Source organism: Vicugna pacos, unplaced genomic scaffold (genome assembly GCF_048564905.1).
Source record: "Vicugna pacos unplaced genomic scaffold, VicPac4 scaffold_19, whole genome shotgun sequence".
NCBI classification, from domain to species: Eukaryota; Metazoa; Chordata; class Mammalia; order Artiodactyla; family Camelidae; genus Vicugna; species Vicugna pacos.
Genome location: NW_027328740.1, coordinates 8,512,434 through 8,584,522, shown reverse-complemented (window position 1 = coordinate 8,584,522; position 72,089 = coordinate 8,512,434). Strand labels below are relative to the sequence as shown.

Genomic DNA, 72,089 nt, shown 5'->3' with positions numbered 1-72,089 from the left:
TACTTGGGGGGAAAGTGGTTTTAGTGAAGGCATCCAGGCATTTTGTTCAAGGGGTGTTTTTAAAATTATACATTTTATTTAACTTGCACAGATTGTTCTTTTCAAGTTTTCAGTTTTCTCTTTATTCAGTGTTGGCAGGCTGATAAATTTATCCATTTCTTTAAGATCGTCCAGTTGGTTGTCATGTAACTGCTCAGAGTGCTTTCATAATCTTTGTTTGTATTTCTGTAATATCAGATGTTATTTCTACTGTTTCATTTATTATTTTTTGGGGGCCCACTCCCTGTATTTCTTGATAAGCTTGGCTAAATTTTATCAATTTGTTAAAATTTTTAAGAAAATAAAAGCTGGTTTTTTTATGATTTTTAAATTATTTTTTAATTTTATTGTATTTATTTTCAACCTAATCATTAAAGATTTCTCATTCTACTGCCTTTAGGTTTTGTTTGCTCTTATTTCACTTTATTTTGGGTGGCAAGCTTGGTCCTTTGTGTGAGGTTTCCTTTTTCCTTGTAGAAGGCCTGAATTGCTCTAAACTTTCCCCTTAGATTTGCCTTTGCTGCATCCCATAAATTTTATGAAGCTCTTTTCATTGTAATTTGATTCTACGTATGTTTTCATTACCTCTTTGATTTCATCATTGACCTTGTTTTATTTTATTTTTTTAAAGGATGTAGTTTAATCTCATGTTTGTGGTTTTCCTGTTCTTCTCTACAGATTTGATGCATAGTTTCATAATTTTGTGTATGGAAAATTACTTGCTGTAAACTATATTAGCTTAATGTTCCTGAGGCTCTTTTTATGACATAATATGTGGCTAATTCTTTAGAAATCATCCTGTGCACCCATGAGAATCTTATGTGTTCTCCTTTTCTGATGCAGTTTCCAATAACTCATTTAGATTCAAATGATCTAATTTGACATTAAGACCTCTGTTTCCTTACAGATACTCTTTCTGGATGATATGGCCATCAGAAAAGTGAGGTGTTAAACTCATCTATTATTGTTTTATAATGAATTAATTACTTCATGTCTACTAATATTTCTTTTTATACTTATGATCTACATTGTTGGGTACATATATAATTTAATGAGTGTAATACTCTATTTTTATTTTGATCTCTTTTTCTTTATGTAATCTCATATTTATCTTTCATTGTAAACCTTATTTTAAAATGTATTTTGTATGATTTGAGCTTTGCAATCTGCACATTCTTGTCATTTCCATGAAATATAATTTCCATCTATTTCCTGGCTGTGTATGTCTTCCACCATAGAGTAAGATTTTTTTGGGTGGAGGCCAAGATGTTGGAGGAGAAGGATGCTGGCATCGCACCCTTTTCCACAAATGCACCAAGACTCATCCACAGACCCACTCAGCTAACCAGAGAACCTGCAGAACTCTGATAGAGCATTGTCCTCTTCAAAAGATAAAGATGCAAAAAATCTGGCAGGAGAAAAGGAGGAAAGAAATAAGAAAAGGTAAAGCAGATTGTGACAGGTCTCACAGGGAGGGATCAGCTAAAAAGGACTGGCGCTCTTTCACTAGGTCTCCCCACTCCAACTGAAATGTTGGCAGAACGGACGGGGAGCCTCCAAGGATTGGATCTCTGAAGTCTATAAGTTGACTGACAGTACTAAGTTAAACAGGCAGAGGATCCCTGTGACAGCCAGCCTGTGATGCATCCAGGCAGCTGAGGGCAGGGCCATGCTGCAAGACCTGGTTGGAAGATGGGGATGGGTGCACTGAGGCAGACCAGGGGAATGGATGGGGCTGTGTGCCATTGCTGTGGGTGGACAGGGCAGAAAAACCTGGGCCCTCCATAAAACAACAGGGCAGATGTTCCCTGGCAGGGGAAAGGTGCATTCCCCATCTCTGAAATTCCACAAATTTTCTTGGAGAAGAGAGCTGGGGCTCAGCCACAGCCACCATACCCTCTGGTGCTTTGCACCCAGGTGGCAGTGGGGGCAAAACCTGTATCCTCTCCTAAGGACTTAGCAGCCTCAAAAGCCAAATGGGGCTTGTCTACAGTCCGAGGCAGATAGGATACTTCTGTCATTTTTCCTCAGAATACTTGCTCTGCCTAGACAAACATGGAGATGTGTTTTGGCCCAAACAGGGACAGGTCTGTTCCTAAGTCTACCCTGAGCCCAATTCCGGTGTGCAAGCCTGAGGCGGAGCATTCAGTGGCACAGAGCAGTGGAGAGACTGGCACCCTGAGGTGGCTGGCAGCCCACCAAATTTTGGGGTTGAATGCAGCCTCTGGCCATGGTGCTGGGAGAGGGCATGACACCCACTCCTGCCTGCTCAGTCAGAAACATTTGACTGCAGCCTCAGACAGGGCAGTGAGAAGCCAGCTCACAGTAAAGATAGCTGCTCCAGAACCAGTTTTCAGTGTAGGAGCAATCTACTTGCTGATAGGCTCTGGGAGCAGCACAGATGAGGGCTCCAATGGAGGGCCTCTGGAAAAAGCAAGCTCAGCTTCAAAAACAGGATGAATACAGAAAGAGTTCACATTAAATGTACACAGTCTCCAGGAGGACACTGACCATCCCCTTGTCTTAATCTGTTTTTACCTGTTCCATTTTCTATTACCCTCTTAATTTTTACTACTAAGTCAATTATATATACCCCCATATTAATCCCTTTGAAATTTTTAAAAATATTTTTAATATTATTATTTTTCAAAACTCTGCACCAACTTGCTTTTCTATTATTCATTATACAATGTCTTCAAACTTTTATTTCTCCCTTCTTTAAAATTCTTTATGTCTCTCTCTCTCTTTTTTCTCTTTTCTTAGTTGTATTTCTACATAGGCATTGTGTAGATAAACACCTTTAAGAGCACAGTAGATAATTGATACTCCATAAACCACAGTGCCAGAGAGGTAGGAGCAAGATGAAGAAGCAAACATTCTCAATTAAAAAACAAGAGAAATCCCCTGAAAGAACGATCAGTGAAATAGATATCGATAGCCTACTAGATCAAGATTTCAAACAAGAGTGATCAAATTATTGAAGGAAATAAAAGATAGAGTTTAGAGATATAAAATATGTAAAAAATGAAATGGAAGATATAAAGAAAAGCTGAGTAGAATAGGTAAACCTATTTACTGAGATGAGAAATGATCTAAAGTGGTCACAAAGCTGACTAGACATTGCAGAGGAATGAATTATTGACTTAGAAGACAGGACAATAGAAAGCATCCAATCAGATTGTCTACAAGAGAAACAATTGAATAAAGCATGAGACCTAAGGGATAATAAAAAGCATGCCAATCATGGCATGATAGAAATCCCAGAAGGGGAGGAATGATCAAAGGGGATTGCAAAGGTGTTTGAAGAAATAATGACTGAAAACTTCCCAAACAGATACAAGGAATCAGATATCCAAGTACACTAACCTCAGAGTGTCCCAAACAGGAAGAATGCAAATACCAACACCAAGACATAAAATTAAGATGTCCAGAGTCAAGAATAAAGAAATGATCCTAAAGGCAGCAAGAGAATAGCAAAGAGTGAGTTATAAGGGAATCCCCATAAGGCTCCCAGCTGATTTCACTACATCAATACTAAAGGCCTGAAGGGAGTGGAAAGATATATTCAATGTCCTGAATGAAAAAAAGTTGTATCCTAGGATACTTTAATCAGCATGTTTATCCTTCATGGTAGAAGGATACATAAAGAAATTCACAGACAAGAAAATGCTACAAGAGTTTAGCAACACTAGACCCATGCTAGAAGAAATATTTAAAAGTCTACTCTAAATAGAAAAGCAGCAGGATACAACAAATATGTGAAACTCACAGCAGGAAAAGTGCTAACTCATGAATTACAAATAAAATACACACAAAATTTTAAAACAAGTGATACAAATCATTGAGAATGGGAGAGGGAGGCAGGAAAAGAGAGAATTTTTTTTTTTGTTCTTTCTTTTTAAAATATTTTGTTCTCTGTAGGATGGGTTTGAGATCATGTTACTATAAGTTTAATAAAATCACTTATAATAATGGTCTAAAAGACTTATAAAAAAGGGTAACAACAAGACAAAAACTTATCAGGGTGTCAATAAAACTAAATAAAATACATGATAATACAAAGGAAAATGACCAAACCATAAAAGGAAGATAAAAGGAACAAAGAGGAAATACCAAATCAACTGCAAAAATAATGTCAAAATAGCAATAAACACAAACCTATAATCGATTATTTTAAATGTTAATGGACTAAATGCTCCAGTCGAATGTCATAGAGTGATATGCTGGATAATAAAGCAAGAACTTTCAAAATGCTACATACAAGAGACCCAATTGAGAGAGAAGGACACATAGAGATTGAGAGTGAAAGGATGGAAAAGAGTATTCCATTCAAATGGAAAAGCCAAAAAAGCAGGTGTTACAGTAGTCATTTCAGATAAAGTAGTCTTTAAAACTAAGGCCATAAAGGAAGGTAAAGAAGGACATTTTATAATGATTGAAGGAGTTATACAAGATGAGGATAGCACACACGTTAATATATATGCACCAAATAGAGGAGCTCCTAAATACATAAAATAATTACTAACAGATATAAATGGGGATACTAATGGGAATCTAAATATATTTGGAGATTTCAACACTGAATTAACATCACAGGACAGATCACTGAGATAAAAAATAAATTAGGCAACAGAGAAGTTAAATAATACAATAGAAATATTACACTTGGTGGATATTTTCAGAGCATTGCACCCCCCACAAAATAGTATATACATTCTTTTCAAGTGCACATGGGACATTTTCCAGGATTCATGATATACTTGGGCACAAAAGAAACCTCAGCAATTTTAAGAAGACAGAAATTACCTCAAGCATGTTTACTGAACACAATGCCATGAAGCTATAAATCAACAACAGAGAAACAAATGATAACAAAAGGAAAACATGGAGATTAAAAAATATATTACTAAAAAACCAATGGGAAAATAAAGAAATCAAAGCTGAAATGAAAAAGTACCTTGAGACAAAAGAAAATGAAAGCAAAACGGCACAAAATTTATGGGACACAGCAAAAGCAGTGCTGATAGGGGAGTTTATAGCGATACAGGCCTTCCTCAAAAAAGAAGGACAATCACAAAAAAATAATTTAACTCACCAGCTGAATGAACTAGAAAAATAAGAACAAAAAATCGCCAAAGACAGCAAAAAGAAGGAAATCATAAATACTGGGGAGGAAATAAAATAGAGATTAAAAAGAGCATAGGAAAAAATTAAACCAATCCAAAAGGTGGTTTTTTAAAAAAGTAAGTAAAATCGACAAACCTCTGGCAAAACTCAAAATGAAGAAAAGAGAGAGAGCACAAATTTGCAAAATAAGATAGGAGAATGGAGAAATTACAACAAATAAAATAGAAATACAGAATATCATATGAGAATATTCTGAAGACTATATGGAATCAAACTGTATGACCTAGACGAGATGGACAAGTTTCTGGAAACATACTGTCCACCAAGACTGAATCTAGAAGAAATTAACCCCTTGAACAAGCAGAGCACTAGAAAGGAAATCAAAATAGCAATATAAAACCTCCCTATGAATAACAGCCCAGGACAGGATGGCTTCACTAAGGAATTCTACCAAACATACAAAGAAGGACCCATATCAGTTTTACTCAAACTCTACCAGAAGATTGAAAAGGAAGGAATACTCCCAAAGTCATTCTATAAAGCCACATTCACCCTGATACCACAACCAGGCAAAGACACTACCAAACAAGAGAATTAAAAGCCAATATCACTGATGAACACAGATGCCAAAATCCTCACCAAAATAGTAGCAAATAGAATCCAAAAACACAGAAAAAAGATTATACATCTTGACCAAGTGGGGATCATGACAGGGACACAGGTGTGGTTCACCATATGCAAATCAATCAATGTAATACAGCACATCAAAAAGAGAAAGGAACAAAACCGCATGATCATCTCAATAGATGCAGATAAAACATTTGCTATAATTCAACACACAAGTATGATAAAAATTTTAACCAAAGTGGACATAGAGGCAACATATTTCTGCATCATGAAAGCTATAGATAACAAATCTACAGACAGCATAGTACTCAACGGTGAGAAAGTCAAAATCTTCCCACTAAAAACTGGGACAAGTCAATGATGCCCACTCTCACCATTTCTATTAAACACAGTATGGGAAGTCCTAGCAACAGAATTCGGACAAGAAATAAAGTTATTCAAGTTGGATAGAATGAAGTAAAACTGTTATTATATTAACTTAGATGACCTGATCATCTATATAGAGAACCCTAAAGATTTTCCAGAACAAAACTACTAAAGCTAATAAAGACAATTCACCAAGTAGCATGATTCATGATTAATATATAAAAACTGTCACATTTCTTTACCCTAATAGTGAAATATTCCATAATTTTAAAAAATTCATATGAAATCAGGTCAAAAAATGAAAAACCTAAGAAAAACCAAGATAAAAAAATCAATAGGATACTGATAAATAAATTTGAAGATGATGCAAAGAAATGGAATGAAATCTCAAGGTCTAGTTGAGATTAATTAATATTGTTAAAATATGCATACTACAAAAGATGTCTACAGATATAAAGTGATTCAGCTCGAACTACATGATATTTTCCTCATAACTAAAAATACTCCTAAGATTTGTATGGCACTGAAAAAGAACAAGAACTGCAAAAGTAACAATGAGGAAAAAGAAAAATTTGGAGGTATAACCCTAAACCCTCCCAGATCGCAGAATATATTGCAAATATACAGTAATCAAAACAGCACAATACTGGAAAACATACAAGCAACTATATCACTGGAACAGAACACATAGGCAGAAATGAATCATCACATCTATGGTCAACTAAACTATGACAAAGGAAACAAAAATATACAATGCCTAAAAGACCATCTTCAGCAAGTGATATTGATAAAACTAGACAGCTACATGTAAATCAATGAAATTAGAACACTCCCTCACACTGTACACAAATAAACTCAAGATGTTTTAATTATCTGAATCTAATACATGACACAATAAAACTCCTGGAAACTAACATATGCAAAACAAGAGAGAAATTGTAGTAAAATTTTCTTACGTCATTCTTCCAAGCTGAAAACAATAAAAGCAAAATAAATAAAAGCAAAAAAAATAAACTTAAAAGCTTCTACACAGCAAAATAAACAGAATGAAAAGATGAACTTAAATCTAAGAACACATTAGGAAACTACGCAATCAACAAGAGGCTAATTTCTAAAATACACACATCGTTCATTCAACTACATTTCAAAAATCTACAAACAACTCAGACAGAAAATGAGCAGAAGACAATTCTCTAAAGAAGACACACAGATGACAAATAGGAACATAAAAAAAAAGTTCACATTGCTAATCATTATACAAAGGCAAGACAAAAATAAAATAATGTTTTACCTCACACTAGTGAGAAGGGCTGTCATCAAAATGTCTCAAATAATAAAGACTGTGGAGGTTGTAGAGAAAAAGGGACTCTCCAACGCTCTTGGTGGGTATGAAAATTGGTGCAATAACTTTGGTAACAGTATGGAAGCTCCTTTAAATAATAAAATTAGACCTATCATATGACCCAGAAATCCCAGTCCTGGGCATATAAAACATAAAACCTGAAAACAAAGAATCCTAGGGTAAAACATAAGAAGTACACTTGACTTAATTTGATACTTTATATGTCTCCTCTGGCAAGGGAAGCAGAAGCAAAAGTAACACAATATGATTAGATCATTCTAAACAGATTTACACTGAAGAGGAAATGATAAATAAAACGAAAATTCAACCAAAACAATGGGAGAATATATTTTCAAGTAATATTTTCCAATCAACTGTTAATATTCAAAATATATGGCAAACACATACACCACAACAACAAAAAAGACCAAACAATCCAATTTAAAAAAATGTCCATAGGAACTGAATAGATAGATCTGAATCAATTTTCTGAAGAAAACATACAGTTGGCAAAATGACACATGAAAATATGTTCAGAGTTATAAATTTTTAGGAAAGTCATAAACCAAAAATGAGACAAGACCTCACACTTCTCAGAAGGCTCTCATCAAAAAGTAAAGAAATAGATGTTGGAGAGATTGTGGAGAAAAAGAATAACCGAGGACACTGTGTATGCAAAGAATGCAAAGTATTAATTCCATTGCATATAAACATCAAATTTTCTTCATCTAGTTTTTTTCAAGGGATGTTGGGTTTGTAGGCCCCTGTCTGAAGGCTGTAGAGATTAAGCCCATCGGCTGAACTGATAAACAAGCTGTGAGGAATGTCACATATTCAGGCTGGATAAGAAATGGCCTACTCAATGTATCCAGTATAGATGGCTGGATACCCAATGATGGGTAAGTTCCTCAGAGGAGGACAAACTACGGCAGGCACAGCCGCCGGCTGGATAAGAGATGGCCTGCTTAATGAAGTTCCGTGATGAACTTGAAAACAATCCTTGATCATTTAACATCCTGTGCTTTCTGCAGGAGCATCAGGACATAAATAGCTTAAGATTATTAACATTGTTATAACTTAGATGATATATGAGGTATTGTGCATGTCCTATATAAACCCTTCTTCTAATAATCAATGAACAGAGAACTGCTTCGCTTCTCTCCACACAGTGTTTTTGTATATATGTTATCGTGCCACTGACAGGGTTAATTTAATTTGTTGGGAGTGTCTTAAAAGGATGTTGCATTATATACAATGCTCTTTCTGCACCTATTGAGATGATTATGTGAGTTTTGCTTTTCATTCTATTAGTGTGGCATGTCACCTTTATTGATTTGAATATTTTGAAGTCTCCTTAAACCCAGGGATAAATCCCTTTACTCATGTATGTGTATGATATATTAAATGTGTTGTTGAATTCATTTTGCTTGTGTTTTGTTGAGAATTTTGGCACATATTTTCATCAGGGATAATATTCTATATTTTGCATATAATGTCTTTTCTAGCATTGTATTGCAAATAAAGCTGGCACCATAAAATAAGTTTGGAAACTTTCACCCCCTTCAAATTCTTGGAAGATTTGGGGAAGACTTGGTGAAAAATTGTCTTCAAATTTATGACAGAATTCACCAGTAAAGTCATCTAGTATATATTTTCTTGTTTGGGAGGTTTGGATTTCTGATTTACTCATACACACTTTTGCTCTATTTAAATTTCTAATTTTTTCTTGATTCAGTATTGGAAGACATATGATTCTGGGAATTTGTCTTTTGTTCTAGGTCATTCAAATTGTTGGCTAGTGGTAATTTCTTATGATGCTCTGTATCTCTACACATCTACAATATCTTCTCTTTTATTTCTAATTTAATTTCAATCTTTATTTTCTTAGCCAACCTAAATGTTTGTCCAATTTATGTTTAAAAGAAACAGACTTATGTATATTTTATATCTTTTCAATTATTTCTCTTGATATTTCCCTTAGTCTGATTCATTCAATTTTCTCATTATTCTTTCTGTTTTCTCCTAGATTCTTGATGTGTAAAGATAAGTAGTGTGAATATTTGTATTTCTTTTATTATTAAATATTATTTATATAGTTATTATTTATTCATTTACTTACATAATCATTTACTTATTTACTTATTTATTCATTTATTTATCAATGAAGTACTACCATTTACAATGTGTCAATCTATGGTTTATAGCAGAATGTCCAAATTCATGCATATGTTTTTGTGCCTATTAAAATAAACTTCATGATATTTACATACAGCCCTGTGTCATACATAAGGCATTTTGAAAAAATCTATTGTTATATAGAGTTGATAACATATATAACTCTACAGCTCCCAAATACATCGTCTCTTAGCCCCTTTCTTCAGTAACCATGAGATTATTAAGTAGGTCTGCAAGTTTGTTTCACTTTTGTAAATGGAATCATAGTGTTCTCATCCAAAATTTTTTTAATGTTCTACATATGTGATGTCATGTATTATTTTTCTTTCTCTTTCTGGCTCACTTCAATTAGAATGACACTATTTGGGACATCCATTTTGCTGCATTTGTCATTGTTTTATCATTTTTTAAGGCAGAATATAATTCCATTGTGTAAATATGGCATAAATTCTGCATATTGTCATCTCTTGATGGACAATTAGTGTGCTTCCATGTCGTGGCTCTTGTCTATAGCACTGCTAAGAATATTGGGGTGCAGGTGTCTTTTTGAATTAGGGTTCTCTTTGATATATACCCAGATGTGGGATTGCTGGATCATATGTTAAGTCTAGTTTTATTCTTTTGAGGAATCACCGTCCTGTTTTCCACAAAGACTGCAACAAACTCTATTCCTACCAACAGTGTAGGAGTGGTCACTTTCTCTACAGCTTCCCCAGCATTTATTGTTTGTGGAGTTTTGAATGATGGCCATTGTGACTATTGTGAGTTGATACTTCATTAAAGTTTTGAATTTCCCTTCTCTGATAAAGATAGTGAGCAATTTTTTTTTCATATTTCTATGTGGTATTTGTATGTCTCTAATGGAGATTTGCTTGCTTAGGGCTTTTGAAAATTTTCATATTGGGTTTCTTGGTTTTTTTTTATTATTATTAGGTTGTATGAACCCTTTATATTTTAGAAATTTAGCCTTTTTCAGTTGCATCACTTCTAAATATTTTCTTTAATCCTGTAGGTTGTCATTTTGACTTGTTTATGGTTCACTTTACTGTGCAAAAGCTTATAAGTTTAATTAGGTCCCGTTTATTAAATTTGCTCTTACATCCATTACCTGGGTAAGCTGTTCTATAAGATAATTGCTGAGATTCATCTCAGAGTGTTTTGCGTATGTTTTCTTCTAGGAGATTTACTGTGTCTTGGCTTATGTTTAAGTCTTCAAGTCATTTTGAGTTTATACTTGTGTATGGAGTGAAGGAGTGTTCCAACTCCATTGCTCTGATGCTGCTATCCAGTTTTCCCAACACCAGTTGGTGAAGAGATGGAATTTTCTCTGTCATATTCTTGGCTACTCTGTCAAATATTAATTGAACATAGGCCTGTAGATTTACTCCTAGGCTCTCTATTCTGTTGCATTTGTCCATATGCCTGTTTCTGTACCAATATCATGTCGTTTTGATTATTGTAGCTCTGCAAAAGTGTATGGAGTCCAGGCGGGTTATTCCTCCAGCCTATTTCTTTGTCTTCAATATTGTTTTGGAAATTATGGATTTTTTTTTGATTATATATAAGTCATATAATCATTTGTTTCATTCCTAAAAAGAAATGTTTTGCATAATTTGATAGGAACTCCGATTAAGTCTGTGGATTGCCTTGGGCAGTATGGCCATTTAAACAATAGTATTTCTTCAATTATTAGACCATTGGGTATCTTTTCAATTCTTCAAATCTTTCTTGATTACCTTAATCAATGTTTTCTTGTTTTCTATGTATAAGTCATTTGCTTCCTTGGTCAGAGTTTTGATTAAACATTTTATAGTTTTGGGTGAAGTTATAAAAGGGGATGTTTCTATACTTTGTTTTCCTGTTGATTCAATGGTAGTGTAAAGAAATCTAAATGGTTTGTACATTACTCTGTCTACCTTTCCCATTTCCTTTTATTGCCTAAGTTATATTTTGTGAAGCCTTTACAATTTTCTATATATAGTGTCATGTCTGAATATCGTGACAATTTTACCTCTTCTTTCCCAGTCTGAATTTTTATTTCTTTTTCTTGCCTGATCGTTGTGGGTAAGAATTCCAAGACTATATTGAATTGAAAGTGTGAGAATGGGCATCCTTGTCTTGTCTCAGGTTTTTGTGGGAAGTTTTCCAGTTTTTCACCATTGAGTATTTTGCTGGCTATAAGTTTGTGGTAAATAGTTTTCATTATGTTGAAATATGGTCCCTCTATGCCCACTGTGATAAGAACTTTTATTGCAAATAGTGTTAAATTATATCAAATGCTTTTTCTGCATCTACTGAGATGATCATATCGTTTTTGTCTTCTCTTTTTTTGATATGGTGTTTCATAATTTATTAATTGATTTGCATATGTTAAACCATCCTTGTGTTCCTGGGATGAACCCAACTTGTTCATGGTGAATGATCTTTTTTTTAAATGCTGTTGGATTCTGTTTGTTAATAACTTCTTAAGGACATTTACATCTATGTTTATCAATGATATTGGCCTATAGTATTCTTCTTGGGGTAGTGTCTTTGGTTTTCTTATCGGTTTGATTTTGACCTTATGGTGTGAGATTGGGAGTACTCCTCCATATCAATCTTTTGGAAGAATTTGAGTTGGAATTGTATGGATTTTTCCTTCTATGTTTGGTCAATTTCCTCAGTGAAGCTATTTGGGTCTGAATTTCGTTTGCAGAGATTTTTTATTTAATTGATAATTCTATTCCAGTTTTGGTGATCTGTCTATTCAAATGGTTAATCTCTTCTTGATGCAATATTGCTGGGATGAATGTTTCCAAAAACTTCTCCATTTCTTCCTGGTTATCCAGTTTGTTTCCATACAGTTGCTTATGGTATTCCCTTATGATGTATTGTAAATTTGTTGTACACTTTGTAGTTTCTCCATTTTCATTTCTTATATTATTTTTGTTCTCTCTCTTTTCTTGCTGGTGAGCCTGTCCAGAGATTTGTCTATTTTGTTTACTACTTCAAAAAAGAGTTTGATTGATTTTTTTTCTATTTTTTAACTTTATTTTATTCTTCCTCCCTTCATCTTTATTTTTTCCTTCTTTCTGCTGACTTTTGGTTTTGTTTGCTCTTCTTTTCTTGATTAGTTTACATAGAAAATTAGATTATTTATTACAAATTGTTCTTCTACTTTTAGGAGGGTCTTGTCACTCTGAACTTCCCTCTTAAGAGTGCTGTTACTGTATTCCATAGACTTTGTGTAGTGTTTTGTCATATTTCTCAAGATATTTTTTAATTTATTCTTTTATTTCATCACCTACCCCCCTTGTTTTAGTACCATGTTTTTAATCTGGATGCTGTTATTTTCCTCCCTGGTTTTCCGTGATTGATTTCTAGTTTCATGCTATTATACTCAGAAAAGCTGCTTGAAATTATTATTATCTTCTTAAATTTGTTGAGGCTTCTTCAGTGCCTGAGTTCATAATCTTTCCTAGAAAATGTTCCATGTGCACAGGAAAAGAATGTATATTCTCTTTTGGGGAGAAGTACTGTTTTGAAAATGTCAACCATCTCTAATTATTTTATAATGACTTTTAGTATCTTTGTTCCCTTATTAATTTTCTGTGTGAAAGACCAGTCCAGTGGTGGTAATGGGAAGCTGTAGTCTCCTACTGTGATTGTGTTCCCAGGGATTTCTCTCTTTTTATCTATTAATATTTGCTTTTCTTTTAGGTGCTCCTATATTGAGTGCATATATCATAATGAGTATAATATCCTCATGTTGTATTACTTCTTTAATCATTATGTCATGTCCTTGTTTATCTTTCTCTATGGCCTTTCTTGTAAATTCTATTTTGTGTGAAGTCAGTACTGCTAGTCCTGCTTTCCTGTCAAGTGCATTTGCATGGAATATAATTTTCCATCTTCTGATTTTCAATTGATGTGTGTTCCTCTTACTAATGTGGGTCTCTTGTATGCTTCATAATGTAGGGTCTTGTTATATTATCCCATCTGACAATATATATCTTTTTATTGAAGCACTAAGTCCATTAACATTTGTGATAATTATTGATAGACTGGTGTTTATTTCCATTATGAACTTCATTTCCCAGGTGATTTGGTATTTCCTTTTTGTTAATTTTTTTTCTCCTTGTGGCTTGATAAGTTTTCTTTTACTATTTTGGTTTCTTTTTTCTTTGTGACTTCATTGTTAGTATTTGATTTATGGTTACATTGTTTTGTATTTATATTGACCCGTACTGTATCTGTTTATTTTAGCTGAAAAGAACACAAACTCAAATCCATCCTACAGAGAACAGAAACAAGAAGAAAACTCCCTGTATTGTCCTGTTTCACTCTGTGACACTTAAAAATTTTAATGTCCTGTTTTACAACATAATATTTATTCTGTTGTAAGTCATTGAATCTATTGCCTTTCTAATTATGCCTTTCTCTTCTTTATAGTGTCCTGCTTCTATTTTATTTAGAGTAGATCTTTCATTATTTCTTTTTCTCTTGCTAAATTCTTTTAGTATTTGCTTGTGTGCAAGTTATTTATCTCTCCTTCAATTCTCAAAGATAGCCTTGCTTCATAAAGTATCTTAGAACCCAGTTTTATTTTATTGATGACTTTGAATATGTCTTGTCACTGCCTTCTGCCTGCTGTATTTGTGTAGGAAACTAGTTTACAAATTTTATATATATAATTATATATATTTATGTAAAGAGCACCTAGAAATGAAGTTAATATATAAGGTGAAAACCTATACATAAAAAAACAGAAAACATTGATGAAGAAATTAAAATTTATCCAAAGAAATGAAAAGATCTCTTATGTTAACGATGTGAAACAATGTGGTTGAAACAACCATACTACCCAAAGGAATCTACATTTAGTGTGATTCATATCAAAATACCCATGAGAATTTTCCATTAAATAGATCAAATAATTTCAAAATTTATATATAATCACAAAGACCATAAGTTGACAAAATAATTTTGAATAAGAGTATTAAATTTAATGGTGTAAAGTTCTCTGATGTTAAACACTCCTACAAAGCTTTAGTAATTAAAACAACATGTTACTGGCTCAAAAACAGACACCAATCAAAAGAAGAGAATAGATCAACCAGATATAATTCCTCACACCTATGATCAGTTAACCCATGGTAAAGTAAGCAAGAGTACAAAATGAAGACATTCTCCTCAATAATTAGTGCTGGAGAGATTGAACATGTAAAAGATTGATTAGAATATTTCCTCACATTGTATACAATCCATGAGCAAAGAATATCATTCTATTTATTTTGTTTTCTTTTATTTCTTGCACCTGAAATTTATAGATCTATGTTAAGATCTTTTATTTCACATACCAAATGCATTCCTATATTATTCTATTTGATATAAGTTAACACACAATTGTTTTCCTAATTTCTCTTTCTGATAATGTGTTGTTACTATACAAAAATGCAATGAATATTTGTATATTGATTTTGTATTCTGCAAGTTTACTGAGTTTGTTGGTTATTTCTAACAGTCACTGGAGGTGTCTATGGAGTTTTCTATCTATGCATAATTATGTCATCTGTAAAAATTCACTGCTTTTTTACAAGTAGGATGACTTTTATATTTTTCTTGACTGATTGTTCTGGCTAGGACTTCTAGTAATGTAATTTAGGACTTGTGTAAGTGAGCTAGTTTTTCTTATTACTGGACCAGAGTAAAACATTCCTGTATGCTAATATTGAAATTGATGTTAGTCATGGTTTTTTCATATATGGCTTTTATTATGTTTAGTTACATTCTTTGTAGAGCAAATTTGTAAAGAATATTTTTATAAAATAGTTATGATCAGATCTGTCAATAATTTTCCTACATTTTTTGAGATTGTTATTTTTGAGTTCTTTGTTTTTTAAGGGATGATATCACATATATTGATTTGTGTATGTTAAATAATATTTATGTATCAGGACTAAACACAACTTAACTATAGTTTATAATACTTGTAATATGCCATGAATTCAGGTTGCTAATATTTATTTAGAATGGAATTTATAGATACTGAAGGAAAAATTTTCTTTGTAGCTTGAGTGTACATTTATTTATTTAAAAATTTTATCACTCATTTTGAATTTGGCTTCAGTTTAACGGAATTTATTACTAAATAAAAATATAAAGTTTTGTAGAACAGCATTTACTTCAGTTTACTGATACAGAACATAGCTATTATTTACAATTAGTGAACAAAACACTTGCCTTAAAATGCCGTATTATACTAACAATGCCAACTGTTTCAGAACTGAGAAATGTACTGCTACCTAAAATGAATTGCCTGGTCTTTTTCACCCTAAACCACATATACTGTTGTTTCTTTGTTTTTGATTGTTTATTTCTTTGCCCCTTAATGGAGGCACTGCTTATTGAACCAAGGATCTTGTGCATAAATGTATTTATCAACATCATTTTGGAACACATAACAGAACCCACAAGAGTATGGATAATAAACATGACAAAAAATTTATTTCTTCTAGCGACTGAAAAACCTCTGAGTGAAAGAATGGCAAACATAAACATTTGTAAATATACAATAATATGTTCTCTTTTGTAATTTTAAAGTAGAATATTAAATTACATTTTTTTTACTTATAGCAATGAAATGAAATTTAAAACAAAAATTCCCCCCTTTGGGATTTCTTAAATTTGATTGCTTATTTTAACCTAATTTTATTTCATAAATATTTACCATTTATTTATAAACAAACCAAATAAACAGATATTTATTCTGCTAATATTTTGAATATAGAGTTATTTATTGCAAAGTACACAGATAAATACATACTTCCATTTCCAAATCAAATTATTTTTCACCTTAATTACAACTGATCATGAAAGTGTTATAAATTTTATGTAGAGGTTTTAAACAGTTTTCACTGTAAATTCCAAAATTTAAAATTATTTTATATATTTTCTGCATTATTTATACTCTGTTCCCCAATCTGGTGTAAATTTATGTACAAAAGGATGGATATTGGTTTTATTTCATAGACCCCAAAATTAAATTATTAAAAAGATTTTGTGTGGATAATATTTGCAGATCACACTATAAAAATAAACATCCTACATGTTTCATTTTAACTGGATAAATGAGAAGTAAACACTGACTGAACATTACACTTGAGTTGCTAGGAGACCAGTCGTTTTGTGATGTCACAGCTACTCAGGTTGAGAACCATTGTGATGGCCTAGCAGTTTATCTGTGCAGGCCTACCAAAGCAGCATTTGAAGATGCAGTGCTCAAAATCATGCAGAATAAAAAGGTAGCTGTAGATAAAGTTACTTTAGATGGCATATTTTTCTTCAGAAATTCAAGTTGTGTCTCATAAAGATGGACCAATTGGTTCAGGAAACCCCGGTAGATCTCTATTGTGTAATCAAACATTCCTTGTGGACTTGGACTTGAAGACTATGATTGAAGAAAATGCTGTTCAGTATTTGTCTGAAAGATCCTTGATTAAAAGACCATGTTACATACATTGTGTCTCTGAACCAGATGAAGATAATGATTTTCGTTCTCTGTCATTTCCAAGAAAACTCTGGAAAAAAGGTGCAAGTGACAAACTTAAATCCATCTGGTGGGGTGATAATGGACCTTCCATAGTGATTGATGAAGATGTCTTTAAGAAGGAAGTTTTGGAAAGAAAGCCCCCTTTCAGAATATTTCAAATTCGAAGTATGAAAAGTTTAGTTAGACAGCTTAACCTTTATGGGTTTGGTAAAGTGCAGCAGAATTTTCAAAGATCTGCTTGTCTAGTTGACTTTCTGGCAAAAGAAAAAGAAGTCTCTGTTTTAAGAAAGGTATACAGAAATTTTAGATACCACTTGGTAACTTATATATAAAATTTTATTCTGTACATCATCCTATGGTAATATAAATGTTAAGATAGATTTTGAAAATTGTATTAAACTACTAAGGCTAAAATACTTTATTTTTTCTAAAAAATGAGGACAGTACCTTAAGAAGTCAAAATTATGAGAAACTTTGCTTGAAACTCTGAATCTTAACAGAAATCAAAATAAAGGTATTAATGCTGCTTTTAAAACGTGGCATAAACCATTACTGCAAATACTACCTTCTTAAATTTGATGACTATTCTATTTAAATGTGTAGTTTCCAAACAAGAAACTTAAAAATATCGTCAGCAATGTTCATATTTTGATGATATTATCTTTGCATTGTAAACGTGAAATCTGAGGATTTACAGGTTAGGCTAATTTTTGGCTTGTATTTTGATTTAAAATATTACTAAAAATTTTCACCTTTGGTTGTAGCTGCAGTTCTATCATAATCCAAATTTTAAATGAGGCTGTCCCCAGATTTTACTTAGAGTAAATAGAAGAGTTGGGATTAAAAATGATTCTCTGGTATCTTCATTGGCTGAAGATTTCAAAAAGAATCACTTTAAAGCAGGGGGTAATGTGGATAATCATAATTCTGGTTTTGTGGCTAACGCTAGTGGAGAAAGTGCTTTTTAACCTACTGCAAATTTTAACATGCCTCTAATAAGAAGGCCCTCTACCACCCAGATAATTGGTGATACAACTACCCTTATCAGAGGTGATTTTTCTCCTCCATCATCAAGGTCAGTTAGACCAACAGAACAAATTGCAGTGGATCAACGTGCTATTTTAAATGAGTTGACCACTGTCCACTGGCACTATCAATGCAGCTAAACTGAAGCAAATGGCCGTGTTGTGAACTTCATTACAACTAAATATTCTACTTCTCTGTACAGCATATTGTCTCCCATACAGAGCAATTATTTTGGACTGATGGTGGAGCCTTATACTTTTCCAAATACATATCACAACATATCTGCCAATGAAGGTCGTTTTTATAAACTTCAACCTGGGAGCAACCCACGGATTCTAGTGCCAGTGATAGCTGATACATCAGCTACCTCTCTTTCAAGGCCAACTCATCAGCCATCTTCAGTTTATGAACGTCATCCTAATTACAACTGATCTACCACAGGATTACCATATTATACAGGTAACAAAGATTAAAATGATGTTGAAAAATGTCGACAAATATCTGCCAATTTCTTGTTTGAACGATAAACATAGATGTGTAGCTGTATTTTCCTTTTATTTTTTAATAGAATTAAGAGTTAAATGGGGAGTAAGTTACCATTTAAAAAAAAAGAGATATTTGATATGATCATTTTATGAAACAATATGGGAGTAAATTTAAATAATTTCTTGTACGGAAGAAGAGAAAATGGAAGAATTTGGAATAAGACTAAAACATGGAGAGTGGGAAAAGTACTAAATGGTTTCTGGTTCATACTGGAAAGTATTAAAAGTGTTAAGTTAGGATAGGTTGGAACAGGAGATAAATGCAGGTATCGGCCCAGGGATCATGGTCTCTATTATGTCATCCCTGGAATCATAAAGGTCACATGATGTAGTCTCAGATGGCACATTCAGCACGTGGTAGAATTTAAGAAGTAATTTTATCAATGGTCTTCTTTGCGCTGTTCTCAAAGCATTCGAATGGGTGCTTTCATTCCCTGCCCTCAAGATTCTACACTATATTTTCTAGTCAATAATTTATATTGCTTTTCTGTTCCAGCCAAAGGCCAGCTTACATCCTCAGGGTGGCACTTAATGCTTTTCCAACTCTAAGCCCACAAACTCAACTTAGTTTAGTCAGTTCTTTATAAATTGGCATCTGACTACCTTGGCATATCTTAATGTTTCACTGTATCTGGAGATACATCCAGGCAAATGCTTGTCAACTATTTTAGCTCCAACCTCACCACTTTTGCTCCAGCTCATCCTTGGAAGTTGTGTGTCCTCCTTTTACCTACTTACACTTTTCCAGTCTCAGCACAGAAACCACCTCCTCCAGATGTTTTCTGTCTATCCCACTTTCCTTGTCTAACTTGTATACCAGCAAAGTAAGCACAGCACATGCCAAAGGATGAATTTTACTATTTAGTGAACGAAAAATACATGTTGACTTTAAGCAAAATCTACTTTCCTGAAACAACAAAACTCTCATGGTTTTCAAAATATTTCGTTATGGTCTTTACTCTTCACCACAAACTAGTTCTTTTCATAGTCCAAGGACTAGTAACTCAAGAGAGTAAGTGGAAGTAGGTACAGGAGAAAAAGTATTATTTTCTTCTTAATTCATGCTCCAGAGGCCTAAAGCATTCCATTCCCATTTGCTGGAATTTTTCCTGTCTCTTCATCACCCACCCACCCCAAAATAGCTGATTCTCTTCCCCTTACCAATAACTATACTGACTTCTAATTAATTTACTTCTTAGAATCAGAAATTTACACAGAAGAGACAGTGCCATTGCAAATATTTAATGTATGTTTATACACCCCACATAAATTGTGCCCCTTCTAACTTTCACACAGGAAGCATCTTAGAGGTACTAGCCCGTTGGTTGGAGTGGTCATATTCAGTAACCCAATTGCAATCTAAAATGTGTGGAGTAGGAGGAAGTGAGGGTAGTGGAATTAAAGATTTATCTAACTGCAAGAACACCAAATTTCTGCAGATATTAGAAATATAAAATATTCATGGAAGACTCTGACTTTTTCCCATTATTTTAAAATTAAAGGTGAAGCATTTTCAGAATGTGAAATGCCCTGAAATGCTGGAAAAATTGTAGGCAAGTTCAGGGAGCCTAAGGCTTCTGCTCATAATCATGCAGTCAGTGTCAGCTGATAAGACTGAAATGGCAAGATTCAGTCCTGAAAATGCGTCACCAGTTGTGAAGAAAGCCTTTGATAATCTGGAGAAAAGGCAAATGGGCCAGGGTAAGCTGTAGCAACATCCCACCAATATGAAATTTGCCAAGAGAAGAAAATAGCCCACTTGCAGCAGGAGAACTTTGTCTGGACAGCAGTGGTTTTTTCCTACAACAGAAATTTCAAGCTTTTAAGTTTGTGAGCTCAACTCTGATGGTGGCTATGTTTTTGCTTACATTAGCAGTCTGGGGTTCAGATGGGCTGGTTCAGCAGCTAGTTTCCAGCTCTCTTATCAGACAGTGGTTCTTACCACGATCATATTAACAAGGTTCTATAATGAAAAGTGAAAAGCTACAGTTTACTTTCAAAATTAGAAATCCTAAATAAGAATATTGTTTATTTGTCCATCTGTAGTATTCTACCTTGCAAAAGCTAGACTATTGGCAAAAGTAGAAAAGTAGTCTGGTGTTTGAAAACTATTATCTGAGACCTGCCCACTGAATTCTTCCCACTAAGTACAACAAATATGTCTACCATTGTGTGTGTGTGTGTGAAAATGGATTGTTAAGCAGCAACTGTTTGTCTTATTTGAGTCATCAGTGAATTATTCCTCTGCATCTAGCAGAATCTCTGTGAGTTAAGAGTTTCATTGAGCCACCAGATTTCCTTCCAATCAGGGATAGGTAGTTTTTATTTCTCCCAGTATACTAATTGTTACCTGTTCATTGAATCCCAAGCTGATATTAGGGCCATTATAATGAACCCTTGAATTGGACTGAGGTATATACATTTTCCTGTCCCCAGAGCCCAGCACAGGACTGTGTCTCCTTTTTAATTTAAGCTTATGTCTAAATTTTTTTGTCTTATTCTCATTGTTGACACAATTTATTATGGCTTTGAACAGCCGTTGTCTTATTTATAGCAACTGAGCCACTGACTTATTCCCGTTCAACTAGAAATTGCAATAACCTTTCTTTCCTTGGACTACCTGGAATAGAGTGAGCGTAGTCATCATTTTGAAAGCAGTCCTCAGTCCTAATAATGCAGAACCTTTACAGTTCTTTGCCCAGCACTTGAGCGAGAATGTTTCTTGTGGATCTCAGGGATTATCCTCACATCCCCTGTTGCAACCATGAGAAAACACCACATTGTTATCCAAAATCAAGTCTTAGTCAGTATTGCATTCCCATTGCAAAACAGTTAAGAATTGTAGGAGTTCTGAGATTTTACCATGCTGAGATTTTTAGCAACCCAGCAGGTTCCTTTATTACAGATGCTGTCGTGGAGATGAGACTTTCGGTCAGAGACAGTGAACTTTATCACTCACAGCAAAAGCAGCCAGGGTTACCATTTGTTTCCATTCTCTAATCTTAGATGAATATACAGAGTGATATTTTGTTGCCTACAGAAGCAGTGGGCTTTTAACATGAAGAAAGTTTAAGGCATGACAAAACACTAATTTTATTAGTATCTTTATGTATAATTTATTAGAATCACTTATTTATTAGTATTTTTACCTAGGATAAGTATATCATGACTCAAGATTTCTTGCTGCAAAAACAATCATGAGAAATGACATGGGAAAAAATGACCATTGGTTTTCCATTTTTTCTTCCACTTTTTTTTGAGATATAATTGGCATAAAACATTGTGTAAGTTTAGGTGCACAGGATAGTGATTTGATTTACAAGTATCATGAAATAAATATCATAGCAACTTTAGGGAGAATTCATTATCTCTTTTAGATACAATTTGAAAGAAATACAACTTGTCTTTTGGTTGTGATGAGAAACATTATGGTCTACTCTCTTAACAACATTCATTTAGCACATAAAGCACTATTAGTTGTAATTTTCATTTTACTATGGGACATCCTTACAACACGTTTATTTTATGGCTGGAGGTTTGTAGATTTTGAGTGCATTAATCAAATTCTCCTTTCCCAACCTCTGCCTCTGTTGACTGCAAGTCTAATTTTTTTCTATAAAAATGTTTCCTTGTTTTTGAAGTGTACTTTAATCTAAACACTGTGTTGGTTTCTCTTACACAACATACTGTTTGCAGTTTTTAATACATTTCAAGCTGCTCACCAGAATATACCTAGTTATGACTTGTTGCTATGTAAAGAAGTTTTATTGTTAATTACTAATACCCATACAGTATATTTCTTGTCCCTGACTCATTTAATTTGCAATTGGAAAATTTTCTCTCTTAATTTCCCTCAACTTTTTCTTTTCCTTACCCCATTTCCCTCCTTCTTGTGAACAACCTGTTGCTTTCTATAACTATAACTCCTTTTCTGTGTTGTTATGTTCATTTGTTTTAAATTCCACATATGAATAAAATCATTCAGCATTTGTCATTCTGTTTCTGACTTATTTCACTTAGCATATTACCCTCTTGATCTACGAATTTGTTGCAAATGACAAGAAATTATTCTTTTTAGAGCTGAGTAATAACTCATTGTATTTTTATGTGTGTGTGTGCATATATATAGTGCATATAAATATATATTGTGTGTATGTATATATAAATATTGATAAATCTGCATTTAAGTTGGGTAGATATATATACTATAAACACACATGTTCTTTATCAATCATCTATTGATGAGCAATAAATATGCTTCTATATCCTGTCTATTGTGAATAATGTTGCAGTAAATATAGGTTTGAATTTATCTTTTCTAATTAGTGTTATCATTTTCTTGAAATAATTATCCAGATATGGAAATGTTGGTATATATTTCATTTTTAATTTTCAGATATATCTCCATGTTCTTTTCCACAGTGGCAGCACATATTTACATTCACTCCAGCAGTGCATCATGGTTGTTTTTCTTACATCCTCATGAACACTTATGTTTGTTATCTTTTTGATAATAGTCATTCTGACAGGAGTGACAGAAAATCTCATTGTGTTCTGGACTTGCATTTTTCTGATGGTTAGTGATGTTGATCGGTTTCATATGCCTGTTGGTTGCCTTTCCCCCACTGTATATTCAATTTTTGTAATGGGATAAATGACCATAAGTGTCTGATTTCATTTTGAAGCATTCTTTGTGTTCCATTATTCTGTTTGTTCTGTGCCACTACCATATTCTTTTAATTCTGTAGCTTTTAATTGTAGTTTAAAATGAGGGACAGTGATACACCCTCTTAGTTCTTTGTCAAAGCGTTTGTGTTTTTAGTTTGTTTTCTTTTCTTTCTTTTTTTAATTGATTTCAACTATTTTGTGTTTACATGTAAATTTTAGATTTATTTATTGTAAATTCTGAAAATGCCCTTGGTATTTTGATAGGCACTGAATTTAATTTGTTTATTTTCTTGGCTAGTACTGTCATTTAAAGAATTTATTTTCTCATCTACCAACACAGTATATCCTTTCATCTGTTTGCATTATCTTCAATTTCTTTTGTAAATATTATACAGTTATCTGAGAACAGGTCTTTTAACTCCTTGGTTGGAAACATTTCTTGATTTTTTTTTTTGTTTTTTGTAATCCAGCTGTAAAAGTGATATTTCTCTCACTTTCTCTATCTATTAGCTTGTTGTTAGTGTGTAGAAATGCAAGTTTTCTGTATGTTAATTTTACATTCGGAAATTTTACCAAATGCGTTGATAACTCTTAGAAATTTTGTGGCACCATTTTTAGGATTTCTGTTTAAAGTATTTCATCTGCAAACAGATACTTTTACTCCTTTTCTTAATTAGTTATATTTTATTTACTTTTATTTTGGATAGCTATGGCTAGAATTTCCAGTACTATACTGAATAAAAGTGGTAAGAATGAGCATTCTTGTCTTCTTCCTTCTCTTATTGGGGATGCTTTCAGCTTTTAATCAGTGAGTGTCATGTTAGCTGAGTTCTTGTCATATATGACCTTAACTATGTTGAGGTATGTTTCTTTATACCCACTTTGAGGAGAAATATATTCTTAAAAAGATACCAAATTTGTCAAAACATTTTATGACTCTATTGATGTGACCATATAATTTTTATTCTTCAGGTTGTTAGTGTGGTGTATCATACTGATTAATTTGTGGGTATTTAATCAATTTTGCATCCCTAGAAAAAAATGGACTTATTCATATTGTATAATCCTCTGAAAATATTGTTTGATTTGCTAACAATTTAGTGATGATTTTGCATCTATGCTTATCAGTAGTATTTAATCTCTAATTTTTTGAGGTATTTGTTCCAGTTTTACTAGTGGTGTGATACAGAAATGTGGGGTAGAAAGCCTTCCTTCCTCTCGAAATTTTTGGAATACTCTGTGAAGTATAGGTGAAACCTCTTCTCAAAATGTTTGGCAGAAATCACCTGAGAATCTGTGTAGGCCTGTAATTTTGTTTCTTGGAAGATTTGGTTTAATTACATATTCAATTTCATTAGTGATAATCTGTTCATATTTTCTTTCTCATTCCATTCTGGAGATTAGTTCTTTCTAAGAAATTGTCCATTTCTTCTAGGCTTTCCATTTTATTGGCATATAATTTGTTGTATCATCTTATGATGCTTTGTATTTCTTTGAAATAAGATGTAACTTCTCATTCATCTCTGAGCTTATTAATCTGTAACTATCTTTTTTGCTCTTGTGTCTGGTTAAAGTTTATCAACTTTATTTATCTTTCAAAAGGCATTATTTAGTTTGATTATATGTTTCTATTTTAATCTTTATTTTATTTAATTATGTTCTGTCCTTTCAGCTGTCTTTCCTTCTAGCAAAAGTTTGTTTATTATTTTCTACAACATTTGCTGGTAACTATATTTTATAAGAGAGAGATATTTCCTATTTGTATAAGTGGGATTATTTTGCTATAAGCATCCCTATTAATACTGCTTGTGCTATACCCCATGGATTTTGTTTTGGTTGTCATGTTTTATATATATTTTTTCTTTCAATTATTCAGCAATCCATTTGTTGTTAATATTGCATGATTTATCCTCCACACTTTAGTATTTTTCTCAGGTTTTTTCTTTTAGCAAATTTTCATTCTCACAGAATCCATAAGTTTCTTCAAAAAACAAGGAGAATAATACTAAAATTTATACATAAATCTGAAAGACCCACATTTTCTAAAAGTATTTCGAAAAATGAACAAAACTGTGGGCATTACCCTCCCTGACTTTATAACATACTACAAAGCTACAGCAATCAATACATCAAAATATGGTACTTAAAGAAACACATAGATCAGTAGAACAAAATAAAGAGTCCAAAAATAAACCCGCACACCTAAGGTCAATTAGTCTACAATGAAGAAGGCAAGAGTATACAATGGAAAAAAGGCAGTCTCTTCAACAAGTAGTTCTGAGAAAAGTAGACAGTACATGTAAAATGAAGATGTAAGAGCACTTCCTTCCAAAGTATAAAAAATGAGGTAAAAATGGATTAATTTCCCAAATGTAAACACAAATTTATACAATATCTGACCAAGAACAGGAGCAGAAGTGACTCTGAGATAAATCATAGCAATGTTTATTTTTGATTTGTCTTCAAATTTCAAGCATAAAGGAAAACTAACAATTACAGTTTTTAGTTTACTGAGGAAAAAATAGATGTATTATGTGACACAGGGATTCTAATTCTTGTATATGTGTGATGTGCAAAACCTTTTCCAGAGCAAAGGAAACCTTCAACAAGACATGATATCAGACAGAATAGAAGGAAAAATTTCAGACAATGAGACCAACAAGATGTTAATATTCATAATATATATATAGCATATTAGACAAAATATTTAATAAACAAAGACCCCAACTTAAAAACAGTTGAAGGATCTTCATGGAAACTTTTCAAAAACAGACATGTGGATGATTTTCATGCACATAAAAAGAAACATATTGTTGCTATTCATTAGGAAATTAAAAATCAAAACCAGAATGAAACATAATCTCACAACAACCAAAACGGCTTTTAATAAAAACTCTACAAATGACAAATATTAATAAGAATATCAATAAGAGGGAACCCAGGTGCACTGTTGGTGGAAATATAAATTGATGCATCCACTATTATAAAAGTGTGGACAGTGCTAAGGAAACTAGAAATAGAAATATTATATGTAGCCACAATTCCAGTTTTTGTTATAAATCTGATAAAAATGAAAACATTAACTTTAAAGGATAAATTACCCACAGAGTTCTTAACATCATCATTTATAGTAGCCAAGGATAGAAGCACAACTCAACTGCCTATCAACAGATGATTGGCTCAAGTAGATGTGAGATATAGATAACATAATAAATACTAAGTCATTGTCATATTAAAAAATAAAACTCTACAATTTGGAAATATGTGAGTGGACCCAGAGATTATTGCACATAGTAAAATAAGTCATACAGAGAAAAACACACTATGTTGTCACTTAAATGAGGAAAATAAAGATATAAGAGAAATAATCATAAAAAAACAGAAACAGAATCACGTATATATGTGTAGTGTACCAAGTAGTGGTTTCCTGTGGGGACAGGGAAGAACGATGGAGAAGACAGAAATGTGCAAGATACTGGTAATAAATTAGAAAACCAAAAGGGCTATATTTACAGCACAGAGAAATATTTTAATAATTTAATTGATTTTAAAGATGTTATATGGATATATTATAGTAAAATGTGTATGTGGGTGTAAAAAACATTGAAGAAAAACCCCAGGAAAAACAAAATATTTTGTAGTTCTATGATATTAAGGGATGTGATTTGTTCACTTTCTTTACTGTTCTTATAATGTCCTTAGTAGAATTTAAGCTTTCATTTGAAAAAGTATATACTTTTAAAAGTGACATAAGTTTAAATTATTTTTGTCTCTCCCCTTACATCTACAGTCAGTAAAGCATTCACATCTGAAGAAAAATAACTACAACACAAAGCAATAATCCAGAAGGCATGTGAACAGGTAAAGTTTGATGGACTAAAATACACAAATGAGGCTGAACTAAGGGAAGAGCAGATTTGGTGTCTGCAACCAAGGCCCACTGACTAAGATATCTTAGTCCACAAGTTCAGAGAACCCAGTAGAAACAGAGTCACAGTGGTTCGCACAGATTCGACCTCCAACTTCACCAGTGCTCATGGTCACATGTAATTAGGAGGGACCCACAATGGAGACAGAATTTCCATCCTTCAGACGCTCAGACATTCATGACACTGTCCCTACTCCCCATTCACAGTGGTGGAGACATGTTACCTTGCAATACTGGACATGGCAAAGGCACTTGCCTGATTCCAAATACCCACCTGTCTTTACATGTTTCCTCACTGAGTACACTGAGTTTCAAGGGATATCAAATAAAAGGAAGGGTTCACAGTCCCAGTGACAAGAGTGACATTAACTACCAGAGAAGTCTAAGAAGTGACAATGAAAACATATCTTTATCCAGAAAATAGTGACTGCAAAGTGCCAGATTGAAATATTATCACAGGTAGCTCAGGTAAGTAAAACAAAATCTGTGCAATATTGCAAACAACCAGAAAACAAAAACAAGGACTCCAACACAAAATCTGTTATTTAGTGTCATCAGAGAAATAACTTATCAAGACCATGACAAATCACAGTAACATTATAGGGCGTGCACACACACAGATAGACACACAAAGTCACCGACACAGACACAGTCAAACACGCACATGCAACTGCACACACACACACACACACAATGTCAACCCTGCAGCAAACAAACTTAAAGTCATGGTATATTGCCACATTACTAATAGAGAATCCAAATAGGTGTCATACAGAATCTCAATACAAAAAACAAAACTAAGAAAGCAGTTTAGTGAGCTCAGGAATAAATGAAATGATGATAAGGAATACATTATCAAAGAGACTGAATCTATAAAATAACCAAATAGTATTGGAGGACCAGGAGAATTTAATAAATGAGATGAAGAAAGCAACAGAAAGCATTGGAAGTAGACTGTCTTTGTGGAAGAGAGATTAGCAAACTCACCAATACAAAACTAGAAATGATAGGAGAGGGCAGAGATTCAAGATATTTAAAAGTGAGGGAATTCTACAATAGCCATCAGACTTCTTCAGGAAGTACACATTAGACTGGAATCCTGGAGGGAGAAGAAATTTAGAAGGCAGCTAATGGTTTATTTAAAGAAGTAATAGTTGATAACTTTCCGAACCTGTGTAAGAAGCTGATATACATGTCCGTGAGCCAACACCAATAACTATAAGAAAAAGGGACCTCCTTCAAGATATGTCATATGCAAATTGGCAAGTCAATGACAGAGTAAAATTTTAAAAGCATCCAAAAAAGTTATGATAATCTACAAATGAACCCCCATTAGGCTATCAGCAGATTTCTGAGAAGTAAACAAAGGCCAAGGGTAAATAAAATTACATTTTCAAATACTAAAATACAAAATGTCTCACCCATTAATACTTACACAATTATCACTTAGAGATACAGTGAAAATAAAGACTTTAACAGACAAACAATACCTGAATGAGGTAAAATAAACAACCGAGATAACTTATAATAGGTGTAAAAAAGAAGCTTTCCAAGAAATATAAAATGGCAAAAATATGCAAAATATTGACCAAAATGCTAAGGAGAGACCACGAGAAATTTGCAACTGTTTCTTTGGGTATGTTTTTAAATGCTACTATAATATATGGATTAAAGAGAGAAAAATAGGAAATCAGTTGCAATAAATATAGATACTTCAAACTGGTTACATGTTCATAGCAGTAAAAGAAATAAATTGAAACAGTAATCATAAAAGGTAAAGATTAAAAATAAAATAATATTTAAGGAAGCTTCTATCAGCTGATAAAGGACTAAATTACACATGAGATGTTTTATTTTTAATTGAAGTACAGTAGATGTAGTATATTGTGTAGTTTCAGAAGTAAAGCATAGTTATTTTTACCAGTTTGTAGATTTTATTGCATTATGAATTATTAAAATGATTGTAACATACAATTATTTTAAGCCATTGTGTATAATTCCCTGACCTATGCAGATTATTCTTGTTGCTTCTCTCCTTTATTTATACTAGTTTGTATCTGTCAATGTCCTACCATTAAATTCTCTTTTCCTTCCGCTTTGGTAAACATAAATATTTTCCCATATCTTTGAGCCTGCTTAAGTCTTGTCTATCTAATCTCTTTACCTCTCCATCATGTCTCTGTCTATTTATCCATGTATCTATCTATCTATCTATCTATCTATCTATCTATCTATCTATCTATCTATCTACCATGTATGTATGTATCTGTCCATCTATTTATCTGTCATCTATCAAAAGATAGCTATAGATTGATGTAAACTGATAATTGTTATTCTTTATATTCCACATATAAATTATGTTATATTCTTTTGTCTTTTTCTAAGTTACTTCACTAAGCACAATATTTACTAGGTTCATTCATGATGCTGAAATAACATAGTGTTATACTTTTTCATCACTGAGTAATATTCTATGGCATATTTATAGAAACATCATATCTTCTTAAGTCCATAGTCTACTGTGGACTCTTGGATTGCTTCCCTGTCTTGTATATTATAAACACTGCTATTGGGAACATTGGTTCCTCTCAATTTAGGGTGTTTCCCCAGATTTTTTCTATGAGAGGCATTACTGGGTCATATGGTAGTTAACTTTTTAGGTTTTAAAGAAATCTGAATACTGTTTTCCATAGAAGTTGTAGCAATTTACATTCCTGCCAAGAGTATACAAGAGATTTGTTACCACAACATCATCTCCAACACTTACTATTTGTAGACTTTTTGATAATAGCCGTTTGACCTATGTGAAGTGATAACTCATTTCAGTTTTGATTTGCAATTACCTAATAATTAGTTATGTTGAGCAATTTTATCACTTGCCTGTTACTCATCTGTAAGTTTTCTTTGGAAAAATATTAACTCAGGTACTCTGCTCTTGTTATTGATTGGGTTTTAGTTTTTCACCTTGTGTTGTGTAATCTAAATACATCTTACATCTATTAACATACATCTATTAACCCCTGGTCACTTGCATTGTTTGCAAATATGTTCTCCTATTACACAGGCAGTGTTTTCACTTCATTGATATTGTCCTTAGCTGTGCAGAAATTTTCAAGTTTGTTTAGGTCCCACTTGCTTATTTTTGCTTTTATTTCTTTTGCCTTAGGAGATTGATATAAGAAAATATTCCTATGATATATATCCAATAGTGTTTCACCTACATTCCCTTCTAGACGTTTTATAATATCAGGTCTTATATTTAGGTCCTTAATATACTTGGAGTTTATTTTTGTATATGATGTCAGGGAATGCTCTCATTTCACTGTTTTACATGTAGATGTCCAGCTATCCCAACACCATCCATTGATGAGACTGTCTTTTCTCCATTGTGTACTCTTGCCTCTTTTATCATAGATTCATTGCTCATAGGTGTGTGGAATTATTTCTAGGCTCTCTATCTGTTTCTAATTGATTATATCTCTGTGCCAATGCCATACTGTTTTTATTACTGTAGGTTTGTAGTATAGTAAGGTGTCTGGGAGGGTTATACCTCCAGATATGTTGTTTTCCTCAAGATCATTTTGGCAATTTTTAATGGTTTCATGTAAAACTTAGAGTTATTTAATTTCTGGTTCTGTAGAAAATACTACAGCTTCGTAACAAGAATTGCACTTGATCTGTAGGTTTCTTTCTGTAGTACGGCCATGTTAACAAGACATCTTTCAATCCAAGAGCACAAGACGTCTTTCCATTTCTTTGAAACATTTCAATCCAAGAGCACAAGACATCTTTCCATTTCTTTGAAACATTTTTAATTTCTTTGTCAATGTTGTGTAATTTTCAGTGTGTAGATATTTCACATATGTTGCTACATTTAATCCAAAATATTCTGGGGAATGGGGTTTTAAACATTATTGCTTTCAATGTCCATTTTATGGTATCTCTTCATTAATGTGTAGAAATGCAAGAGACTTTTTTACGTTAATCTTGTACCCTGCTCCCTTAATGAAATTATTTATTGTTCATAATAGTCAGTGTGGAGCCCTTAGGACACTCTATGTAGATTTTTATGCCATCAGTACTGGTGAAAATTTGGCCTCTTTTTCCATTTTGCATTTCTTTTACTTTTTTTCTTTTCCTCTTCCTTTCTTGTATTAGTGTGGAACACAAGTGGTGACAGTAGGAGCCCTTGTCTTGTTCCCGAATTTACCCAGAAGGCTTTCAGCCTTTCCCCTGAGTATTTTAAATTGTTATAAATGGCCTTTAGTATGTTGAGAGATGTTCCCATTTTACTCACTTTCATGAGAGTTCTGAAGGTTAATGTATGTTGAATTTTCATGTGCTTTTTCTTTGTGTATTGACATGGTCTTGTGAATATTGTCCTTCCTTTATTAGATAATTGTCATACTGATTGAATTGTGTATGTTGAACCATCCTTGTGTCTCTGGAAGGAATCCAACTGATCATAATGTATAATCTTTTCTATGTATTGCTGGATTAATTTGTTGATGTTTTTTGAGGATTTTTGAATATATATTCATCTAGGATATTGGATTTTCATTTTCATTTTTTTTTTGGTATTTTCTTTGACTGGTTTTGTTATCAGTGTAATGGTGGCCTCATAGAATAACTTTGGGAATTTTCCTTCTATCTTCATTTTTTAAAATAGTTGGGGGGAAAGTGGTTTTAGGGAATGCATCCAGGCATTTTGTTCAAGGGGTGTTTTTAAAATTACAGATTTTATTTAACTTATACTGATTGCTCTTTTCAAGTTCTCAGTTTTCCCTTACTTCACTGTTGGCAGGCTGTACATTTCTAGAAAATTGTGCATTTCTTTTAGGTAGTCCAGTTTGTTGTCATGTAAAAGCTCATAGTGCTTTCATAACCTTTTTTTTTTGTATTTCTGAAATATCAGATGTTATTTCTACTCTTTCATTTCTTATTTTGTTTTGGTCCAGTCTCTGTATTTCTTGATAAGCCTGGCTAAATGCTTACATGTTTGTTAAATTTTTAAGAAAAATTAAAGATGTTGATGATATGAATTGTAATTTATTTTTCAACTTTTACTTTATTTATTTTCAACTTAATCATTAAAGATTTCTCTTTCTATTGCCTTTGGGTTTTGTTTCTTTTATTTCTTGTTATTTTTGGTGGTATGCTTTGTCCTTTCTATGAGGTTTTTCTTATTCCTTGTAGAAGCCCTGGCTTCTTCTCAACTTCCCTCTTAGATTTGTCTTTGCTGCAACCCATACATTTTATGAAGCTGTGTTGTCATTGTAATTTGTCTCCAGGTATGATTTTATTACCTCTTTGATTTCATCATTGAACATGTTTTATTTTATTTTTTTAAAGGATGTGGTTTGACCTCATGTTTGTGCTTTTCCTATTCTTCTTTCTACAGTTGATTCATAGTTTCATACTTTTGTGTATGTAAAAATACTTGCTGTAATCTATATTTGCTTAAAGTTCCTGAGGCTCATTTCATGACATAATGTGTGGTTAATTCCTTAGACAACATCCTGTGCACACTTGAAAAGTTTATGTGTTCTGCTTTTCTGATGCAGTGTCTAACATTTCAGTTAGGTTCAAATGATCTAATATGCTATTAAGACCTCTGTTTCCTTACAGATATTCTTTCTGGATGATCTGGCCATCATTATAATAAGGTCTTAAACTCATCTGCTATTATTGTTTTATAATGAATTAATTCTTTGTTGTCTACTAAAATTTCTTTTTATACATAGGATCTATGGTGTTGGGTCCATATATAATTTAATGAGTGTAATACCCTATTTTTTTATTGATCTCTTTTTCTTTATATAATCTCATGTTTCTTTCATTTTGGCCCTTATTTTAAAATGTATTTCCTATGAGTTGAGCATTGCAATCTGCACTTTCTTGTCATTTCCAGGGAATATCATTTCCATTTATTTCCAGACTATGTTTATCTTCCACCATAAAGTGAGACTTTTTTGGGGGGGAGGCAAAGATGTTAGAGCAGAAGGATGCCCGTAGCTCACCCTTTCACACAAATGCACCAAGACTCACATCCACAGACCCACTCAGCTAACCAGAGGACCTGCAAAACTCTGCCAGAACATTGTCCTCTTCAATAGATAAAGGTGCGAACAATCTGGTAGGAGAAATGAAGAAAGAAAGAAGAAAAGGCAAAACATAGTGGGACAGATCCCATGGGGAGGGAGCAGCAAAGAAGGACTGGTGCTCATTCACTGTATCTCCCCTCTACAACTTAGAGTTTGGCAGGACGGAAGGGGAGCCTCCAAGGTTTGACCTTTACAAAGTATAATTTGACTGACAATTCTAAGTTAACAGGCACAGAGGATCACTCTGAAACACAGCCAAAAATGCACCCCAGATGCAGGGGGCAGGGCCTTGCTGCCCGAGCTGGGAGGAAGATGGGGATGGCTGCACTGAGGCATCCCAGTGGAATGGAAAAGGCTTTGTGCCATTGCTGTGGGTGCAAAGGGCAGAACAACCTGGGCCTTCCATAAAACGACAGGGCAGATGTGCCCTTTTGGGGGGAAGGGTACTATCCCCATCTCTGGAAATCTGCAAAAAGTTCTAGGTGAAGAGAGTTGGGGCTAAGACACAGCCACCATAACCTCTGGTGTTTTGCACCCAGGTGACAGTGGGGGCAAAACCTGCATCTACACCTAAGAACCTAGATGCCTCAAGAGCCAGATGGAGACTTGCCTACAGCCTGAAGCAGATAGGATACTACTGTCCTGGTTTCTCAGAGATCTTGTCCACCAAGACAAACAAGGAGCTGGATTTTGGCCCAGAACAGGGACAGGGCAGATACTCAGTCTACCCTGAGCCCACTTCTGTTGTGCAAACCCGAGGCAGAAAGTACAGTGTCACAGTGCAGCAGAGTGACCAGCACCCTGAGGGTGCATGTGGCCCCCTACATTTTGGGCTGGAATGCAGCCCCTGACCATGGTGTTGGGAAAGGTTGTGATGCCCAATCCTGCCTTGTCAGTCTGCAACATCTGACTGCAGCATCAGGCAGGGCAGTGATAAGCCAGCCCATAGTAAAGAGAGCTGAACCTGACCCAGTGTTGGGTTTAGGAGCTATCTGCTTGCCGACATGCCCTGGGAGCACCACAGATGGGGGCTCCAATGGAGGGTCTCAGGAAACAGCAGGCTGAGATTCCAAAACAGGATGAATACAGAAAAATTTCACAGTCTCCAGGAGGACACTGACCACCCCCATGTTTTAATCTGTTTTACCTATTCCATTTTCCATTACCCTCCTAATTTTTACTTCTTATGCAATTATATATACCCCCATTTAAATCCCTTTGAAATTTTTAAAAATATTTTTATTATTATTATTTATCAGATTTCTGCTTCAACTTGCTTTTCTATTATTCATTATACAATGTCTTCAAAGCTTTTGTTCTCCCTTCTTTAAAATTCTTCATCTCTCTCTCTCTTTTTTCCATTTTCTAACTTGTATTACTACATAGGTATTAGGTAGATAAACTCTTTTAGGACCGCAGTAGATAACTGATACTCCATAAATCACAGTGCCAGAGAGGTAGGTGCAAGATGAAGAAGCTGAGAAACCATTCACAATTAAAAGAACAAGAGATATCCCCTGAATTAATGATCAGTGAAATAGACATCAATATCCTACAAGATCAAAATTTCAAAAAAATAGTGATCTTATTATTGAAGGAAATTAAAGATAGTGTTTCGAGATATAAAATATGTTTAAAATGAAATGAAAGGTATAAAGAAGAGCCGAGTAGAATTAGTAAACCCATTGACTGAGATGAGGAATGATATAAAAGCATCATAAAGCTGACTAGACAATGCAGAGGAAAGAATTAGTGACTTAGAAGACAGGACAATAGAAAGCACACAATCAGAATAGCTACAAGAGAAACAATGAGAAACAAATGAAAAATGCATGAGATCTATGGGATATTATAAAGCATGCCAATCTTGGTATGATAGAAGTCCAAGAAGGGGAGGAAAGATCAAAGGTGATTGCAAAGCCATTTGAAGAATTCATGACTGAGAACTTCCCAAACATAAAGAAGGAATCAGATACTCAGGTACAGTAAGCTCAGAGTGTCCAAAACAGGAAGAACACAAATATACCCACACCAAGATATATAATTAAGATAGCCAGAGCCAAGGATAAAGAAATGATCCTAAAGGCAGCAGGAAAATAGCAAAGAGTGAGATACAAGGGAATCCCCATAACTCTCCCAGCTAATTTCACTACACAAGTACTACAGGCCAGAAGGGGGTGGAAAGATATATTCAAAGGCCTGAGTGAAAAAAGATATACCCTAAGATACTTTAATAAGCAAGTCTATCCTTTTTGGTATAAGGAGACATAAAGAATTTCACAGACAAGAAAATGCTTCAAGAGTTTAGCAACACTAGACCCATGCTAGAAGAAATATTGAAAAGTCTACTCTAAATAGAAAAGAAGCAGGATGCTTCAGAAATGTGAAATTCACAGCTGGAAACGTGATAACTCATGAATTACAAATAAAATATGCACAAAATTTTAAAATAAGATATCCAAATCATTGAGAGTCGGAGAGGGAAGCAGGAAAATAGAACATTTTTTTTTTTAGTCTTTAAAAATTCTTTTGTTTTTGGTTAAATGGGATTGAGATCATGTTACTATCAGTTTAATAAAAGCAGTTATAATAATGGTCTAAAAGACTTATAATGAAGGGTGACAACAAGACTAAAACATATCAGGGAGTCACTAAAACAAAATAAAATTCATGAAAATACAAAGGAAAATGACCAAACCATAAAAGGAAGGTGATATGAACAAAGAGGAAATAACAAATCAACAGCAAAGATAAGGTAAAAATGGCAATAAACAGAAACCTATCATTGATTACTGTAAATGTTAATGGGATAAATGCTCCAGTAGAAAGTCAAAGAGTGGCATGCTGTATAATGAAGCACGAACCTTCAATATGCTGCATACAAGAGAACCACTTCAGATAGAAGGACACATATACATTGAGAGTGAAAGGATGGAACAGGGAATTACATTCAAATAGGAAATCCAAAAAAGCAGGTGTTACAGTACTGATTTCAGACAAAATATTCTTTAAAACAAAGGCCATAAAGAAAGATAAAAAAGGACATTTTATAATGATTGAAGGAGTGATTAAAAAATGAGAATAGCCCACTCGTTAATACATATGCATGAAAAAAAGGAGCACCTAAGTACATAAAATTATTACTTACAGATATAAAGGGGGATAGTGATGGGAATCTAATCATAGTTGGAGAATTCAACACTGCATTAACATCACTGGAAAGATCACTGAGACAGAAAATGAATAAGGCATCAGAGAAGGTAAATAATACAGTAGAAATATTACACTTGGTGGATATTTTCAGAGCATTGCAACCACAAAAAATAGAATATACAGCCTTTTCAAGTGCACATGGGGCATTTTCCAGGATTCATGATATACTTGGGCACAAAAGAAACCTCAGCAATTTTAAGAAGATAGAAATTATCTCAAGCATCTTTACAGACCACAAACCCATGAAGCTAGAAATCAACAACAGAGAAACAAAGGGGAACAAAAGGAAAACACGGAGATTAAAAAATATGTTAATAAAAAACCAATGGGTCAATGAAGAAATCATAGCTGAAATGAAAAATACTTTGAGACAGAAGAAAATGAAAGCAATACCACACATAATTTATGGGTCACATCAAAAGCAGTGCTCAGAGGGGTGTTTACAGCAATACAGGCCTTCCACAAAAAGAAGAACAATTTCAAAAAAAATTTAAACCACCAGCAGAATGCACTGGAAAAAGAAGAACAAAAAACAACAAAAGGCAGCAGAAAGAAGGAAATCATAAATATTGGGGAGGAAATAAATAAAATAGAGATTAAAAACACCATAGAAAAATATCGACAAATCCAAAAGCTGGTTTTTCAAAAAAGTAAGTAAATTCAACAAATCTCTGTCCAAACTCGAAAAGAAGGAAAGAGAGAGACCACAAATTAGCAAAACAAGGAAGGAGAATAGAGAAATAACAACAAATAAAAAATACAGAATATCATACGAAAGTATTATTAAAAGTATATGGAAAACCTAGACGAGATGGAAAAGTTTCTGGAAACATACTGTCCACCAACACTGAATCAAGAAGAAACTGACCCCTTGAACAAGCATTGCACTAGAAATGAAATCAAAATAGCAATATGAAAGCTCCCTACAAATAAAACTCCAGGACAGGACGGATTCACTGCAGAATTCTTCCAAACATACAAAGAAGAACTCATACCAGTCCTTCTCAAACTCTTCCAGAAGATTGAAAAGAAAGGAATACTCCCAAAGTCATTCTATGAAGCCACAATCACCCTGATACCACAACCAGGCAAAGACACTACCAAAAAAGAGGATTCTAGATCAATATCACTGATGAACACAGATGCAAAACTCCTCACAAAAATTGTAGCAAATAGAATCCAACAACACAGATGAAAGGTTATACATCATGACCAATTGGGGATTATGCCAGGGACACAGGGGTGGTTCAACATATGCAAATCAATCAGAGTAATACAGCACATCAACAAGAGAAAGGAACAAAACCACATGATCTTCTCAATAGATGCAGGAAAATTATTTGATAAAATTCAACACTCAAGTTTGATAAAAAATCTCACCAACATATCTCAGCATCATGAAAGCTAAAGATAAACCTACAGCCAGCATAGTACTGAATGGTGAGAAAATTAAACCTTCCCACCAAAATCTGAGACAAGACAAGGATGCACACTATCACCACTCCAACTCAATATAATCATGGAATACCTAGCCACAGCAGTCAAACAAGAGAGAGAAGTAAAAGGGATGCAAATTGGAAAGGAAGAGGTAAAATTCTCACTATATGCAAATAATATGTTACTATATAGAGAAAACCCTGCAAGATCCAACCAAAAACTACTACAGCTGAACGGAGAATTCAGCAAGGTAGCAGTTTACAAGATTAAGGTTCAAAAATCAGTGGCATTTCTTTACACTAACGATTCAGATAATGCTAAAGAGCTACAGTAAAAATGACAGCACTGTATTGGTAGGAAAACAGACATATAGGCCAGTGGAACATTATAGAGAGCCTAGAAATGAACCCACAAACTTTTAGTCAATTAATCTTTGACAAAGGAGGCAAGAAAATACAATGGAATTGAGACAGTCCCTTCAGGAAATGGTGTTGGGAAAACTGGACAGCAGCAGGAATATCAATGAAGCTAGAACACTCCCAATGAAGCTAGAACACCATACACAAAAATAAACTCAGAATGGGTCAAAGACTTAAACATAAGACAAGATACAAGAAACCACCTAGAGGAAAATATAGGCAAAACGTTATCTAACTTACGTCTCCAAAATTTTCTTGCAGGTGAAATAAAAACAAGAATAAACATGTGAGACGTAATGAAACTTACAAGTTTCGGCACAGTTAGAAATCGGAAGTGAAACAAAAAGACCACCTACGGAATGGGAAAATAATTTGCATATGAAACCTATAAAGGCTTGATCTCCAAAGTATATAAGCAGTTCATCCAACTGAATAAGAAAAAATAAACAACATAATACAAAAATGGGCAGAAAACCTAAACAAGCGATTCTCCAAGGAAGACATACAAATGACCAAAAGACACATCAGAAAATGCTCAATATCTCTGATTATCAGAGAAATGCAAATCAAAACTACAGTGAGGTATCACCTCACACTACTTAGAATGGCCATCATTCAAAAATCCACAGATGACAAATGCTGGAGGAGCTGTGGATAAAAGGGAACAGTCCTTCACTGCTGGTGGCAATGCAGTATGGTGAAGCCACTGTGGAAAACAGGATGGAGATTCTTCAAAAGCCAAGGAATAGACTTATCATATGACACAGGAATCCCGCTCCTGGGCATAAATCCAGAAAAAACCCTATTGTAGGATGACACCTGCACCCCAATGTTCATAGCCAGCATTATTTACAATAGCCAAGATGTGGAAAAGTCCAAAATGTCCATCAACAGTTTATTGAATAAAGACGAGGTGGTATATTTATACAATGGAATGCTATTCAGGCTTATAAACTGACAGCATAATGCCATTATCAGCAACATGGATGCTCCTGGAGAAAATCAGTCTAAGTGAAGTAACCCATATATAGAAAGAGAAATACCATATGAGATGGCTCATCAGTGGAAACTAAAAACAAAACAAAACAAAAAACAAAAAAAAACAGAAATTCAAAACAGAAATAGACTCATAAATATAGAATACAATGTTTTGGTTGCCAAGGGGGCACGGGGCGGGGAGAGATAGACTGGGAATTCAAAATTGTAGAATTGATAAACAGGATTGTACTATATAGCACAGGGAAATATATAAAACATCTTACGGCAGCTCACTGAGGAAAAAATGGGAAAACAAATGTGTTATGTTCATTGTAACTGAAAGATTGTGCTCTTCGCTGGAATTTGAGTCAACTTTGTAAAATGAATATAAACGAATAAAAAAAGTTAAAAATAGAAGAAAACATGATCCTAAATATTACAGGTGTAAATATAAATTAGAGAGCAAAAACACTATGCAAAAGAGTAGTAAAACACCAGATTTTGTTTTATGTTTTCTTTTTAAGGTAAGCAAAATCAAAAAACCTCTAGCCAGGTGCACCAAGAAGAAAAGAGAGATGCTCCAAAGAAATAAAATAAGAAATAAAAAGAGAAATAATAATTGTTACCTCAGATATACAAAAAAAGGATCATTTTGTCAACACATACATGCCAATAACCTGGACAACTTAGAAGAAATAGGCAAATGTCTAGAAAGAGACAGAGATAAGGAGAAACAAATAATTTGAACAAACTAATTACTAGAAGAAAGTTAGAATCTTCATTTAAAAAAATCGTTAAACATTAGTGGAGATATAAACAGCTGTCGTGGAGTACTGTACAAACATACAAAACAGGACTTATACTGTTCAAACTATTCAAACATAGTGAAGATGTGGGAAACTCCCAAATTAATTCAATGAAGACTTCATCAATGTGATAGCAAAGCCAACAAATTACAGGCAAAGAGAATTTCAAGCCAATATATTTGATTGATTTAGTTGCAAAAGTTCTACCAAATATCATTAGCAAACTGCATGCAACAATAGCTAAAATGAATCATGCACTATGATCAACTTGGATTTATTGCAGGGTCACAAGAGAGGTTCAACATACACAAATCAGTTTGATACACCAAATTAACAAAAGAAAAAGTGAAAATGATGTGGTCACCCCAATAAATCCATAAAAAGCATTTCAAAAAATTCAACATTTATTCATTAAAACAACAACAACAGCAACAACAACAACAGCAACAACAACAACAACAACAGCAACAACAACAACAGAAACCTCTTACAAAATTAGGATTCAGGAAATAAATCTCAACATAACTAAAGTCATTAATTACAGACCCACAGAAAATATAATATGTAAAAGTGAAAAACTGAAAGCCAAAATAAGAAATAAGACAAGGATGCCCACTCTCAAGATTTCTATTAAACACAGTATGGGATGCCCTAGCAACAACAATTGGAATAGAAAAAAATGTATTCAAATTGGATTGAATGTAGTACAACAGTCATTATTTTAGATGACATAATAATCTATATAGAGAACTCTAAAGATTCTCCACATCAGAACAACTAAAACTAATAAAGACATTTACCAATGTTGCATGATTCATGATTAATATAAAATACTGTCACATTTCTTTAACAATGAAATATTCCATAATTTAAAAAACCATATGAAATCAGATGAAAAATGAAAAACCTATTAAAAATCAAGATAAAAAATCATTAGGACACTGATAAAGAAAATTGAAGATGATGAAAGAAATGGAAAGAAATCTCAAGGTCCTAGCTTAGAGGAAATAATATTGCTATAATATACATACTACAAAAATGTCTACAGATATAAAGTGATTCAGATCGAAATACATGATATTTTCCATAGAAATAAAAACAGTCCTAAGACTTGTAAGGAACTGCAAGAGAACCAGAACTGCAAAAGGAACAATGTGGGAAAAGAACAAAGTTGGAAGCATAACCCATAACCCTCCCAGATCTCAGACAATATTACAAAAATACAGTAATCAAAACAGCACAATACTGGAAAACAAACATCTATATCACTGGAACGGAACACAGAGGTAGAAATAAAACATCACACCCATGGTCAACTAAACAATGACAAAGGAAACAAAAATATACAATGCCTAAAAGACAGTCTTCAGCAAGTGATGTTGAGGCAATTAGACAGCTACATGTAAATCAATGAAATTTGAACACTCCCTCATACAGTACAAAAATAAACTCAAAATGATTTAATTATCTGAATCTAACACATGACACAATAAATCTCCTGGAAACTAACATAAGGAAAACAATAGATAAATTGTACTGAGATTTTCTTATCTCACTCTCCCAAGCGGAAAACAATAAAAGCAAAATAATCAAATTAGTCTGAATTAAAATTAAAAGCTTATACACAGCAAAATAAACAGAATGAAAACATGAAATTCCAAATGGGAGAAAACATTTGGAAAAAATGCAATCAACAAGAGGCTAATTTCTAAAATACACACATCGTTTATAAAACTCCATTTCAAAAATCTACAAACAACCCAGCCAGAAAATGAGCAGAAGACAATTCTCCAAAGAAGACACACAGATGACCAACAGGAACATAAAAACATGCTCATATTGCTAATCATTATACAAAGGCAAGACAAAAATAAAATAATGTTTTACCTCACACTAGTGAGAAGGGTTGTCATCAAAATGTCTACAAATAATAAAGACTGTGGAGGTTGTAGAGAATAAGGGACTCTCCAACGCTGTTGGTGGGAATGAAAATTAGTGCAACCACTTTGGAAACAGTACAGAAGTTCCTTTTAATAATAAAAATAGACCTATCTTATGACACAGTAATCCCACTCCTGGGCATATAAAACATAAAACCTGAAAACAACGAATCCTAGGGTAAAACAAAAGAAGTACACTTGACTTTATTTGATTTTTCATATGTCTCCTCTGGCAGGGGAAGCAGAAGCAAAATTAACAAAAGATGATTGTATCAGTCTAAACAGATTTACACTGCAGAAGAAATGATCAATAAAATGAACAGTCAACCAAGACAATGGGAGAAAATATATGCAAGTGATATTTTCCTATCAAGTGTTAATATCCAAAATATATGGCAAACTCATACACCACAACAAAATAAAGACCAAACAATTCAATTAAAAAAAGTCCATAGGTACTGAATAGATAGATCTGAATCAATTTTCTGTAGAAAACATACAGTTTGCTAAATGACACATGAAAATATGTTCAGAGTTATAAATTATTAGGAAAGTCATAAACCAAAAATGAGACAACACCTCACACTTGTCAGAAGGCTCCCAACAAAAGGAAAAGAAATAGATATTGGTGAGATTGTGGAGAAAAGGGAACACCATGGAAACTGTTGATAGGAATGCAAAGTATTGATTCCATAACATATAAACATCAAATTTTCTTCATCCAGTTTTCTGTCAAGGGATGTTTGGTTCGTAGGCCCCTGTCTGAAGGCTCTAGAGAATAAGCCCATGGGCTGAACTAATAAACAAGCTGTGAGGAGTGTTACATATCCAGGCTGGAAAAGAAATGGCCTATTCAATGTATCCTGTATGGTTGGCTGGATAGCCTATGCTGGATAAGATACTCATAGGAGGACAACGTAAGACAGGCAGAGCCGGATAAGAGATGGCCTACTTAATGAAGTTCTGTGATGAACTTTAAAACAATCCTTGATCATTTAACATCCTATGCTTACTGCAGGAGCATGGGGACATAAATAGCTTACGATTATTAACATTGTTATAACTTAGATGATATGTGAGGCATTGTGCATGATGTATATAAACCCTTTTCCTAAGAATCAATAAACAGAGAACTGCTTCGCTTATCTCCACACAGTTTTTGTGTGTATATTATATCGTGCCTCTGACAGGTTTAATTTAATTTGTTGGGAGTAACTTAAAAAGATGTTGCATTATATACAATACTCTTTCTGCACCTATTGAGATGATTATGTGAGTTTTATTTCTCATTCTATTAGTGTGGCATGTCATCTTTATTGATTTGAATATTTTGAAGTTTCCTTAAACCCAGGGATAAATCCCTTTACTCATGTATGTGTATGATACATTAAAAGTTTTATTGAATCCATTTTGCTTGTGTTTTCTTGAGAATTTTGGCTTATATGTTCATGAGGGTTATATTATATAATTGCATATAATGTCCTTTCTAGCATTTTATGCAAATATAGCTGGCATCATAAATCTAGTTTGGAAACTTTCACCCCATCAAATTCTTGGAAGATTTGGGGAAGAATTGGTGAAAAATTGTCTTCAAATATATGACAGAATATACCGGTAAAGACTTTTTGTAAATATTTTCTGGTTTCAGAGGTTTGGATTACTGATTTGCTCATACACAGTTTTGCTATATTTAACTTTCTAATTACTTCTTGATTCAGTATTGGAAGACATATTTCTGGGAATTTGTCTTTTGTTCTAGGTCATTCAAATTGTTATCTAATGGTCATTTTTTATGATGCTATGCATCTCTACAACATCAGTGTTAATATCTTCTCTTCTATTTCAAATTTTATTTGTCTTTATTTTCTTAGCCAACCTAAACTTTTGTCCAGTTTATGTTTAAAAGAATCACACTTAGGTATATTTTTTGTTATCTTTTCAATTATTTCTCTTGTTACTTGCCTTACTCTCATTCATTCAATTTTCTTCTTCATTCTTTCTGTTTTCTCCTAGGTTCTTGATGTGTAAAGTTAAGTAGTGTGAATCTTTGTATTACATTCATTATTAAATATTATTTATTTATTTATTTATTTATTTATTTAATTAATTTGTCTATTTATTTACGTATTTATTTTCTTATTTACTTATATATTCATTTATTTATCATTGAACTACTTCCATTTACAACGTGTCAATCTGTGGTGCATAACACAGTGACCCACTTCATGCATATGTTTGCATGCCTATTAAATTTAACTTCACGATATTTAACATACTGCCCTGTGTCATACAATAGACATTTTGAAAATATTTATTTTTATATATAGTGGATAACATTTATAAATCTACAGCTCCCAAATATATCCTATCCTTGACCATTTCGGCAGTTACCATAAGATTATTATGTAGATCTGCAAGTGTGTTTCATAGTTGTAGATGAAATCATAGTGTTCTCATCCAAATTTTTTTTTTAGGTTTCTCCATGTGTCATGCCATGTATAATTTTTCTTTCTCTTTCTGGCTTACTTCAATTAGAATGACACATTTTGGGAGATATATTTTGCTGCAAATGTCATTGTTTTATCAATTTTTATGGCAGAATATTATTCCATTTTGTAAATAAGGCATAAATTCTGTATACTGTCATCTGTTGATGGACATTTAGGGTGCTTCCATGTCATGGCTTTTGTATATAGCACTGCTAAGAACATTTGTGTGCAGGTGACATTTTGAATTAGGGTCCTCTTTTATATATACCCAGGAGTTGGATTGCTGGATAAGTTAAATATATTTTTATTCTTTTGAGGAATACCCATCCTGGTTTCCACAATGACTTCAACAAACTACATTCCTACCAACAGTGTAAGAGGGTTCCATTTCATCATAGCTTCCCCAGCATTTATTGTTTTTGGACTTTTTATTGACGGCCATTGTGACTAATGTGAGGTGATAATTCATTATAGTTTTGAATTGCCCTTCTCTGATAATGAGAGTTAGCAATTTTTTTTTCATATTTCTATGTGGCATTTGTATGTCTCTAATGGATAATGTATTGTTTAGGGCTTCTGTGCATTTTCAGATTGGGTTTCTTTTTTTTTTTGTATTATTATTAGGTTGTATGAACTCTATATTTTGGAAATTTAGCCTTTGTCAGTTGCATCATTTCTAAATATTTTCCTTAATCCTGTAGTTAGTCATTTTGCTTTGTTTATGGTTCCCTTTGCTGTGCAAAAGCTTATAAGTTTAATTAGGTCCAATTTTAATAATTTTGCTCTTACATCCATTACTTGGGTAGACTGTACTAGGAGATCATTGCTGAGATTTATCTCAGAGTGTTTTGCCTATGTTTTCTTCTTGGAGATTTACTCTGTCTTGCCTTACATTTAAGTATTCAAGCCATTTTGAGTTTATTCTTGTGTATGGAGCGAAGGAGTGTTCTAACTCCATTGCCCTGCTTGCTGCTATCCTGTTTTCCCAACACCAGTTGGTGAAGAGATGGTCTTTTCTCAGTCATATTCTTGGCTACTCTGTCAAAGATTAATTGAACATAGGCCTGTAGATTTATTCCTAGTCTCTCAATTCTGTTGCATTGGCCATATGTCTGTTTCTGTACCAATATCATGTCGTTTTCATTATTGTAGGTCTGCAATAGTGTATGGAGACCAGGAGGGTTATTCCTCCAGCCTCTTTCTTTGTCTTCAATATTGTTTCGAAAATTATAGATCTTTAGTGTATCTATATAATTCTTATGATCATTTGTTTCAGTCCTAAAAAGAAATGTTTTGAATAATTTGATAAGAACTGAGATTAAGTCTGTGGATTGCCTTGGGCAGTATGGCCATTTTAACAATATTATTTCTTCCATTACAAGACCATTGGTTATCTTTTCAATTCTTAAAATCCTTTTTGATTTCCTGAAACAATGATTTCCTGTTTTCCACGTATAAGTCATTCACCTACTTGGTCAGAGTTATTTTTAAGCATTTTATAGTTTTGGGTGCAGTTATAAAAGGGGTTGTTTCTATACTTTTTTTTTCCTGTTGATTCAATGGTAGTGTAATGAAATCTAATTGGTTTTTGTACATTACACTGGCTACCTTGCCCAATTCCTTTTTTACCCTAAGTATTTTTTGTGAAGCTTTTACAGTTTTCTATACATAGTGTCATATCTGCATATCATGACAGTTTTAACTCTTCTTTTACAGTCTGAATCATTTTATTTATTTTTCTTGCTTGATCGTTGTGGCTAGGAATTCCAAGACTATATTGAAATTGTGAGAATGTGCATCCTTGTATTGTCTCAGGTTTTTGTGGAAAGGGTTCCTGTTTTTCACCATTGAGTATTTGCTGGCTAAATATTTGTCATAAATAGCTTTCATTATGTTGAGATATGGTCCTTCTATGCCCACTGTGATAAGAACTTTTATCACAAATAGGTGTTAAATTTTATCAAATGCTTTTTCTGCATCTACTGAGATGATCATATCATTTTTGTCTTCTCTTTTGTTGATATGGTGTATCACAATTGTTTGATTGATTTGCAAATGGTAAACCATCCTTGTGTTCCTGGGATGAACCTAAAGTGTAAATGGTGCATGATCTTTTTTTACATGCTGTTGGATTCTGTTTATTAATAATTTCTTAAGGACATTTACATCTATGTTTATCAATGATATTGGCCTATAGTTTTCTTTTTGGGGTAGTGTCTTTTTCTGCTTTTGGTATCAGTTTGAAATTGGCCTATGGTGTCAGTTTGGGAGTACTCTCTCCATATCAATCTTTTGGAAGAGTTTGAGGAGGACTGGTATGGATTTTTCTTTGTATGTTTGATCAAATTCCCCAGTGAAGGTAATTGGGTCTGGATTTTGTTTGCAGAGAATTTTATTTTATTGATATTTCTATTCGATTTCTGGTGATCTGTCTGTTCAAATGGTTAATTTCTTCTTGATGCAATATTGGTGGGCTGAATGTTTCCAAAAACTTCTCCATTTCTTCCTGGTTGCCCAGTTTGTTTACATACAGTTGCTCATGGTAATCCCTTATGATATTTTGCAAATTTGTTGTACTCTTTGTATTTTCTCCATTTTCATTTCTTATATTATTTGTGTTCTCTCTCTTTTCTTGTTGGTGAGCCTGTACAGAGATTTGTCAATTTTGTTTACTATTTTAAAAAATAATTAGATTAATTTTTTTCTATTTTTTAATCTCTATTCCAAATCTTCCTTCCATGGTCTTTATTTTTTACATCATTCTGTTGACTTTTGGTTTTGTTTGCTCTTCTTTTCTTGATTAGTTTACATAGAATGTTAGATTATTTATTTGAAATTGTTCTTCTTCTTTGACGAAGGCCTTTTCACTATGAACTTCCCTCTTAAGCCTGCTTTAAGTTTTCCATAGAATTTGTGCTGTGTTTTGTCATATTTCTCAAGATATTTTGTAATTTCTTCTTTTACTTCATCAACTCTCCCCCTTGTTTTAGTACCATGTTTTTTATTCTGGATGGTGTCATTTTTTTTCCCTGTTTTTCTGTTTCATGGTATTATACTCAGAAAAGATGCTTGAAATATTTTTTATCTTCTTAAATTTGTTGAGGCTTTTTCAGAGCCTGAGTTCATAATCTTTCCTAGAAGATGTTCCATGTGCACAGAAAAGAGTGCATATTCTGTTTTGGGGAGAATTACTGTTTTAAAAATATCAACCATCTCCAATTATTTTATAATGTCTTTTAGTATCTTTGTTCCCTTATTAATTTTCTGTGTGAAAGACCAGTCCAGTGATGTAATGGGGAGTTATAGTCTCCAACTCTGATTGTGTTCCCAGGGATTTCTGTCTTTTTATCTATTTGTATTTGCTTTATATATTTAGGGGCTACTATATTGAGTGCATATACATTAATGAGTATAATACCCCCATTTTGCATTGTTCCTTTAATCATTATATCATGTCCTTGTTTATCTTTCTCTATGGCCTTTCTTGTAAAGTCTCTATTGTGTGAAGTCAGTACTGCTAGTCCTGCATTCTTCATATGTACATTTGAATGGAATATATTTTTCCATCTTCTGACATAAATTTGATGTGTGTTCCTCTCGCAAAAGTGGTTCTCTTGTATTCATCATAATGTAGGGTCTTCTTATATTATCCCATCTGACAATATATATCTTTTGATTGAAGTACTAAATCCATTAACATTTGCGATAATTATTAATAGACTAGTGTTTTTTCCATTTTTAACTTCATTTTCCAGTTGATTGGTATTTCCTTTTTGTTCATTTCTTTTTCTTTTTGTGGCTTGATAAGTATTCTTTTATAATCTTGGTTTCTTTTTTGCTTTGTGAATTCATTGTTAGCTTTTGACTTATTATTACGTTGTTTTATATTTATATTGACCTATGATATTTCTGTTTATTTTAACTGATAAGAATATAACTCAAACCCATCCTGCAGAGAAGAGAAACAAGAAGAAAACACTCTGTATTTTCATGTTTCAGTCGGTGACGCATAAAATTTTGACATCCTGTTTTACAACATCATATTTATTCTGTTGTAAGTCATTGTAGCTCTTTCCTTTCTAATTATACCTTTCTCTTTTCTATAGCTTCCTGCTTGTTTTTTATTTAGAGTAGATCTTTCATTATTTCTTTTTCTCTTGCTTAATTCTTTTAGTATTTGCTTGTGTGGAAGCTATTTATCTCGCCTTCTACACTAAAAGGTAGCCTTGCTTGATAAAGTATCTTAGATTACAGCTATTTTCATTCAGGACTTTGAATATGACTTGCCACTGCCTTCTGCCTGTTGTATTTGTGCAGGAAATGTATTTACAAATACAATGTATTTAATTATATATATGTAAAGAAAACCTACAAATAAGTTAACAAATAAGGAGAAAACCTATACATTAAAAAACAGAAAATATTGATGAATGAAATTAAAACTGGTCCAAAGAAATGAAAAAAATCTCTTGTGTTAATAATGTGAAACAATGTGGTTGCAACAACCCTACTACCCAAAGCAATCTACATTTAGTGTGATTCATGTCAAAATACCCATGATATTTTTCCATTTAATAGAACAAATAATTTCAAAATTTATATGTAACCACAAAGATCATGAGTTGCCAAAATAATCTTCAAAAAGTGTATTAAATATAATGGTGTAAAGTTCTCTGACGTTAAATAGTCCTACAAAGCTTTAGTATTTAAAACAAAATGATACTGGCTCAAAAACAGACACCAATGAATTGAAGAGAATAGAGCAACCAAATATAATCCCTCACACCTATGATCTTTTAACCCATGATAAAGGAAGCAAGAGTATAAAATGAAGAAAAGACATTCTCCTCAATAATTAGTGCTGGGAGATTGAACATGTAAAAGATAGATTAGAATATTTCCTCACAATGTATACAATCCATGAGCACAGAATATCTTTGTATTTATTTTGTTTGCTTTTATTTCTTGCACCTGTAATTTATACATCTATGCTTAGATCTTTTATTTCACTTATCAAATTTATTCGTATTTTAATATTTTTGGTATTAATTTACACACAATTGTTTCCCTAATTTCTCTTTCTGATAATGTGTTTTTAGTATACATAAATGCAACGGATATTTGTATATTGATTTTGTATTCTGCAAGTTTACTAAGTTTGTTCATTATTTCTAACAGTCACTGGAGGAGTATATGGAGTTTTCTATCTATGCATAATTATGTCATCTGTAAAAATTTTACTGCATTTTTACAAGTTGGATGCCTTTTATAATTTTTCTTGACTACTTGTTCTGGCTAGGACATCTAGTACTGTAATTTAGGACTTCTGAAAATGAGCTACTTCTTCTTATTACTGGGCCAGATGAAAACATTACTGTATGTTAATATTGAACTTGATGTTAGTCATGGGTTTCCCATATATGGCTTTTATTATGTTTAGTTACATTCAATCTAGAGCAAATTTGTTAAGAATATTTTTATAAAAAAAGGTAATATCCAATCTGTGAATAATTTTCCTACATATTTTCAGATTGTTATTTTTGAATTCTTTGTTTTCTAATGGACGGTATCACATATATTCATTTACATATGTTAAGTAATATTTATGAATGAGGACTAAACCCAACTTAACTATAATTTCTAATACTTATAACGTGCAATAAATTCAGGTTGCTATTATTTATTTAGAATGGAATTTACAGATACTGAAGGAAAATTTTACATTGTAGCTTGAGGGTACATTTATTTATTTAAAAATTTTATCTCCCATTTTGAAGTTGGCTTATGTTTAACGGAATTTATTTCTAAATAAGTATATAAGTATTGGTAGAACTGGATTTACTACAGTTTACTGATACAGAACATAGCTATTATTACAATTAGTGCACAAGACACTTGCCTTAAAATGCCGTATTATACTTACAATGACAAATGTTTCAGGACTGAGAAATATGTTGCTTCCTAAAATGCATTACCTGGTCTTTTCCACCCCAACCCACATACACTGTTATTTCTTTGTTTTTTGATTGTTTGTTTCCCCCTTAATGGAGGCACATTTATTGAACCCAGGATATTGTGCATAAGAGTATTAATCAACATCATTTTGGAACACATAACAGAAGCCCCAAGGGTATGTATTATATAGATGACAAGAAAATTTATTAGTTCTATGCACTGAGAAACCTCTGAGTGAAAGAATGGCAAAAACAAACATTTGTAAATATACAATAAGATTGTCTCTCTTGTAATTTTAAAGTAGTATATTAAATTACATTTGTTTTACTTATAGCACTGAATTACAATTTAAAACAAAAATGCCACCCTTTGGGATTTCTTAAATTTTAATGATTATTTTAATCTAATTTTATTTCATAAATATTTATCATTTATTTATAAACATAAAAAATAAACATATTTATTCTTCACATGTTTTGAATATAGAGATACATATTGTAAAGTACACAGATAAATAACTACTTCCATTTCCAAATCAAACTAAGTTTCACTTTAATTACAAATGATGATGAAATCATTATACCATTTCTTTATAGTTTTTACACAAATTTCACTTTAAATTCCAAAACTTTAAAATTACTATAGATATTTTGTGCATTATTTATACTCTGTTCACCAATCTGGCATAAATTTGTGTACAAAAGGATGGAGATTGGTTTTATTTCTTAGACCCCAAAATTAAATTATTTAAAAAGATTTTGTGGGAATAAGATTTGCAGATAACACTATAAACATAAGCATCCTATATGTTTCATTTTAACTGGATGAATGAGAAGTAAACAGTGGCTGAATGTTACTCTTGGGTTGGTAGGAGATCAGTCGCTTTGTGATGTGACAGCTACTCAGGTTGAGAACCATTGTGATGGCCTAGCAGTTTATCTGTGCAAGACTGCCAAAGCTGCATTTGTAGCTGCAGTGCTCAAAATCATGCTGATTAGAAAAGTAGCTGTGGAAAAATTTATTTGAGATGGCACATGTTTCTTCAGAAATTCAAGATGTGTCTCGTAAAGATGAACAAACTGGTTCAGGAAACCCCGGTAGATCTCTATTGTGTGATCAAACATTCTCTGGGGACTTGGACTTGAGGTCTATGATTGAGGAAAATATTTTCCAGACTTTCTCTGAAGAATCCATGATAAAAAGACCATGTTACACACATTGTGTCTCTGAACCAGATGAAGATAATAATTTTCGTTCTCTGACATTTCCCTGAATACTCTGGAAAATGACTGGGAGTGACCAATTTAAATCCATCTGTTGGGATGATAATGGAACCTCTGTAGTGATTGATGAAGATGTCTTTAAGAAGGAAGTTTTGGAAAGAAAGTCCCCTTTCACTATATTTGAAACTGGAAGTATGAAAAGTTTAGTTAGAGAGCTTAAGCTTTATGGGTTTAGTAAAGAGTGGCAGAATTTTCAAAGATCTGCTTGTCTAGCTGACATTCTGGCAGAAGAAAACTTAGTCTCTGTTTTAAGCAAGATATTCAGAAATATTAGTTACGACTTGGTAACTTATATATAAAAGTTTATTTTGTACATCAATCTATGGTAATATAAATGTAAAGCTAGATTTTGAAAATTGTATAGAACTACTAAGACTAAAATCCTTTATTTTTTCAAAAAAATGAGGACAGTGCCTTAAGTAGTCAAGATTATGAGAAACTTTGCTTGCAACTATGAATCGCACCAGAAATCTAAATAAAGGTATTAAAGTTGCTTTAAAAATTGGAATTCACCGTTGCTGCAAATGTTAACTTCTTAAATTTGATGACTATAAAATTTAAATTTGTATTTTCCAAATAAGGAACTTCAAAATATCATCAGCATTGTTTATATTTTGATGATATTTTCTATGCACAGTAAACGTGAAATCTGAGGTTTTATTAGTTAGGCTTATTGTAGTCTTGTATTTTGGTTTAAAATATTACTAAAATTTTTCTCCTTTGGTTGTAGCTGCAATTCTATCATTATCCAAATTTTAAACGAGTCTGTCCCCAGCTTTTAGTGAGAATAAAAAGAAGAGTTGGGATTAAAAATGCCTCTCTGGTATCTTCATTGGATGAAGATTTCAAAAAGAAGCACTTTAAATCAGGTGGTAATGTGGATAATCTTAATTCTGGTTTTGTGGCTGACACTAGTGGAGAAAGTCCATTTTTATCTCCTGCAAATTTAAATATGAATCTAATAAGTAAGCCCCCTACTAGCCACATTATTGGTGATACAAATACCCCGATCAGAGGTGATTTTTCTCCTCCATCATCAATATCAGTTAGACCACGAGTGCAAATTGCAGTGGATCAACGTGCTATTTTAAGTCAGTTTACCACTGTCCACGGGCACTCTCAAAGCAGCTTCAATGAAGCAAATGACACTGTTGTGAACTTCATTACAACTACAACTTCTAATTCTCAATACAGCATCTTGTCTCCCATACAGAGCAATTGTTATGGACTGATGTTGGAGCCTTCTACTTTTCCAAATAGATATCACAACAAATCTGCCAGTGAAGGTCGTTTTTCTAAACTTCAACCAGGGAGCAACCCACGGTTTCCAGTGCCAGGGATAGCTGATACATCAACTACCTCTCTTTCAAAGCCAACTCATCAACCATCTTCAGTTTATCAACGTCATCCTAATTAAAACTGATCTACCAGAGGACTACCAGATTATGCAAGATAACAAAGATTAAAATTGATGTTGTCAAATGTCCACAAACATCTGCAAATTTCTTATTTGAACAATAAACATAGATTTGTACCTGTATTTTCCTTATTTGTTTTAAATGGAGTTAAAATTTAAATGTGAGACTAAGTAACCATTTAAGAAAAAAAATATTTGATTGATTTGATCATTTGATGGAACAAAATGTAAGTAAATTTAAATAATTTCTTGTAAGGAAGAAGAGAAAATGGAAGAATTTGGAAAAAACTAACACATGGAGAGAGACAAATGTACTAAATGGTTTCTGGTTCATCCTTGAAAGTATTAATAGTGTTAAGTTAGGATAGGTTGGAACAGAAGGTAAATGTAGGACAAGCCCAGGGATCATGGTCTCTATTGTGTCACTCCTGGAACCATAAAGTTCACATAATGTAGTCTCAGATGGCATATTAAGCATGTGGTAGAATTTAAGAAGCAATTTTATCTATGGTCTTCTTTGTGCTGTTCTCAAAACATTCCAATTGGTGGTTTCATTTCCTGAACTAAAGAGTCTACAGTATATTAACAAGTCAATAATTTATGTTGCTTTTACGTTCCAGCTAAAGACAAGCTTATGTCCTCAGGTTGGCACTTAATGCCTATCCATCTCTAAGCCCAGAAACTCAACTTAGTTTAGTCATTCCTTAATAAATCTGGTATCTGACTTCCTTGGAATATCTTTATGTTTCACAGTATCTGGAGATATATCCAGGCAAATGCTTGTCAACAATGTAAGCTCCAACCTTACCACTTTTGTTCCAGCTCATCCATGGACTTTAGGTATCCTCCTTTTACCTTCTTAGACTTTCCCAGTCTCAGCATGAAACCACCTCCTCCAGATGTTTTCTGTCTATCCCCCTTTCATTGTCTAACTTGGATACCAGCACTGTAAGCACAGCACATGCCACAGGATGCAATTTAATATTTAGTGAATGAAAGATACATGTTGACTTTAAGGAAAATCTACTTTCCTGAAACAACAAATCTCTCATGCTTTTCAAACTATTTCGTTATGGTGTTTACTCTTCCCCACAAACTAGCTCTTTTCATAGCCCAAGGACTAGTCACTCAAAACAGTAAGTGGGAGTAGGTAAAGTAGACAAAGTATTATTTTCTTCTTAATTCATGCCTCGAGAGGCATAAAGTATTCCATTCTCATTTGCTGGATTTCTTCCTATCTCTTCATCACACACCCACCCAAAATAGCTGATTCTCTTCCCCATACCAATAACTATACTGCCTTCTAATTAATTTACTTCTTAGAATCAGAGCTTTGTCCAGAAGAGACAGTGCCATTTCAAACTTTTAATGTAGATTTATACACCCCACATAATTTGTGCCGCTTCTAACCTTAACACAGGAAGTATCTAAGAGGTACTAGACCCTTGGTTGTGGTGGTCGTATTCAGTAACGAAATTGCAATCTAATATGTGTGGAATAGTAGGAGGTGAGGGTGGTGGAATTAAAATTTGTCCAACTGCAAGATTACCAAATTTCTGCAGATATTAGGAAATATAATATATTCCTGGAAGACTTTGAGTATTTCCCATTTATTTAAAATAAAAGGTGAAGCATTTTCAGAATGTGAAATGCCCTGAAAGGGTGGAAAAATTGTAGGCAAGGTCAGGGTGTCTAAGGCTTCTGGTCATAATCATGCAGCCAGTGTCAGCTGATAAGACTGGAATGGTAAAATTGAGTCCTGAAAATGTGCCACCAGTTGTGAAGAAAGTATTTGATTATCTGGAGAATGGGCAAATGGTCCAGGGTAAGCTCTTGGAACATCCCACCAATATGACCTTTATCAAGAGAAGAAAGAGACCACTTGCAGTAGGAGATCTGTGTATTGACAGCAGTGGTTTTTCCTACAACAGAAACATCACGCTTTTAAGTTTGTCAGCTCAAATCTGATGGTGGCTATGTTTTTGCTTACATTAGCAGTCTGGGGTTCAGATGGGCTGGTTCAGCAGCTAGTTTCCAGCTCTCTTATCAGACAGTGGGTCTTACCGTAATCATCTTAACAAGGTTCTATACTTATAAGCCAAAAGCTACAGTTTACTTTCAAAATTCAAAATCCTAAAGAAGAATATTGTTTGTTTGTCCATCTGTAGTTTTCTCCCTGGTAAAATCTAGACCATTGGCAAAAGTACAAAAGTTGGCTGGTGCTTTGAAAACTATTCTCTGTGCACTGCCCACTGAATTCTTCCCAGTAAATACTAGAAATCTGTCTACCACTGTGTGTGTGTGAAGATGGATTGTTAAGTTTGTCTTAGCTGAGTCATCAGTGAAATATTCCTCTGCATTTGACAGAATATCTGTGTATTAAGAGTTTCATTGAGCCACCAGATTTTCTACCGATCAGGGAGAGGTAGATTATATTTCTTCCAGTATACTAATTGTTAACTGTTCATTGAATCCCGAGCTGAAGCTAGGGCCAAGCCTCTGAACCCTTGAATTGGACTGAGGCAGGTACATTCTTCAGTCCACAGAGCCCAGAACAGGATTGTTTCTCCTTTTTAATTTAAGCTTACATCTAAGTTATTTTTCTTTTAATTCTCATTGTTGTCACAACTTATTTTGGCTTTGAACAGCCGTTGACTAATTTATAGAGACTGAACCACTGACTTATTCCTGTTCACCTAGAAATTGCAATAATCTTTCTTTCCTTGGACTACATGGAGTAGAGTTTGCATTGTCATCATTTTGAAAGCAGTCCTCAGTCCTAATAATGCAGAACATTTACAGTTCTTTGCCCAGCTCTTGAGCGAGAATATTTGTTGTGGGTCTCAATGATTATCCTCACATTCTCTAATGCAACCATGAGAAAACACCACATTGTTATCCAAAATCAAGTCTTTGTCAGTATTGACTTCCCATTGCAAAACAGTTAAGAATTGTAGGGGTTCTGAGATTTTCCCATGCTGAGATTTTTAGCAACCTAGCATGTTCCTTTCTTACTGATGCTGTCATGGAGATGAGACCATCGGTCAGAGACAGTGAACTTTATCACTCAGCAGAAGAGCATCCATTTCCTAATCTCAGATGAATACACAGAGTGAAATTTTGATGCCTACAGAAGCAGTGGGCTGTTAACATGAACAATGTTTAAGGCATGGTAAAACTAATTATATTAGTATCTTTATGTATTATTTATTAGAATCACATGTTTATTAGTATCTTTACCTAGGATAAGTATATCATAACTCAAATTTACTTGCTGCAGAAACAATCATGAGAAATATCATGGGAAAAATGAATATTGTCTTTCCATTTTTCCTTCTGCATCTATTGAGATATAAATGGCATAGAACATTGTGTAAGTTTAGGTGTCCAGGATATTGGCTTGATTAACAAGTATCTTGAAACAAATATCATAGCAACATTAGGGAGAATTCATTATCTCATTTAGATTCAATATTAAAGAAATACGATTTGCCTTTTGGTTGTGATATAAAACCTTATTGTCTACTTCCTTAACAACATTCATATATAACATAAAGCAGTATTTATTGTAATTTTCATATTACTACGGGGCATCCCTTGAACACGTTTATTTTATGGCTGGAGGTTTATAGCATTTGAGTGCATTAATCAAATTCTCCTTTCCCAACCCCTGCCCCTGTTAACTACATATCTAATTTCTTTCTAAAAGTATGTTTCTTTACGAAGTGAACATTAATTTATAAACTGTGTTAGTATCTCTTAAACATCAAACTCTTTGCAACTTTTAGTACACTTCAAACTGATAACCAGAATATATCTAGATATGATATGTTGCTATTTAAAGATATTTTGTAGTTATTTACTATTGCCCATACAGCACATTTCTTGACCCTGACTCATTTAATTTGCAACTGGAAAATTTTCTCTCTTAATTTTCATGAAATATTTCTTTTTCCTCACCCCATTTTCCCCATTCTTGTGAACAAACTGTTTCTTTGTATATCTATATCTCCTTTTCTGCTGTGTTATTTTCATTTGTTTTAAATTACAAATATGAGTAAAATCATATATCATATGTCATTCTATTTCTGAATTATTTCACTTAACATATTACCCTTTTGGTCTACAAATTTGTTGCAAATGAAAAAATTATTCTTTTTATAGCTGAGTAACAACCCATTGGAATTTTATCTGTGTGTGTGCATATATATATACATATATATTTATATATACATGTAAATATAGATTAATCAATAAAATCAAAGATAAAAATATAGCTGTGTAGATATATATATTATAAACACACATTATCTTTATCCATCATCTATTGATGAGCAATTAATTTGCTTCTATATCCTGTCTATTGTATATAATGCTGCAGGGAATATATGTTTGAATTTATCTTTTCTGGTTAGTGTTTTTATTTTCTTGGAATAAGTATCCAGATATGGAAATGTTGGATTATATTTCATTTTTAATTTTTCGAGAAAACTGCATACTGTTTTCCACAGTGGCAGCACAAATTTACATTCACTCCAGCAGTGCATCAGGTTTGTTTTTCTTACATACTCACCAACACTTATATTTGTTATCTTTTTGATTATATTCTTTCTGACAGGGCTGACATAAACTCTCATTGTGTTTTGGACTTGCATTCTTCTGATGATTAGTGATGTTGACCGGTTTCATATGCCTGTTGGTTACCTTTTCCCCACTGTATATTCATTTTTTGTAATGGTCTAAATGACCATAACTGTCTGATTTCATTTTTAGGCATTCTTTGTGTGCCATTATTCCCTTTGTTCTGTGCCACTACCAAATTCTTTTTATTACTGTAGCTTTGTATTATAGTTTTAAATCAGGGAAAGTGATACATCCTCTTTGTTGTTTATAAAATAAATTTGTATTTATGGTTTGTTTTTTTCTTTTGTTATTTGTTTTAGTGATTTCAACAATTTTGTGTTTACATGTAAATTTTAGAATTATTTATTGTAAATTATGAAAATGCCCTTGGTATTTTGATAGGCACTGAATTTAATTAGTGTATTTTCTTTGCTAATACTGTCATTGAAACAATATTATTACCTCATCAATGAACACGATATATACTTTCATCTGTTTGCATTATCTTCAATTTCTTTTATAAATATTTCATAGTTTTCTGTGTACAGTTCTTTTACCTCCTTGATTGGATATATTTCCAGGTTTATTTTTTTTGTAATGCAACTCTAAGTGAGACAGTTCCCTCACTTTCTCTATCTGTTAGCTTGTTGTTAGTGTGCAGAAATGCAAGATTTTTGTATGTTAATTTTACAATATGAAATTTTATCAAATGCATTGATAAGCCCTAGTAGTTTTGAGGTGCCATCTTAAGGATTTCTGTTTAAAGTATGTCATCTGCAATCAGATACTTTTATTCCTATTCTAAATTAGCCATATTTTATTTACATTTATTTTGGATAACTATGGCTAGAATTTCCAATACTATTCAGAATAAATGTTGAAAGAGTGTGCATTCTTGTCTTTTTCCTGTCCATAAAGGAGATGATTTCAGCTTTTAATCAGTGAGTGTCATGTTAGCTGAGTTCTTGTAATATATGATCTTATCTGTGTTGAGGTATGTTTCCTCATGCCCAATTTGAGGAGAAACTTACTCATAAATAGATACTGAATATTTCAAAACATTTTATGACTCTTTTGAAGTGAGCATATTATTTTTTTCTTCAATTTGTTAGTGTGGTGTATCATATTAATTAATTTGTGGGTAATGAATCGCTTTTGCATCCCTTGAATAAAATGGACTAATCATACTGTATAATCCTTTTACTGTATTTTTTTCATTGCTAACATTTTAGTGATGATTTTTACACCTATGCTTATCAGTAGTATTTAACCTGTAATTTTTTGAGGTATTTGTTCCAGTTTTAATAGTAGTGTGATACAGAAAGTTGGGGTAGGAAGCCTTCCTTCCTCTGCAAATTTTTGGAATTCTCTGAGAAGTATAGGTGATAGCTCTTCTCTAATTGTTTGTCAGAATTCACCTGTGAAGCTGTCTAGGCCTGGAATTTTGTTTCTTGGAAGATTTTGTTTAATAACTTATTCAAATTCATTAGTGATAATCTGTTCATATTTTCTCTTTCTCATTCCATCCTGGAGATTATGTCTTTTTAAGAAATTGTCCATTTCTTCTTGGGTTTCCATTTTATTGACATATAATTTGTTGTATCTTCTTATAATGTTTTGTATTTCTTTGATATAAACTGTAACTTCCATTTATTTATGAGCTTATTTATCTGTATTCTGGTTTTACTCATGAGTCTGGTTAAATTTTATCAATTTTATCTATCTTTCAATAGCCATTATTTAGTATGATTGAATGGTTCTATTTTTAATCTTTTTATTCGTGTATCTTATGATCTTTCAGCTGTCTTTCCTTCTACTAACAAGTTTCTTTCATATTTTGCTACATCATCTGTTTGTACGATTATGTTATAAGAGAGAGATATTTCTTATTTGAATAAGTGGGATTATTTTGCTATATTCATCCCTATTAATACTGCTTTTGCTATACCCCATGGACTTTGTTTTTGTTGTCATTTTCTTTATATATATTTCCTTTGATTTATACAGCAATCCATTGGTTGTTTAATATTGTATGATTTATAATCTAAATTTTAGTATTTTTCTTTTGTTTTTTCCTTTAGAAAATTTCTATTCTCCCAGAATCCATATGTTTCTTCACAAAACAAGGAGAAAAATAATAATATTCAAAATCAGAAGACACAAATTTCCTAAAATTATTTTTGAAAAATGAACAAAGCTGTGGGTATTACCCTCCATGACTTTAGAACATATTACAAAGCTACAGTATTCAAAACATCAAAATTTATCACTAAAAGACACACATAGATCAATGGAACAATATAAAAAGTCCAGAAATAAACCCACACACATATGGTCAATTAGTCCACAATGAAGGAGGCAAGAGTATACAATGGAAAATTGGCAATCCCTTCAACAAGTAGTTCTGGGAAAACAGGACAGTACATGTAAAAAGAAGATGTATGAGCATTTCCTTCCATAGAATACAAAAAAAATGGATTAATTTCCTTAATGTAAAACCTGAAACTATATAATTTCTGACCAAGAACATGAGGAGAACTGACTTTGAGATAAATCATAGCAATATTTATTTTTGATATGTCTCCTAATTAAAAAAAGGAAAATTAATAATAGTTTTAAGTTTACTAAGGAAAAATTAGATTTTCTACGTGATACAGGGATTCTAATTCTTGTATAAGTGTGAAGTGCAAAACCGGTTTCAGAGCAAAGGAAACCTTCTACAAGAAATATGACAACACATAGAATAGAAGGAAAAACTTCAGACAATGAGACCAAGATGGTGTTAATAGCCATAATATATATGTAGCATATTAGACCCAATATTTTAAAACACATGCCCCATCTTAAAAACACTTTAAGGGTCTTCATGTAAACTTTTCAAAAACAGACATGTGGATGATTTTCATGCACATAAAAAGAAACATAATTTTGCTATTCATAAGGGAATCATAAATCAAAACCAGAATGAAATATAATCTCACAGCAACCAAAATGGCTATTAGAAAAGTCTTCAAATGACAACCATCAAAGGATAAAATGGAGCCCAGGTACACTGTTGGTGGAAATAAAAATTGATGCATCCACTTATATAAAAGTATAAACAGTGCACAAATAACTAGAAATAGAAGCATTATATGTTGCAGCAATTCCAGTTTTTGGTATAAATCTGTAAAAACATGAAAACATTAACTTTAAAGGATATTTTACCCCCAATGTTCTTTACATCATCATTTATAATAGCCAAGGATAGATGCACAAATCAACTGCCCATCAAGAGATGATTGGCTGAAGTAGATGTGAGATATAGGTAACATAATAAATAGTCATTGCCATATCAAAAAATAAAATTCTTCAAATTGGAACAATGTGACTGGACCCAGAGAGTGTTGTATATATGAAAATAAATCATACAGACAAAAACACTTTAAGTTATAACTTACATGAGAAAATTAAAGATATAAGTGTAATAATCATAAAGAAACAGTAACATAATCACATATATATGTGTACTGTTCCAAGTAGTGGTTTCCTTTGGGGACAGACAAGAAGGATGGGGAAGACAGAAATATGCAAGCTACTAGTTATAAATTAGAGGAGCAACAGTGCTATATTTACAGCACAGAAACATTTTAATAATTTAAATGATTTTAAAGAAATTATAGGCATATATTTTAGTAAAATGTGCGTGTATGTGGGAAAAATATTGAAGAAAAGAACCCAGGAAAATAAAATATTTTGTAGTACTATGACATTAAGGGGGGTGATTTGTTCAATTTCTTTATTCTTCTTATAATGTCCTTATTATAATTTAAGCATTTAAATGAAAAAGTATATACTTTGAAAAAAGTGACATAAGTTTAAATTATTTCTGTCTCTCCCCTTAAATCTACAGTCAGTAAAACGTTCACATCTCAACAAAAATAACTACAACACAAAACAATACTCCAGAACGCATATGTACAGCTGACGTTTGGTGGGCTAAAACACATAAGGAGGCTCAACTGAGGGAAGAGAAGATTTGGTGCCTGCAACCAAGGACCACTGACTAGGGTATCTGAGCCTACAGGTTCAGAGAACCCAGTAGAAACAGGGTCTCAGTGGTTCACACAGCTTCAGCCTCAAACTGCACCAGTACTCATGGTCACAGGTAACTAGGAGGGAGCCACAATGGAGACAGGAATTCCATCCTTCAGACACTCAGACATTCATGACATTGTCCTAACTCCCAATTCATATTGGTGGAGACAAGTTACCTTGCAAAACTGGTCATGGGAAAGGCACTTGCCTGATTCCAATTACCCACCTGTCTTTGCATGTTTCCTCAATGTGTACACTGAGTCTCAAGGCATATCAGATAAAAGGAAGTGTTCACCATACCAGTGACAAGAGTGGCATTAACTACCGGAGAATTCTAAGAAGTGACAATGAAAGCACATCTTTTATCCAGACAGTAACGACTGGAAAGTGCCATTTTGAAATATTATCAGAGGTAGCTCAGGTAAGTAAAACCAAAAATTGTGCAATACTGCAAACTACCAGAAAACAAAAGCAAGGTCTTCAACTCCCAATCTGTTATTTAGTGTCATCAGAGCAGTAAATTACCAAGACCATGACCAATCACAGTAAAATTATAGGGCATGGTAACATACAGATACACAGACACAGACACCAAAACAGACACAGTCACACACGAGCACACACACGCACACACACACAATGTCAACCCTGCAGCAAACTTAAAGTCATGGTATATTGCCATATAATTTAGACTCCAAATAGGTGTCATACAGAATCTCAATACATAAAACAAAACTCAGATATAAGTTTAGTGAGCTTAGGAATAAATTAAATGCTGATAAGCAATACATTACCAAAGAGACTGAAACTATAAAATAACCAAACATAATTGGAGGACGAGATGAACTCAAAAACTGAGACGAAGAATGCAACAGAAAGCACTGGAAGCAGACTGCCTATGTGGAAGAGAATTTACCAAGCTGACCAATACAAAACTAGAAATGATAGAAGAGGGCAGAGATACAAGATATTAAAAAGTGAGGAAATTCTACAATAGCCATCAGACTTCTTCAGGAAATGCACTTTAGTGTGACATCCTGGAGGGAGAAGAAAGTTAGAATGTAGCTGATGGTTTATTTAAAGAAGTAATAGTTGATAACTTCCCAAACCTGTGTAAGGAACTGATATACAAGTCCGTGAGCCAACAAAACACCAATAACTTTAAGGCAAAGAGACATTCAAGATACGTCAGATGCAAATTGACAACTCAATGACAGAGGAAAATTTTAAACGCAGCCAAAAAATATTATAATAATCTACAAAGGAACCTCATTAGGCTTTCAGCAGATTTCTCAGCAGAAAACATTGGCCAAGGGTAAATAAAATGACATTTTCAAACTCCTGAAATAATAAACCTCTCACCCAAGAATACCCTACCTTGCACAGTTATCACTTAGATATAAAGTGAAAATAAAGTCTTTACCAGACAAAAAAAACCTGAATGAGATGAAAAAACAAAACTGAGACACCTTATACGGGGTGCAGAAAAGAGCTCTACTAAGAAAAATAAGAGAGCAAAAATATGCAAAACATTGAACAAAATGCTAAGTAGACACCATGAGAAATTTGCAACTGTTTCTTTGGGTATGTTTTTAAAAGCTTCTCTACTATATGTATTCAAGAAAGAAAAATAGAAAATCAGGGGCAATAAATATATATACATCAATCTGGTAACAACTTCACAAGAATAAATGAACTAATTTGAGACAGTAATATTAAAAGTTAAAGAGTAAAAATAAATCAATATTAAAGGAGCTGCTATCAGCGGAAAAAGGGCTAAATTATACATGAGATGTTTTATTTTTAATTGAAGTACAGTTGATGTAGTATATTGTGCAGTTTCAGATGTACAGTTAAGGGATACCAACCTCTTTGTGGATAATATTGCATTATAAATTATGACAATATTTTTAACATTAAATTATTCTAAGTTATTGTGTATAATTCCCTGATCTATACAGATTATCTTGTTGCTTCTCTCCTTTATGTATTCTATATTATATCCCTCAATATCATACCATAAAATTGCACTTCCCTTCCACTTTGGTAAAGATAAATGTTTTCCCATATATTTCAGTCTGCTTCAGTCTTGTCTATCTAATCTCTCTTTCTTTCTACCATATCTCTATCAATCATTCAATCAATCAATCAATCTGTCTATCTGTCTATCTATCTATCTATCTATCTATCTATCTATCTATCTTTCTATCTATCATCTATCTATATATCTATCTATCTCTCTATCATTTATTATCCTTCTATCTATCTATTTATCTGCCATCTATCAATAGATAGCTATAGATAGATTTACATAGATATCTGTTATTCTTTAGATTCCAAACATAAATTATATTATATAGTTTTGTCTTTGTATAAGTTACTTCACTAAGCACATTATTTACTAGGTCCTTTCATGACGTTGAAATAGCAATGTGTTATACTATTTCATGGCTGCATTTTATACCATTGCATATTTATAGAAATATCGTATCTTCTTAATTCCATAGTCTACTGTGGACTCTTGGATTGCTTCCCTGTCTTGCATATAATAAACAGTGCTGTTTTGAACATTGATTCTTCTCAATTTATGGTGTTTTCCCCAGATTTTTCTGAGGAGAGTTATTAATGTTTCATATGATATTTGTTTTTTAGGTTTAAAGAAATCTGACTATTGTTTTCCATAGAAGTTGTTCAAATTTACATTCCTACCAAGAGAATTCAAGAGAATTCTTACTTCCACATGGTCTCCAACACTTTCTATTTGTAGACTTTTAGATAATAGCCATTTGAGAAGTGTGAAGTGATACCTCTTTGTTGTTTTGTTTTGTAATTACCTAATAATTAGTAATGTTGAGCAATTTTATCACTTGCTTGTTGCTCATCTTTATGTTTTCATTGGAAAAATATTAGCTCAGTTACTCTGCCCTTGTTTTTGATTGGGTTTTTGCCTTTCACATTGAGTTGTGTAACCTAAATGTATGTTGCATCTATTTACCTACATCTATTAAACCCTGGTCATTTGCATTGTTTACCGATATGTTCTCCAATTACACAGGCAGCGTTTTCATTTCATTGATTGTGCCCTTAGCTGTGCAGAAGTTTTCAAGTTTGTTTAGGTCCCACTTGCTTATGTTTGCTTTTATTTCTTTTACCTATGGAGACTGATATAAGAAAATATTCCTATGATATATATCCAATAGGGTATCACCTATATTCCCTTCTAGCAGTTTTATAGTATCAGGTCTTATATTTAGGTCCTTAATACACTTGGAGTATATTTTTGTATATGATGTCAGGGAATGCTCTAATTTCACTGTTTTACATGTAGATGTCCAGCTTTCCCAACACCATCCATTGACGTGACATTTTATCCATTGTGTACTCTTGCCTCTTTTATCATAGATTCATTACTCATAGGTGTGTTGAATTATTTCTAGACTGTTTTTATTGATTATATCTCTGTGCCAATTCCATGCTGTTTTTATTCCTGTAGGTTTGTAGTATAGTAAGGTATCTGGGAGGGTAATATCTACAGATTTGTTGTTTTTCTCAAGATCATTTTGGCAATTTTTTAATGGTTTCATGTAAAACAGTTATTTTTTTCTACTTCTACGGAAAACACTATAGCTATCTAACAGGAATTTGCTTAAATCTGCAGGTTTCTTTGTGTAGTACGACTATGTTAACAATACAAACTCTTTCAATCCAAGGGCACAAGACATATTTCCATTTCTTTGAATAATTTTTAATTTCTTTGTCAATGTTTTATAATTTTCAGTGTGTAGACCTTTCCCATATGTGGTTACATTTATTCCAAGATATTCGAGGGGATGGATTTTAAATAGTATTGCTTTCAACGTCCATTTTAGGGTATCTCATGATTAATGTGTAGAAATGCAAGAGACTTCTTTACATTAATCTTGTACCCTGCTCCTTTGTTGAAATTATTTATTATTCATAATAGGCAGTGTGGATCCATTAGGACTCTCTATGCAGATTGTTATGTCATCAGTACTGGCGACAGTTTTGCCTCTTTCTTTCCATTTTGCATTTCTTTTACTTCCTTTTCTTTTCCTCTTCCTTTATTGTTTTACTGTGGAACAGAAATGGTGAGAGTAGGAGCCCTTATATTTTACCCTAATTTACCCAGAAGGCTTTCAGCTTTTCCCCCTGAGAATTATAAATTGTTTTAAATGGCCTTTATTATGCTGGGAGATGTTCCCATTATACTCACATCCATGAGAGTTCTGATCATGAATGTATGTTGAATTTTGTCAAATGCTTTTTCTGTGTGTATTGACATGGTCCTGTGAATTTTGTCCTTCTTTTGTTAGATATGTGTCATGCTGATTGACCTGTGTATGTTGAACCATCCTTGTGATTCTGGAAGGAATCCAACTGATCATCGTGTATAATCCTTTCTATGTATTGCTGGATTAATTTGTTGATGTTCTTTTGAGGATTTTTGAATGTATATTCATCAAGGATATTGGATTTTCATTTTTTTTTTGGTAGTGCCTTTGGTTTTGTTATCAGGGTAATGGTGGCCTTATAGAATAAATCTGGGAATTTTCCTTCCTCCTGCATTTTTTGAAAGAGTTGGTGGGAAAGAGGTTTCAGTGAAGGCACCCAGGCATTTTGTTCAAGGGGTGTTTTTAAAATTAAAGATTTTATTTAACTTATACTGATTCTGCTTTTCAAGTTTTCTTTTTTGTCTTTATAAAGTGTTTGTAGGCTACACGTTTCTAGAAATGTATCCATTTCTTTAAGGTCGTCCAGTTTTTTGTCACATAACTTCTCACAGTGCTTTCATAATCTTTTTTTGTATTTCTGTAATATCAAATGTTATTTCTACTCTTTCATTTCTTATTTTGTTTGGGTCCATTCTGTGTATTTCTTGATAAGCCTGGCTAAATGCTTACCAGGTTGTTAATATTTTGAAGAAAAAAACTCTTGATTTTAGGACATTTAATTTATTGTTTGATTTTTATTTCATTTATTTTCAAAGTACTCATTAAAGAATTCTTATTCTAATGCCTTTGGGTTTTGCTTGTTTTTATATCAAGTAATTTTGGGTGTTATGCTTGGTCCTTTGTGTCAGGTTTTTCTTGTTCCTTGTAAAAGGCCTTAATTGTTCTAAACTTACTTGATAGATTTGTCTTTGCTGCATCCCATACATTTTATGAAGCTGTGTTTTCATTGTAATTTGTCTCTAGGTATGATTTTATTACCCCTTTGATTTCATAATTGACGTTGTTTTATTTTTTTAAAGGGTGTGGTTTAATCTCATGTTTGTGCTTTTCCTGTTCTTCTTTCTAGAGTTGATGCATTTTTTCATAATTATGAGTATGAAAAAATACTTGCTGTAATCTATATTTGCTTAAAGTTCCTGAGGCACTTTTCATGACATAATTTGTGGTTAATTCCTTAGATAACATCCTGTGCACACTTGAAAAGTTTATGTGTTCTGATTTTCTGATGCTATGACCAATAAACCAGTTAGGTTCAAATGATCTAATATACTATTAAGACCTCTGTTTCCTTACAGATATTCTTTCTGGTTGAACTGGCCTTCAGAATAAAGAGGTGTTAAATTCATCTACTATTATTGTTTTATAATCAGTTAATTCCTTCATGTCTACTAATATGTCTTTATATAATTTGGATCTGTGGTGTTGGGTCCATATATAATTTAATGAGTGTAATACCCTATTTTAATATTGATCTCTTTTTCATTATATAATCTCATATTTATCTTTCGTTGTGGCCCTTATTTTGAAACGTATTTTGTATGAGTTTATCATTGCAATATGCACTTTCTTGTAATTTCCATGAAATATCTCTTCCATCTATTTCCAGGCTGTGTTTATCTTCCACCATAAAGTGAAACTTTTTGGGGGCAGAGGCCAAGATGGTGGATTAGAAGGATGCTCGTTACTCACCATTTCCCACAAATGCACCAAGACTCACACACACAGACCTACTCAGCTAAGCAGAGAACATGCAGAACTCTGCCAGAACATTGTCCTCTTCACTATGTAAACATGTGGAAAAGCTGGTAGGAGAAAAGGAAGAAAGAAAGAAGAAAAGGCAAAACAGAGGGGGTCAGGTCCCCCAGGGAGGGAGCTGCAAAGAAGGGCTGGTGCTCATTCACTGGGTCTCCCCTCTCCAACTGAGAATTCGGAAGGATGGAGGGTGAGCCTCCAAGGCTTGGGTCTGTACAGAGTATAAGTAGGCTGACAGAACTAAGTTAAACAAGCAGAGACACCCAGATCAAAATGCAGCCCGGAAGCTGCGGGCAGGGCCATGCTGCACATGCTGGGTGGTAGATGGGAATGGCTGCACTGTGGCAGCCAGGGGAAATGGAGGGGGCTGTGTGCCATGGCTGTGGGTGCACAGGGCAGAAAAATCTGGGCCCTCCATAAAACAATAGGGCAGATGTGCCCTGTGTGGGGAAGGGTGCATAACCATGTCTGAAAACCCACAAAAGTTTCTAGGTGAAGATAACTGGGGATCAGATACAGCCACCATACCCTCTGGTACTTTGCACCCAGGCAGCAGTGGGGGAAAAATCTGCATGCACCTCTGAGGACATAGCAACCTTAAGGGCCAGACGGAGACTTCTTTACAGCCTGAGGCAGATAGGACACTTCTGTCCTGGTTCCTCAGAAAACTTGATTCACCAAGACAAACAAGGAGCTGGGATTTGGGCCAGACCAGGGACAGGGCTGTTCCTCTGTCTTCCTGGAGCCAACTTCTGGTGTGCAAACCCGAGGCAGACAGTACAGTGACACAGAGCAGCGAAGTGACCAGCACCCTGAGGGGGAGTGTGGCCCCTCACTTTTTGGGCTGGACCGCAGCCCCTGAACATGGTGCCAGGAGATGGTGTGATGCCCACTTCTGCCTGGTCAGTCTGGAACAGCTGACTGCAGCATCCGGCAGGAGAGTGACAAACAAGCCCAAGTCAAAGAGAGCTGCTCCAGATGCAATGTTGGGGGTAAGAGCGATCAGCTTGCCGACAGACACTGGTAGCAGCAGAGTGAGGGCTCCAATGGAGGGCCTCTGATAAAATGAAGATGAGATTCCAAAACAGGATGAATACAGAAAGATTTCACATTAAATATACACAGTCACCAGGAGGACACGGACCACCCCAAAGTTTTAATCTGTTTTTAACTGTTCCATTTTTTATTAACCTCTTAATTTTTACTTCTAAGGCAATTATATACACACCCATTTTAATCCCTTTGAAATTTTTAAAAAATAATTTTATTATTATTGTTTTTCAAAACTATGCTTCAACTTGATCTTCTATTATGAATTATAGAATGTCTTCAAACTTTTGTTTATCCCTTCTTTAAAATTCTCTGTCTCTCTCTCTCTTTTTTTTTCTAAGTTGTATTACCACATAGACATTAGGTAGACAAACTCCTTTAAGACCACATTAGATAACTGATACTCCATACACCACAGTGCCAGAGAGGTAGGAGCAAGATGAACAAGCAGAGAAACCATTCCCAATTAAAAGAACAAAAGAAATTCCCTGAAAGAATGATCAGTGAAATAGACATCGATATCCTACTAGATCAGGAGTTCAGAAGAGGAGTGATCAAATGACTGAAGGAAATAAAGTATTTAGAGATACAAAATATGTCAAAAATGAAATGGAAGCTATAAAGAAGAAATGAGTAGAATATGTAAACTCATTGACTGAGATGAGGATTGATCTAAAGGTGTTGCAATGTTGACTAGATAATGCAGAGGAAAGAATTAGTGACTTAGAGGACAGGACAATTGACAGCACCCAATTAGAAGAGCTACAAGAGAAACAATGAGAAAAAAATGAAAAACGCATAAGGAATATATGGGATAATAGAAAGCATGCCAATCTTGGCATGATACAAGTTCCAGAATGGGGGAAATATTAAAGGGTATTGCTAAGGTGTTCATAGAAATAATGACCGAGAACTTCCCAAATTTAAATAAGGAATCAGAAATCCAAGTATAGGAAGCTCAGAGTGTCCCAAAAAGGAAGAACCCAAATACACCCACACCAAGACATATAATTAAGTTGGCCATAGAAAAGGATAAAGGAATGATCCTAAAGGCAGTAAGAGAATAGCAAAGAGTGAGTTACAAGGGAATCCCCATAAGGCTCCCAGCTGATTTCACTACAGAAATACTACAGGCCAGAAGGTACTGGCAAGATATATTCATAGTCCTGAATGAAAAAAATGATATATTGTAGGCTACTTTAACCAGCAATGGTATCCTTTCTGGTAGAAGGAGATATAAAGATTTCACAGACAAGAAAAAGCTACAAGATTTTAGTAATACTAGACCCATGCTAAAAGAAATATTGAAAGGTATACTCTAAAATCAAAAGAAGTAGGATACTGCAGGAATGTTAAACACACAGCTGGAAAGGTGATAACTCATTAATCATAACTAAATTAAACATAAAATTTTTAGAAAAGACATATAAATAATTGAGAGTGGGAGAGAGAGGCAGGAAAATAGAGAATTTTTTTGTCTTTCTTTTAAAATTTTTCTTTCTCAGTAGAATGGGTTTGAGATCTTGTTACTATCAGTTTAATAAAAGCAGTTATAATAATGGTATAAAAGACTTCTATAAAAGGGTAACAAAAAGACAAAAACATATCAGGGAGTCAGTGAAACTAAATAAAATTCATGATAATTCAAAGGAAAATGACCAAACCATAAAAGGAAGATGAAACGAACAAAGAGGAAATATCAAATCAACTGCAAAGATAAGGTCAAAATGGCAATAAATAAAAACATATCATCGATTATTGTAAATTTAATGGACTAAATGCTCCAGTCAAATGTCATTGAGTGGCAGGCTGCATAATAAAGCAAGAACCTTCAATATGCTGCATACAAGAAACCCACTACAGGGAGAAGTATACATATAGATTGAGAGTGAAAGGATGGAAAAGGGTATTCCATACAAATGGAAAAGCCAAAAAAGCAGGTGTTGCAGTACTGATTTCTGACAAAAGAGTCTTTAAAACATAGGCCATAAAGAAAGATAAAGAAGGACATTTTATAATGATTGAAGGAGTGATACAAGATGAGGATAGCACACCCGTTAATACATATGCACCAAATAGAAGAGCACCTAAGTACATAAAATAATTACTAACAGATGTAAAGGGGGATTGTGATGGGAATCTAATTATAGTTGGAATTTACAACACTGAATTAACATCACTGGACCTATCACTGAGACAGAAAATGAATAAGGCAACAGAGAAGTTAAAAAATACAATAGAAATATTACACTTTGTGGATATTTTCAGAGCATTGCCCCCCGACAAATTAGTATATACAATCTTTTCAAGTACACATGGGACATATTCCAGGATTCATGATGTACTTGGGCACAAAAGAATCCTCAGCAATTTTAAGAAGATAGAAATTACCTCAAGCATCTTTTCTGAACACAATGCCATGAAGCTAGAAATCAACAACAGAGAAACAAATGAGAACAAACGGAAAACATGGGGAGTTAACAATATGTTACTAAAAAACGAATGAGTCAAAGAAGAAATCAAAGCTGAAATGAAAAAGAACCTTGAGACAAAAGAAAAGGAAAGCAATACCACACAAAATTTATGGGACACAGCAGAAGCAGTGCTGAGAGGGGAGTTTATAGCCATACAGTCCTTCCTCTAAAAAGAAGAACAATCACAAATTAACAATTTAACCCACCAGCAGAATGAACTAGAAAAAGAAGAACAAGAAACCCCAAAGGGCAGCAGAAGGAAGGAAATCATAAATATTAGGGAGGAAATAAACAAAATAGAGATTCGAAAAATAATTGGAAAAAAATCAACCATTCCAAAAGCTGGTTTTTTGAAAAAGTAAGTAAAAGCAACAATCCTCTGTCCAAACTCAAATAGAAGAAAAGAGAGGGAGCACAAATTATCAAAATAAGATAGAATGGAGAA

General features: G+C 33.3%; 1 long non-coding RNA gene across 3 annotated transcripts; it reads left to right on the top strand.

The window, feature by feature from the left end:
• The first annotated feature begins 16,849 nt into the window (after positions 1–16,849).
• Positions 16,850–53,488, top strand: LOC140693222 (uncharacterized). Of its 3 annotated transcripts, none has more exons than XR_012068944.1 (4): positions 16,850–16,959; positions 18,436–18,692; positions 27,237–27,307; positions 53,212–53,488. It is a non-coding gene; the product is annotated as an uncharacterized lncRNA (long non-coding RNA). The 3 variants fall into 3 exon arrangements; XR_012068945.1 differs by lacking the exon at positions 16,850–16,959 and adding an exon at positions 16,974–17,246; XR_012068946.1 differs by lacking the exon at positions 16,850–16,959 and adding an exon at positions 17,231–17,497.
• The last annotated feature ends 18,601 nt before the right edge of the window (positions 53,489–72,089 follow it).